The following is a 72089-nucleotide window of genomic DNA, read 5'->3' as shown; positions in this document are numbered from 1 at the left end:
GGGGTATTTTTGAATTTTTATTAATTAAAGGATATTTTTGAAACTTTTGAAATTTTTTTGGGTATTTTTGAAACAAAACTTTAACGACTTCCATCCAAAACTAACGACAAGGATATTTTTGAACTCATATTGGAAGTTTAAGGGTATGTTTGAAACTTTAAGGGAATTTTTGACACAAAGTGTAAAATTTAGGGGCATTTTTTATAATTTAGCCTAAAATGATTAATGAAACTTTCTCAAAATACATATATTTTTGCAATTACGCTGTCAAAATACTAAAATGATAAACGAAATGTTCTCAAAATACATAGTGATAAAAATAGTGAAACTTAATTGATTATAACTAAACGATCCTAAAAATATTAAAGTGTTTGTGTTGACGAACACTGCCTTTTTAGAAGAGGACCACATAAGGGAGTATAAACCCCACAGTAGGATAGTGTTAAATGATTTTTTTCAGTGGAACTACTGAACATTTAACAAGAGTTGTTGAAGTTGGTTCATCTAGTAGATCAAATCCACCTTAAACATTGAGGGAGCCTCGACGTAGTAGGAGTGTTTCGAACCTGCTTGTTCGTTATATGGGTTTAACAGAAATATTAGTTATCGTAGCTGACAGAGATGTTGAGGATCCATTGTCTTACAAGAAGGCAATAGAGGATATTGGCAAAGATGAATGGATCAAAGCTATTAATCTCAAAATAGAGTTTATGTACTTCAATTCGGTTTGGGATCTTATAGATCAACTTGATGGGGTTAAACCTATAGGTTGCAAATGGATCTACAAGAGAAAGCAAGGTGTTGATAGGAAGGTGCAAACCTTTAAAGCTAGACTTGTGGCAAAGGGTTATACCGAAGTTGAGGGAGTCGACTATGAGGAAACTTTCTCACTTGTTGCCATATTAAAGTCTATCCGAATACTCTTGTCCATTTCTTTATATTATGACTATAAAATTTGACAAATAGATGTCAAGATTGCTTTTCTGAATGGAAATCTCGAGGAGACCATATATATGGAGCAGCCTGAGGGATTCATAACCCAAAGTCAAGAGAAAAAGGTTTACAGGCTTAATCGATTCATTTATGGATTGAAGCAAGCTTCTTGATCTTGAAATATAAGATTTAATACTGCGATAAAATCTTACGGCTTTAATAAAAATGTCGATGAACCTTGTGTTTACAAGAGAATCATTAATAGTTTAGTAGCTTTTCTTGTCTTTTATGTAGACGATATTCTACTCATTGAGAATGATATAGATCTACTGGTTGGAATTAAAAATTGGCTAACGACCTAATTCCAAATGAAAGATTTGGGAGAGGCGCTGTTTGTTCTGGGCATTCAGACCTTTAAAGATCGAAAGAACAAATCACTGGCCTTGTCTCAATCCACGTACATTGACAAGATGTTTGTCAAGTTTTCGATGCAGAACTCCAAGAGAGGTTTGCTCCCTTTTAGGCATGAAGTTATTTTGTCTAAGGAACAATGTCCTAAGACACCTCAATAGGTTGAGGAAATGAGACAGATCCCCTATGCATCGGCTGTTGGTAGCCTAATGTATGCGATGTTATGTACTAGACCTGGCATCTGTTATGTGGTAGGGATAGTCAATAGATATCAGTCTAATCTTGGATTTGATCACTAGACTGCCATTAAGAACATCTTCAGGTATCTTTGAAGAAAGAGGGACTACATGCTCGTGTATGGTTTTAAAGATTTGATCCTTACAGGATACACGGACTCTGATTCCTAGATTGATAAGGATTCTAGGAAATCATCTTTAGAATCAATGTTCATTCTTAATGGAGGGGCTGTAGTTTGGAGGAGCACTAAGCTAGGGTGCATTATTGACTTAACTATGGGGCTGAGTATGTAGTAGCTTGTGAAGCTGCTAAGAAAGTTGTATGGCTGAAGAAATGCCTGACTGATCTCGAAGTGGTTCCAGACATGTCTAAGCACATCATCCTTTATTATGATAATAGTGGTCTTATGGTTAATTCTTAAGAGCATAGGAGTCATAAACGTGGGAAGTACATAGAGTGAAAATATCATCTCATCTGAGCGATTGTGTATCGAGGGGACATGATCGTCACGTAGATAGCTTCGTCTAAGGTGTTTGAGGGTCACCTACAGAGTATGGGTCTATGGGACATGCAACATCTAGTCTAGGGAAAGTAGGAGATTTTGTACTTGGTGCATATTATGCCCTATTTCTTGTTTTGTGTACTTTTATATTAGTATGACATTTATGATGTACACCCCACTAGCTTTAGGACAAGTGGGGAATTGTTGGAGTTGATGCCTTAAATCTCGTGGGTTCTATAGTTTATAATTGTAATGTACAAATGATTCATTTATTTAATAAAATCTAAGGTATTTTATTTGACATTTAGTAGCATTAACCCACAAAACTAATAAACTAACATCTAAAGTTATCTATGTAGCTTAAACATGTATGTAGAGACATATAGATGGATCATGTTTAAGTGATAACCTAAATGGTCTGTAGTAGATGGATAAGGCTAGGTACCTTACCCTGGTTACTATACGAATACAGCCCACTTTATAGATGTTACAATTGTTGTAGAGTACTACAAATGATCTAATACCGATCATTCATGTAGAGATATGTGAGCAGAGGTATTCTATACAAAGGGGTTTGTATAAAACCAGACCACAAAATGAATAGTCTCATTATATAACATCGTTAATAACAGAGACTTACATTTCACTAGGATGACCATAAGTGACATGACTTGAATCCTGACTGAGTTGTGAACTCTTGCCTATGAAGACAGTCCTTTGATTTATATGGATGAGAGTGGCCAGATTGTTGACTTAATAAGACTACCATTTTGAGGATTCGTCTGATTGGGGAGTTGGGAACACAACTACATAAGACAGAATTCACTCCTTCCCTAATGTCAGGGTAAGTAGATAAATTACTCCATCAAGGGCTGATTCTGGGGCTTGAACAATGCGACACCACATCCTCTCTTGGCCCGAGAGAGGTTTGGTCATAGTTCGACTATGATTTATTGTTCATTAGAGGGATCAGTGGTATTTAAAGAGTTAGATGTAACTATAGGGACAAAATGGTAATTTTGGCCCAGTTGTATTTACGAGCACTTACTGAAGGGTCATCGCACAATTGACTGGTTATATACAATGGACATAGAAATATATCTGTAGTGTGAAGAGTGCAGCTGTCGGTCTTCAGTGGAGTGACCGATGGTTAATAGATGTTGAGTAATTTAATTAATTATTCAAGTACCATTGGAGCTTCAATCTATAGGTCCATAAGTTCCCCTCTGTAGTTCAACATGGATTATTGAGAATTAAATTTGGATTAATTTGAATCTGTCAAATTAATTGAGGGAATTAATTATATATGATATAATCAATTTAAATTAATTATATGTGATATAATTACTATATCGTATTTGATACATAATAATACAAGTTTATTTTGAGAGAAATTAAATATTTTAATATAATTCAAATACTAATTATATGGATAAGATTCATATAATTAAATTTAATATAAATTAGATTTATATTAAACACCATGAATTATTGAGAGTATTAAAACTATAGATTATAATATCTTCGATATAATGTAAACAATATGCTATGTGTTATACTTGATATAATATATAATTATATATATATAAAATAAGTTGGTTATTATATATATTTTATATATTAAATTAAATTAAATTTTAAATTAAAGGGAGAGTGTTACAGCTTCCTCCCCTTAATATTCTCAGAAAGATCATGGTAGTGGGGAGTTGGGTGTTGATGTTTTTTCATCTTTTTCATAGAAGAGATCACAGTGGAGGTGTTTGTGAGATTCTCCCAACATAATTGCTCCTACAGAAAAATCTCTCCTCTCAAATTCTCCCCCTCTCCAAAAATTAGCAAAGCCCACACCTCTTGCTAATTCTCAACCCCTATGGAGAATATAGAGGATTACCTCTTATGGAGGCCATTTTGGGTTATAGTACTTGTTCGTAATCAAGAGAAGATTTCGTGACTGTTCAAGGAGGATTATCATGAAGAATCAGTTCTTCAAGGGTAAGTTATTTCTAACCTAAAATTCTCCTTTAGATGCATGCTATAAAATCTGTGGAATACATAACTGTGTTTCTCTATAATTTACTTTTCTGTGAAAATGAAATTGGGAACGATCCCATTTCTGTGTTATACCTCACAGTCCTTCATGGGGAGCATAGCCCTAAGGTCTCTTTTATATACTAGTTGAATTAGGGTTCCTATTAAACCCTAATTAAGTAGGAATGAGCTTCTACTCATTAAGTCCATACTCAATTAGGAATCTAGAGTCTTAATTAATTAGATCACATAATAGGGTCTAATCTAATAAAATAATCAAATGTGATAAAATATTAATCCACATACATAGCCTATACTTTAATTATAAGTATTAAATATGTCTAACAATCTCTCACTTGGGATATGTTTGTGTACCTAATGTAATAAATCACATAAACTGTAAGCGCGCATAAACAAGTTATTTCAATAATAGAATTCCCCTTTAGTTCAATCTGGTCCATCTTCTGTATTAGCACGAAATCAAGGCGGCTTTTGTCACTATCCTTGTAACTAAACCTTCCTTGATCACTAGTTCCACTACATTCAACGACATAGATCAAGTATAGATGGATAACATGGAAACTACATGCAAAGTGATATAGATCATGTTTGTTTCCAACTAGTCCAAATTCCTATATGTATTGTTCCTTTAGTCAATGGATCTTCCACCATAGAGTTTGTTCCTATATGTTCTATCGAAATTTGACCATTATGAATTCTTTCTTTAACAACTAGAAACTTCATGTCTACATGCTTTGACTTCGTATTGCTTTTGTTGTTGTTAGAATACATCACTGCCGACTTATTGTCACAAAATTATTTTAGTGATCTTTCTATGTCAACCATTATCTGCAGTAATGACAAAATTTCACAACCATATTCCATGATTGGACGCCTCATAACATGCTATAAACTCTGCAGCTATGGTGGAGAAAGCCATCAGTGTTTTTTTAACACTTTTCTGTATCCTCGAGCCAACATAAAGATATAGCTTGAAGTGAATCGCAAAGTGTCTAGGACCTGTTTGGTAGGCAATCTAAAAACAGAAATTTGAAAACAAATGATTCAATAAAAACAGAGTTGTATTTCATGTTTTCAAATATGTGTTTGGTAGCAAATTTAGAAATTAAATTTCAATTTAAACAAATTTCTAAAATTTGATTGAAAAATATATTTAGTTACTCACTAAATACTAGATTGAATATAAACCATTACTAATTAATTTCTAAATTTGTTTTATGTTAAAGTTTTTGTATAATTATTATTTTGTATTATCCTATAATATATATATAATATTACATATTTTAAATTCAACAAAAATAGTTGAGTTTATAACATGAAATAGTATAATTGCGTTATTGTTTTTATCATTTTAAATATAATTATGCATTTTAGAATTTAGAATTCAAAATTTGGATCCACTGAAAACATATAAAAATTGTTTTCAAAATTTGCACGGTTTGGGTCATAGAATCCGGAAACAGTTTTTGGAAATAAAATTCAGACTGCAACAAACACATATTCACTGAACTCAATGAATCTAAAAACATAAAACAGAATCTAAGTTGCCTACCAAACTGGCCTTTAGCATCCAACATAATCCGAATCAGAATACACAATGATCTCCAAAACTTTCGATCTCCGATAAATGAGCATATAATCTTCTATTCTCCGTAAATACCTCATAACCCATTTGGCTGCTTTCCAATAATCCATCCTCAAGTTGCTCAAATATCTGTCTAACACTCCAACTATGAACGCAATATCTACACGCGTATATACTTTTTCATTAGACTTCCAACAACCGATGCATAGGGTGTAGGGATCGAATCCCGAGCGAAAGCGTGTGAATGCCTTGCATCTTGAAAATCGACTTTTCAATAAACAAAAACAGAACATATGAAGGATAAACATATGAAATAACATGCTTTGAAAAAGGAAAACTAAGAGAGAACCATTCTTACCTTTGAAGATTCCCGAGCTCCACGAAAAATCCTCTCGGTCTTAGCACGAACTTCTTCTAAATCAAACTTGAACACGACCATGAGAATAACCTTGTTATTCTCAAGGATTCCAATAAAAGGATAGGTGATATCCAACTAATTGGAAGAGGAAGAGGTAAATTTCTCATAAAGAGTAAAGAGAGGATTTTTGTTTTGGTGGCTAAGGTAAATTCACCAAATGAAATTCTTGCCCTAAAAGAACCATAAGGAAGAATTTATATAGAGAAATGTTAACCCTTTCTCCAAGTATTTCCCAATTTACCCTTGTGCTCAGTTAATTAAAGAAATTTTATTTAATTAATCAGCACATTAATTAAATAACCATCTATACATTAAATCCAATTTAACGTATAAATTTAATCAACATAAATAAACATCGTATGTTTATGTGCATCACCTCTCTATTAATTTAATTAATCAATTCTTTATGAATCTAATTCACTTGAATTAAATACTTGAATCTCATTCAAATATTTTTCTCAAACTTAATTTAAATTATAGATCACATCCATATTCAATTATATATTAATCAAATTAATATACAATTTTCTCAAATTGTTTCGAACAATTCAAATCATTTATCTTTAATATCCTTTAGTAAGCTAATAAAGGGATCTGGTGGACCTGCAGAACAGAAGCTCCAACGATGTGAGATTAATTGGTGAAACTCACTAATCAAATTAATTAATATTTGTTAATTGTGGGTACACTCCACTAAAGACTCACAACTGCACTCTTCTCACTGCAGATATATTTATGTGTCCATGAATATAGACCAAATAACAGCAAGTTAGTCCTTCACGAGTGTTCGTAATGCCAATTGGGTCAAATTACCGTCTTACCCTTGGGTTACCTTTGACTCCTTAAGTACTAGTGCTCCTCTAATGAACAATATGTTTATGGTCCAACCAATAAATAGAAACCCCCATTGGGCCAATAAGAGGGTAGGGCCTTTATTCAAGTCCCGAAGACACCATTTAAGGGAACACTCATCTATTTACTTTGAAGTTAGGAAGAAGTGAATTCCATCTTGTATTATTATGTTCTCAGCTTCTCACTCGATCTTGTCCCCAACATAGTAGGCTTATTGAGTCGGTAAACTGGCCACTCTCACCCATACAAATCAAAGGACAATCCCTCATGAACAGAAGTTCATAATACATTCAGAATTAAGACTAAATTGCTTAAGTCATCCAATTGAAATAGGAACCTAACTAATTAATGGTGTTAAATCTAGTGGTTACTATTTCGCGGTCAAATCTTATATAAACTCATTGCAAAGGATACCTCACTCACGTGTCACCTACACGAATGCATTTGATCATTGTGTTTGTATCAAATACAAAGTGGCCTATATCCATAGTGTCACTAGGATATCCCTATACTATAGACCCTTTAGGTTGTTTCTTGAAGATTGTGAAGGATCCCAATGCAGGGTCATTATGTCACACCCCCTCCAAGGTTACCCTCTTAATTTAGAAGGAAGTATGATTGCAGCAGTTACCAATCCTTTTGTTGGCACTTACTTGCTAATTTGCTTACCCCTGTTTTAGAAACCCTGAAATACATTCATACTTGTAAACATACTGAACAGACTCATCAGAATTCAACAAACCTCACATCAACAGGGTTTCATAGAACTATTCATTTATATAATTTATGTGCATTACAAAACTTAGTGAGCCCAACGTGCAAAACTAGTCCCTATATGACAAGACACATGTGTACTAGTGTTCACAGAACCAACCCCTAAGCTTCCTTCAAACTTGAATCCTTGAGTGGTAGAGTAGTAATAGAGTTGTCTTCTGGGGAGTAACCGCTACATAGGGGAGGAAAACATTTTAAAAACAGGTTGAGCTACTAGCCCAGTGAGTGACTAAATTTAAACATAGCATAAATCTTATGCTTAAACTGAAAATTGGTAACTAAAAACTAGCCAAGCAAACATGTATGTATAACTTAAAAACATAACCTTTTTTAAAACATAGCTGATTTGATCCTCAGTTGAGAGAAAACCCTTTTGTTTAACTCCTAACCATAACCTGAGCTAAAGTGTGGACCCTTTTGCCATCACCTTACAACTGATCTTCATGTGAGGGAGAGACTTTTTTGCTCAGTCCTCCATGTTATCTTCATTAGAGGGAGAGACCCTTTTGCTCAGCCCTCCATCCTAAACCTTTACACATGACATACGTGCACATATGACTAACCTAGATCCTGACGTCAAGGATCATAATTAAAACTAAGCACAAATACCTTTTCCTAGTACTTCAGTATTGAGCTGTCCATACCTTATAAGAAAATACTTTCATAGAAATGCTTATTGAAAACAGGTGTCATAGAACATAACATTCATGAGAACTTTGTTTCTAATGCATGCTCATAAACATTAAAAGCTCATTAACTAAAATCATACTTTAAACATATTTTAGAAACTCTCTTTTAAAACTAGCATGCGTTGGCATTCTTCCTAGACTTGGTTTGCTTGAAAAACTTGCTTTAGAATAAGCTAGTATGAGAATAAACTTTTAACTAAAATGTTTATAAAATGTTTAAAGTCATTCACAGCCTTAGTCAATCCTCCTAGGGTTGATAAGCTTATCCTATTGGTGTCAACCCTATGAACATAACAACATACTTTATCTACTAGCAATGTTCTCCCTTTTGAGATTATCTTTCATAATTAAGCTCACATTCAAACTTTATATATGATTCCTTCATCCTAAGGCATACCTTAGGCGTCTAACACTTAGAGATTTCCTTTGAGGTTTAAGTCTTGACTATGCGGCCATCTTGCACCATCAACACTCACCCTATGCACCCATTCAACTGCACGTCAATGCATACACTACACCTCATGCGTCCAAGCCTTCAGCACATGCTCGCATATCCCAACACTTTGCTCAATGTATGCCTCATGCGCTCGTCCAGCCGCATGCCAATACACTCCAACACAACCTTGTGCCTAACAATTCGCGTGCCTGCCTGCACAACTCTGCCTGCTCTGTTACACAGTCCAACACCCACCCACTCCGCATGCTTTCGGATCAACATGTGCTGCACGGTCCAACGCATATCAGTTCATCACCGCCTGGCTCTTTTGTCTGCTTGTTCAAAATTCCAAATTCAAATTATAATTCAAATAACTCATTTTCTAGCCCTTTTCTCAGAGAATTTTCTTCCACAAACTTGTTCAAAATCATCTTAACATGATTACGTTAAATTTTGAGCTCAAAATTCCTTGTGGTTTGGCTAGAAACTTCAAATCTTCAAAGCCCAGATTTACCTAAGAGCTAGAACTTTTTAAAATCTCTTTAGATTTCAGCTTGATTTCCTCAAATATTTTTTTCGGTAGCCCTACTTCATCAGCTAGACTCACCAAGTTTTCAGATGGCTTTAGAATCACCTTAATAGCTCGAATGGATTGCTCAAACCGAACTTCTGAAGTTAACCTTCCCTTTTATACCAAAGGCTGCATGTTCAACTTTAAGTCTTAGACTGCCACCTCACCCTCTAAGTGAGATTAATTCACTTGATCACAATAGCTGGCTACCATAATCGATGATTAAGCTAATTGTCTTTCCTAAGTTACCAACGCATAGCCTTTGTCCTCAACATTCTTCAACATAGCTTATGTTCAAGCCATCACGCACCTTCTATGGTCGCATACTTCTTGACCAACGCATACCTTATCCATCACCTTACTTTAAGACCAACGCCTTGGCTTTCCCTTGTCGTGGCCTTGTTGTATGCATTGCATAGCCTCAACTAATGTAGGCTCAACCTTAATGCATGGCCTTAATGTCATACCCCCTCCCAGATTACCCTTTTAATCTGAAAGAGGATATGACCATGGTAGTTACTAGTTACCACCAGCACTCACCACCTTAGCCTTCTAATCTAAATGTCAACCTGTTAAACATTAATAATGTATGCATCCAGCATGCCGCCTTACGGTTCTACGTAACATTATATAAACACATGAATTTAGCCATGACATAACATCTGCAAAAAAAAAAAATATTTACAGTTGGGCCCAAACATCTCTAACAAAGCCCTAGTCCCTCTCAAAACATGTGTACATAAACAGATCATCAACCTAAGTCTTCTTAATAAGCCGAGCCTTTCAGTGGCAAGCAACAACAGGATCAACCTTGAGGAATCTGACCGCTACCTATAAATGAAAAACACAGAAAATCTATGAGTTGGTAGCCCAGTGAGTGACTATAGAATCATATTACATCATGCATTACATCACTATAAACATGTAAGTATACTGATGAGTATCTCAAGCAACTTTCTCTAAATATAGCTTTAAACCATTCTTGTACATCATTAAACATCATTATTCCTTAGTTGAGAATAAGCCTACAATGCTCTAGCTCCCAACGTCTATTACCGGCCTCCCTTTGGTGGTGTATGGCCTAGGAGACTCATACTTCGGCCTCTCATTCAGAACTACCTACATGCACGTGAAGTTTTCTAAGTACCGTCAATACCTTAGGTACTATTACCCAGATACCTTCTCCATGTCCTTCAGTATCGGGTTATTTCGGTTTCATTGTATATCATTTACACAAGAACTCATTTTATCATAGCTTTCCTCTAGGAAGCATGTTTCAACATTAGAAACTTAACTTTTGTAATGATTTCACAACATACCTTGGCCTATGTTAAACATATACAAGTCGGGGAAGATACGTTAAGCTATTCATTAACCATTTATTGCTTGAGGGAGTATAAATTCACCATTAACATCACTGTAACTTACTTGGCCTTATATGCATAAGTATTGAAAACATTAAGTTTACTTAGTCATTTACAGCTCTTCGGAGCTCTTAACGGTTTATATGCCTCTCCTAGCTCTTTTTGGCCTGAAATGACATAATTCTCAGTTAAATTACTTAGAATTCTTAGCAAAATATCTCAAATAGTTCATTTACTAATGGAACTTTCATCAACAAAGACAACATTACTAGCGAGATAATCATCATGAGTGAATTCATCCTTATGAGCGAGATCCTCATAAGCGAGATCCTCCTCATGAGCGAGATCAAGCTTTTCCTAGCAAAAATTTCATCCTAGCGATACCCACCTCCTCTAACAAGCTTTGCTTCCTCACCAACGAGATTCAGCCCACATTTCTAGTGAGATTTCCTTCTTAAGTGAGTTCCTTATCACAAAATTAGCGAGATTATCATCCTGAGCGAGATCCTCATCCTTCTCTTCTCGCTCTCGTTCTCCACGGTGAGCTGTTTGTTTGTTCTTCCCAAGCAGCTGTCTGCTTCTGCATAGATTCTCTATTTCAACTTAAAAAATTCATAACTCAAAATCCAGAAATCTTTTCAAGAAACTTACTTCTACAAACTTGTTTAGAATTGAGTTAGTTTCTTACCGTAAAATTTTAGCCAAAAATTCCTTATGATTTGGCCTGGAGCTTCCAATATTCTCCTCGGGCCTCGATTAATCTGAGATTCTGCCTCTTTTGCAAATTCTTCACTTTTTGTTCTTCTCCTCTTGCAATCTTTCTTCGGCAAGACAACCTCGAAAACTAGATTCTCCCACCTTTCAAATGGCATCGATTTCACTAAATTTCCTCATGATCATTGCACAAACCATGCTTTTGAAGTTTCACTTCCTTTTAATCTTCCTGTCGCCTCCCGAGTTCAAGGATTAAACCGCCACGTCACCCCCATCTTTAGTGCCTCCAGCCAAAGCCAATTAGTGAACCTTTTCATTTAATGTGTTTTTCCTTCCCTTCCTCCATAACTCCTATAAATAACGTGGATTTCCATTGGTTAAATATTTAATATAAAATTTCTTTGGCTAACATGCTTATCTAGGAATCTTAGAGTTCGGGGTTTACACTTAATGTCATTGCATAGCTACTAACTAGTGCACACACGACAAAATCAATGCATATCTCACTGTGCATCGCATGCTTCACGAGCCTTTCCATCAACGCATATATATGCACACGCAGAGCCTCCCAAGGCCCTTGTGCGCGCATCTTTGCACCATGCTGCGTAACTTAACGCTTGCTAACCTCAAGATGAGCTTGGTTGGCGCATGCCTTGATCAACGCATGCTCCTTGCTAGCGCATGGCAAGCTCTCGGCCAATACTTAGCTTATGGTCTATTTTATGTTCAATATAGCCTTACTTACTTCCTCAATTTTGGTTATCGCACATCCCCTACCAACGCGTGGTGTCCTCAAGTGTTCAACACTTAACCAACATGGCCAACTTTCCTAAGTGCTCACCTAACCTCCAAATGACCAGGCCAACGCCCATTGAGTCCTACACCATTGTCCATGGCTTCCACACCTAGTTCCATACTTAGCCAAAATTTCCACTTGCTAAGACTAATTACCAAGCTACCTGAGGATCATAACTTCCATATTTTAGAATTTCCTTTCTTCATTTTCCTTATTCTTCAACTTTTCCCTACAATATAACATTAACTCATATTAAACCTATTCAACACACTAATTAACATATTAAGTAAGAAAAGTAGGGTTCGGGGTCTACACCTTGAGCGGAAGCAATGAATCATCCCAGATCCTATTTTTACAGAGAAACATATAAATCATGCATTTAATTATACAACATGATTTAAGAAAATATAGAAAATTAAATTGGGTTTTAGAAACACTTACCTTTGAAGATGTTCTTCAAAGAAAAACAAAATTCCTCTTCTCTGTGCAAATCACGAACAACTCTAAATAGGCACTACCAAAAAAGAGACCTCGATATTTTCTGGTGAGAATCCAGGAGTGTGTGATGCTCTAGTGATTTTGGTAAGGGAAGGGAGGTTTGAGAGGAGAAAAGAATAGGGACTTTTTCTTTTTCTTTCACAGAACTCTTATGTGTAGGGGGGGAGGGAAGTTACAACTCGCTTCTATTAATTTAAAAAATAAATAAATAAATAAAATATAATTAATTAATTAATTAATTTAATATATATTAATATGATAACCATCTCATCATATGATATATATTAAACTATATGTTTATATCAAATGTAACATATAATCTATAGTTTTAATATTGTATCGTATACAATATAACTTATGGTTTTCTTTTATCTCACTAATGACATTTAATATAAATCACATTTACATTAAATTTAACAATATGAATCCAATTCATAAAATTAATATTTAAATCATATTCAAATATTTATTTCCTCTTATAAATAGTTAATATTATAATGTATCAAATATATTATAGTAATTATATCACATATAATTAAAATTTAATTAATTATATCATATATAACTAATTCCCTCAATTAATTTGAACAATTCAAATTAATCCAAAAATTGATTCTCATTTAATCCCGTTGAGCTACCGAGGGGACCTCATGGACTTGTAACTTGAAGCTCCAATGGTACGTGAATAATTAATTAAACTCTTTAATTAAATTATTCACCATTCATTAACTGTCGGGCACTCCACTGAAGACCGACAACTGCACTTTTTGCACTACAAATATATTTCTATGTCCATTGATATAACCAATCAATAGTACGATGACCCTTCACAAACTACTCATAAATACAATTGGATCAAAATTACCGTTTTGCCCCTATAGTTGCATCTAACTCTTTAAGTACCATTGATCATTCTAATGAACAATAATCATAGTCCAACTATGATCAAACCCCTCAATGGCTAGGAGATGGTGTGGCACCACATTGTTCAAGTTCCGAAATCAGCCTTTAAAGGAGCAATTTATCTACTTGCTTCGACATTGGGGAAAGAGTGAATTCCTTCTTGTGTAGTTGTGTTCCCAGCTCTCCTATCAGACGAATGCCTAAAATGGTAGGTTTGTTAAGTCGACAATCTGGTCACTCTCACCCATACAAATCAAAGGACTGCCTCATAGGCAGTTCACAACTCACTCAAGATTCAGGTCATGTTACCTATGGTCATCCTTGTGAAATGTAAGTCTCTATTATGAACGGTGTTATATAATGAGAGTAAACATTTCGTAGTCCGGTCTCATACAAACTCCTTTGTATAGAATATCCCTGCTCACATATCTCCACTTGAATGATCAGGATCAAATCATTTGTAGCACTTTATAATATTTGTAACATCTACAAAGTGGGTCATACTCGTAGTGTCATCAAGATAGGATAAGGTACCCAGCCTTATCCATCTAATACAGACCATTTAGGTTATCACTTAAATATTATACACCCGTATCTCTCTACATACATGCTTAAGTTACAAGATAACTTTGGATGTTAGTTTATTGATTTGTGGTTAATGCAACTAATTTTAAAATAAAACATCACATATTTTATTACATAAACAAAATGTTTGTATATTACAATTACAATCTATAGGACCCTACGAGATTTAAGGCATCAACTCCAATACATTGCTCCCTATATGTCTCCACATATAGTTCAAGACTCATAAAACAACTTTGGGTGTGAGTTTAGTGGATTTAGGGTTATTAAAACAAAATAGAATACTACACAATTAATAACATTTAATGAATTAACATCGATAACTCTTTATTGATGACGGTCAATTGATAACATTTACTATTTACAAGTTTTAAGGCATAAAACCTAACATAGGGAACATTCTGCATCTCTTTAGACTCAAGTATAGTCTTAGGACAGTGGCCTACATGAAATTTATCACCTTTAGTGACAAGGGTATCTCCTGATGCACAATCTTTCATGTTAAATCTATTCAAAATCTTTTCAATGTAGTTCTTTTGTGACAATCTCAAAATATCTTGAGAATGATCTCGTAGTATTTCAATTTCTAATACAAAAGAAGCATCACCAAGATCTTTCATCTCAAAATTCTTTTTGAGAAACCACTTAGTGTCATGAAATAAACCTACATCATTACTTGCTATGTGTATGTCATCGACATATGACATTAGAAAAATTAATTTACTCCCACTGAACTTGTGATATATATAATCTTCTACTATATTCACCTCAAAATTAAAGGAGATTATTACTTCGTGGAATTTGTGATACCATTGATGAGAGGCTTACTTGAGACTACAGATGGATTTTTTCAATTTGTACAATATAGATTTTGAATTACTGGACACAAAGTTTTTTAGTTGCACCATATAAATTGTCTCATCAATGTTCTCAGACAGACAGTTTTTACATCTATCTGGTGTAACTCTAAATCAAAGTGTGCTGCTAGTGTCATGATTATCCTAAAAGAATCTTTCGATGAAACCGAGAGAAAATCTATTTGTAATCAATGCCTTCTTTTTTAGTAAACCCTTTGCAACAAGATGAGCCTTATATCTTTCGATATTGCCATGTGAATCCCTTTTGGTTTTAAATATCCATTTACAATCTATGGTTTTCACTCCCGATGGCAATTTGACAAGTTCCCAAACGCCATTGTCTTTCATGGATTTTATTTCCTCTTCTATAGCATTTATCAACTTTTGAGAGTTAGAACTTTGTAGAGCTTGTTGGAAGTTGATTGGAACATTTTTCATTATGACCACATCATCCTGATGTTCTTAAAGAAATACAATATAATCATCTAGAATTGCACTTCTTCTTTCTCTAATGGATCTCCTTAGTGGCACTTCTTAAAGTTGTTAAGTTTAAACTTCAGGTTCAACAACGGGGACTTCAACGTTGTCTTATTCTATAATTGGTTCAATTGTGAAGTTAGGAATTGAAGCTTGAACATCATTTATAACTACATTAAGAAAAGAAACTAACTCCTCTTTGAAGACAATTTTCCTTATGTTATCTTCCCTCCTCCGCCCCTTCCTTCCAAACTCAACATCTTCAGGAAATCTAGCATTTCCCATCTCAAAAAATGATCGAGAAGTGGGATCATAAAACTTGAAATCCTGAGAGCGCTCAGAATACCCAACAAAATAGCAGCTAATAGTTCTTGAGTCTAATTTTCTTTCGTTAGGCCTGTAAGGCCTAGCCTTAGTTGGACGACCCCAGATGTGAAGATGCCTAATGCTAGGCTTCTTTCCTGTCTAAACTTTACTAGGTACCCTATTAAGGATATATGCTACAGTGTTTAGTGCCTCAACCCAAAGGGATTTTGGAAGAGAAAAATGACTAATCATATTTTTTACAATATCCTTAAGTGTTCTATTTTGCCTTTCTATCACATCATTCATGCTGGGTTTGCCCAACCTAGTATATTGCAGGATGATTCCACATTCCTCTAGGTATTTGGAAAAGGGCCCTGGACATTGCTCACCTGATCCATCATATCTATTATAGTATTCACCACCACGATCAGATTTGACAGCCTTAATATTCTTTCCAAGTTGAAATTCAGCTTTAACTTTGAAAGACTTGAAAACATCCAAAGATTGAAACTTCTCTTGAATTATATATAGGTACCCATATTTTGAATAGTCATCTATGAACGTAATAAAATATTGTTGTCCATTCCAAGAAGTTGTAAGGAATGGACCACAAATGTCTGTATGTATTAGTTCTAAGATGCCTGAGTATCTGTTGGCACCAAATTTTCTTATGTTCGTCTGTTTTCCCTTAATACATTCCATACAAACGTCAAAGTTACTTAAGTAAAGGGAATCAAGAATTCCATCTGACACAAGTTTCTTAATTCTTTGTTTAGAGATATGACCTAAATGCTTGTGCCATAACATAGTGGAATTCTCATTTAATTTACGCTTTATACCATATGAATCAGATAACATGATCTTATTAAATGAAGCAAAAGATTCAAGCATATATAGATTATCAATTAAAGAACCGTACCAATAAACTTGGAATCTTGAAAAAGACTAACTTTATTATTTCCAAAAGAACAAGAAAAACCAAATTTGTCCAAATTGGAAATAAAAACTAAATTCCGTCTAAATGATGGTACAAAAAAAGCTCATTTAAATCTAAATAACAACTAGTTTTTAAATGTAATCTAAGATTCCCAATAGCTTTAACTGGAATTGCTTTGTCATCGTCTATATAGATGAATCTTTTAGCATCACTTAGCGGTTGGCTCCATAGGTAACCCCGCATTGATATACTTATGTGAGTAGTAGCACCGGAATCTGCCCACCAAGAATCTATAGGTACATAGACTAAATTAACTTTAGAACAAACCAAAGATCTTTTCAATTGTAATCAATATCTTATTATGAATAATTTCGACAACTTCTGGGGAAAAAGAGGCATTCACCTATTACAGAGATGGTGCGATTTGATTTTTTTTCTTTTCAATTTTCTTTACCGTTCTCCGTCTTAGTAGAAAGACACAATATTCGGTATAGAAAGAAAACAATAATTGAAATAAATCTACACTCCTTGGAGGTACAATTTGAAAATTTTTTTTTTAAAAAAATCCTTTTTGTCGTGTATCCCTGATTAATGTAACCTTAGATGCTTTAATTGTTGGTTCTAGTATTAAGCGAAAGGTGTAACCTATCAATTAAGTCAACCCTACTCCACTAGTAAAAATATTTGTTGCGCTTTTATGGTGTGTGTCTATCATGAACTACACTAGACTGACTATGTGTTGAACTTATTATACACCTAATTTTAGTCAATCATGCGCTTGTCACAAGTTTTCTTATATTTCGCCAAGTATAACAAACTATAAGCTTCTCGGTGTGAACCGAGGTCGAACACAGGGATTTGTACTATGAATGTTTGGAAAGTATGTGAATGCGGCAAGAACTAAGATAATTATAGGAGAGTAAAAAAAGTCATGCAATTAAATAAATCTATGTGATGAAAGTATCTAAACAAGCTAGGAATACTTCGAGTTTCGTTCTGAGAAAATTAAGATTGACAGCAGCTTTAACGTGTGTAAAATATATGGAGAAGGCAGGGTTGAGAAGGCAAGGTTTGGGGGAAAACAATGCCACATCCCTACGTTTAACTTTTAAGGATAATCCTGGCTTGCAACATCCGCTCATCGCACATCTCTCGCCGGCCAACTAAAATTGTTATATTTCTATAATGCATGAGTGATATTGCATTGAGGATAAGGTTATTTCTATCTCTAGGAACATTTCTTACTTTGCTTAGTGAAATCCACAACTACTTACCCTCTTGGGCAGTTAGTCATAGCCGTTTGACTCAATGAACGATCATAGGCAAGCATTTAAATAGTCATAAACTAAGCAAACAAGGTTAACCTTTAAAGGTTCGACATAGTTTATAACATTAACCTTTCAACTTATCCCGTGAAGAATAACAACTCATGGTAAATGAGAAAGATAAAGTAAGAATAGAGAAGATGATAAAAGTAGACATGATGATATATATAGATAAAAAGAGAGTAGTTGTTTACAAAATGAATAATCTCTTAGTCAAAATATAATACAACAATAAGAAAGAATAAAGAACTAAAGGAAAGGGTAATTGTCAACAATTTCTTGCTTCTAACAGATGTATTTCAAGGCTACTGGTGATGAGAAGATAGTGTGGAGTGGAGAAGAACCTCTCAGACTCTTGTTCTAGTGAAGCTCCGATGATGAATCGGAGTGGAGTTTGGAGATGGAAGTTCTTAGAAAAGTGCTCTCTATTCTCTCTTTGCTTGTGGTACGAGTATCAGGCCTGAGGTTTCTCTCAAGCAAAATCTTGACTCTTGAAATTTTTTTTCATGGGTGTCAAGGCTCTATTTATAGAGCTATGCGCTGACAATTATTGGGATTCCCGCTCTGATTAGTCGTCATCTCTGATGCGGTAGGTGAAGATGTCAGCATTGCTATCATGGTCAATATTCTGAAGGTTTTGGTAAAAGATCTGCTAGCATAGGGTCGGAGATCCCGAAGCATGCGAATAGATCTTACAGTCAACTACAAAATAAACACTTTGCCGCAATTTACTCATGATATACGGTCAGTAGGGGGTTTTTAATGTACTTTAGCTCAAGTATAGTATTAATCATGAATTCTTAGTATAATCAACACATATCTTGTATATCTACCTTCATTATTCTAAGTAAAAGACTATAATAACTTGTATTTCAATATTCACTAGTAAAAATAGATAATAGAGGGGAAGAAGCACTACACCTAGGAATCAACAACACAAAAACTTTGTAATAAATTGTCCCTTTTTCTTATTGGGATCGGAACTTAGAAAAATGGTTGGGACAACAAACATCCATCTTGTTTGTATTTTGGATACTTGTATAACCATCGAAGATTGTTGAAGTGACTAATTCCTGGAAATTTAGAGGCGTTGAGGACAAAGAAATTGTTAGTGTTACCATTTTTTTTTTTTTTTTTTTTTTTTTTTTTTTTTTGTATCTAGTAACACCATGCTTGATGTTAAGAAAAGATCTTTTATAGGAAAGTTGGCTAGTAAGAAGTTTTACCCTTCTTTACACGTCATTTGGCTAGTAAGAAGGATCTTTTAACGAAGAGTTTCTTAAGCGCGTTCGGATCTCTCTAATTTCACCGTGATCGAAATACACCATATACATTCAAACGCACAGTTATGCGAACAATCAGTAACTAACAGCATGCTTTGAACAATAAATAAGAAGGGAAAGAGTTCTCATACCAGTTGAAGACAATCTTCAAGATTTGGAATTCAACGCAGCGGAAGACCTCTACCTAATCAACAAACGCCCAACAGATGCGTCGACTACAACAGCACGAACAATCACAAATAAATGAACGCAGTGGGGATGACACCACCAGAAATGAGCCCTTGGTATTCTCAAAGTGAGAACCCAAAGCATGGTCTTTGGTGAGTTTGGTAAAGGTAGGAGGAAGAACTGATCATGTAGACGACAAGTAAGTGGGAGAGAATAGGAAGCTATCGCATAGCTAGATACTTATCATTTAGAAGAAACTACACGATCGTGTAGGTTTTACTGAACGATCGTTTAGGAAAAAGATATATGATCGTTTAGGAACTAGTGTGCGATCGTTTAGGCACGAGGTATGCGATCGTTCAGGCACTAAGCGACTATCGCATAGACCTCAACTTATGCGATCATTTACATTTCCACACCAATGCAAAACCTTCCGAACTTTTTTGAACTTTTCAAAATGAAACAAAATTTCACTTTTATTCTTCGGTTACAATAATCGACGTGGTTTTCCCACTAACGCACATCTGAGAGAGATTTTAGGTTAATTATCATATAATTAACCAATTATATTATTAATAAATATAATCATATTATATTTTTACCCTATAGTTTGATATCACATATCTACTATAGTAATTTCTCCTCTACTTGATATAAATCATATTTATTTAAATTTTCTCTAAAATAATGTATCTCATATATTTAGCCAATTATATCATATATAATTAACCAGTCCAATTATATCATATATAATCGAACTTCCTCTTGTCAATTTGAATATTTTAAATTAACCCAAACATTGATTCTCGACTTTATCCAAGCTATCTAGGGAACCTAATGGACTTGTGGCTCAAAGCTCCAACGGTCCGTGAATAGCTGACTAAACTCTTTAGCCACAAGATCCACCATCCATTTAACTGTCAGGCATTCCACAAAAAACCAACAACTGAACTCTTCTTACCACAGATATATTTCTGTGTCCATCGGATATAACTAATCATGAGTACGATGACCTTCACAGATGCTCGTAAGTATAGCTGGGCCAAATTACCGTTTTGCCCCTATAGTTACATCTCACTCTTTAGGTACCACTAATTTCTCTAATGAACAATATAACATAGCCCAACTAAGTGTGAACACCTCTCGAGCCAGGAGAAGGTGTGTGGCGCCACATTGTTCAAGCCCTGGAATCAGCCCTTAAGGGAGCTATCTTTGTATAGAACGCCCCCGCTCGTATGTCCCCAACACGAATGATCAGGATCAGACCANTATGTCCCCAACACGAATGATCAGGATCAGACCATCTATGACAAGTCACAATACTTGTGGCCATTCCACAAAGTGGGCCGCATTTGTAGGGTTACCAGGATAAGGTTTTCCTCTTATATCCATATACTACAGACCATTTTGGTTATCATTCAAGACATGATCAACTCGTATGTCACCACATACATACTTGAGTTACATACAGATAACCAGAGATTTTATGTTTATTGGTTTGTGGTAAAATAAATAAAACATGCAATTGAGCAAAAAACAAGATGTGAAGTAAATATCATATATTATACAACACAAGCGTTCATACAAACTGTTTACAAACTACAGGACACGAGACTTTAGGGCATCAACTTTAACATTTTACACGTCATTTGGCGTATCTGGGATAATATTTCTTGAAGTGACCTTCCATTTTGCAAAAAAAATAAGGATGTTCAATAATTCGTTTCTTTCTCTTATTCTGCTAAGATGTCTCTTCTGCAACACCCGCAAATTTCCTTTTCTTCTTATCATGAGAATCAGTTGTCAAATGGGTATTTTCTGTCATTTCTCTCTTAATCCTATCTTTTTCTTGCACACATTGTGAGATAAGCTCATTAATACTCCATTTATCCTTTTGAGTGTTATAAGTTATCTTAAATTGAGTAAATTGTGCAGGAAGAGAGCTAAGTACTAAATGCACGAGTAAATTTTCATTTATCTCGATATCAAGTGTCATTAATTTACATGTGAGATTGGATATTTTCATAATATACTCCCTTATGTTTCCATTGTCCTTGTATCTCAAAGAAATTAAAGAAGTCAAAAGACTACTTGCTTCCCCTTTTTCATTTTTAGCAAAATATTTCTCAATTTGAGCAAGAAACTTATTGACATTTTCACTTTTTATGATAGAGCCCTGAAAAACCTCCTAAATGGAGTGCCTAATGATTATCAGACACGTGTGATTTACCCGTTCCCACTTCTCTATATTAATCGTATTTGGTTGTTCCTCAATAAAAGTAGGTTTATCGATTCATAATGCAAGGTCCAAATCCATACACCCAAGAAGTATCTCTAGGCTTTCCTTCCAAATCTTGAAGTTCGGTTCATTCAACTTAGGGATTGAACTTAGATTTCCAGATATTTGAGTAAGACCAACTGAAACGATAAACAACGAAACATATACTCACAATTAAAATATAATAAAATAATTCCGCATATGTGATGGGCCCCTTTAACAAAATACCTAGCACAACATTAACGTCCAAACTTTGGGTAAAAACACCAATGGTAAATGGTACTCTCAATGTAGTAATCAAAGTACTGATAATAAACTCTGTAAAAAAATAGTCTTTCTTTGGACCGACTATTTTTCACATGAGCAATTCTTATAATTGCCACATACTTATTACCACATGCATACCCATAATTTGACCAAATAATTATCTTCCTTTCCGCATAAATTCATAATATGCACGTCTTATATTTCATAATTAAATTAATCTAGATAACAGAGGCTACTTTGGTAACATATTATTTTGACCAATTCAATCTAAAATATAAGACATAATAATATAATAATATTATTGCACGAAAATAATAGAAGAACATCATATAGTTTTTACCAAAATTCACAAAATAATTGCATGCACATAATACAATTAAAGCAACATAAACATGTGAATATCATGAAATATCATCAATCAAATTTAAATTTAAATTCACCAACATATAAATCAAATTTAAATTTAATCCACCATATGATCAATCAAAATTGAATCCTCAACATGATTAATCAAATTTTAACTTAGACAATGATAATGATCAATCTAATTAGAACTTACATCAATTTAGCTAGAACTTGGATGCACACAATTATCAATTAAAATTGAGATTTAAATTCACATAATCATCCATTTTAAAAATTAGATCTTAAAATCACAGAAGTATTAATTAGAAATCGAGATTTAAATTCTCTAATTTAAACCAATTAAATAGGTAATTATCAACTAATTCCTAATTAATTAGGAATTACAATTCAGATTGATTAAATCTATATACCAAAACAATATTAATCATTCATTTTTTAAAAAATAATAATAAATCCACAAAATTCATTGAATTAAACCCCAAAATAATAAGCATTGAATTAAAACTCATTTAATCTTATTGGGTTAATTAGATTTTTGAGGTGGAATTAGATTTTAATTAGGTAAAAGGGGGTGTTTTCAACTTATTCAGGTAAAAGGGGGTGTTTTTTTTGTTTTCAGAGACGTATTCTGGATTATTTTATTATTTTTTTCGCGCATGAATACGTCTCTTGAAGAGACGCATTCATTAAAAAAAATAAAAAAGAAAATGCGTCTCTTAGAGACGCATTCTTTAAAAATAATAATAAGAAGAAGAATGCGTCTCTTGAAGAGACACATTCATAAATAATAATAATAGTAAAATATTTTTACTTTTATTTTTTTCATTCTTTTAACAACCCCAGAAATGAACTCTTTCATTACTTATGTTTTTTTTACAGTTAATAATATTCCATTTATTTAATTCTAAATCATTGTTACCTAAAATCAACTATCTCACTAATCTCATTTTTTATTTTAATAGTAATATTACTAGTTTTTTAACCGTATAAACAATAATTTATTTTGAGATTAAGAAATTTCTATGATTGATTTGATATACACAATATTAATTTTTAATTTCAAATTATTGTTTTTGTTTAAAGTTTTGTTAGAAATTTATGCAAAAATATAGATATTAACTTTTGACTATTGTAAATAATATTCAAGGTTCTTTAGGATGTGTTGTAGAGTGCAAGTGCATTTTCGTGTATGAATTTCATTAATAAATTTAATTATAATACAATTTTCTTTATTCACGACTAGAAGAAGATCTCTATTACACCTAGATCGATCATGTTGAGTCACATAGTGTCCACGATCGCCACGACCTCTTACACTTGATGGTTGATTTTCCTCTGTAAAGTATATATCCTCACCACGACGTCGATATATCACATACTGGTCATGGACATCTGGATGGACATGTGAATTTTGTCTTTCTTCCATACTTAGTTTACTGAGGGTTGTTAGAAAAAAATCAAATGTTGAGGGAGAGGATATCATGGAAGTATGTGTAAAATGATTGAGTGGGGTTGTTGAATATTTCATTCTAAACATTAGGTCGAATAAGAACATCCTGATGTCTTGCTAGATCACCTTGTTCTTCCATTGGAACATCACCATCGAAATATCGCACTCGATATATAGAGGTGAGTCTACGCAAGGCTCTTTTAGCAAATAATGTCAAATTTAGAAGCTCGGTCTGAAAAAGAATTGAGTAACAAGTTAATGACTTTAAAATTTATTTTGGTGTGCAATGAAGAAATAAAATCAAACAATCCTAGTAAATAATAAGCTCATACTAACAAGTGATAGGATGCTCGTGCTTTCATTATGTATCGCCTACTCATAGTGGAATACCATTCAATATATCCAGGCTCAATATCTACACTGTTGTTAATATGAGGTCCATTAACAACCAAACTTTGACGATTTTCTCATTTTGAAATTTGAGGAGCCAAATATGCAATCCAATCTCACTCATGTCTGCCCCTTAGATCGTGTGAATGGAGTCGGGCGTCTATATTTCATGGTTGAGAAATTTTTTGCAACATCCCAAATTGATGCATCACACGATCTAGGTGATGCCACTCCACAACGAAAAAGCATATGAGTAGACATCTGGATGTCCATATCTCATTACGATCGAGACAATATGGCGGTAATAGTTGAATGAGATGATTGTATGGCTCCCAAATAATCTGCATGCATATGTGTCAGAATATGAATGAACCAAACGATTGAAACATTGTCAATATATGATATATGAATGAATAAAACATTACCTAGTTAGGCATATGCGTATCTAGTATGTACTATATTATACTAGAACATGCTTCGGTGCTCTAATTATAGAATAGTTGTCATTCCATCTACAACAATCACAAGTTGAATTTTAGCTATTAGTATTTTGTAATGAATACAACAATAATGAGGTAAATATGTTTACGTACTGCAAGTGGTCTATCATCTAAGTTGTTCTCATATCGATAGAGTCATCGAGGCGCTAAAAAAGGAAATCGGTCCCATGCCCAATTTTGCAACAATAGAAGTGGGCCTGCAATGTCTTTGCCATCTATAACCGCACCCTTGCATAGTCTATATAACCATGCAAGACATCCAGCCTCCCAACTATAAGTCCCAGCAACATCAAAATCTACTAAGAGAGGAAGATACATCAAGTGCACTCTGTTGTTGGATTTGTCGGAAAATGTCAATCCTCCATTCAACGTGAGAATATATGCTCGAGCATATCGTTGCAAGTCCTCTTCATCTGCATTATCTGGTAGATGGGAAAAGTTGTTAGATTAATCAGCTAACCATGACAGGCTATGTAACAACCCAAATTTGTACACATACACTACAGGAAATTAAATGTCAAATGTTAAGCCAGACGAAATTTTATTTAAAGGGGTGGTAAATGTAATACCCTAACCCTAATTTAGAAAGCAGGAAAACAAATAAAATATATAATTAAGAATGAAAAATATATAAACTTAATAGGATAATCGGGTGAAAATTTAGAATTGGAAAAAAATAAGAAATTTATTAATTATCCAAAAATAATGAATAAGGGGCAGAATCAGGGAGGATTAATTAGAACTTGGACGTTAGCTAATTCAGGAGACAAAAGGCAGTAGATAACTTTTTGTTTGGGCACTGCTCATTGGAAGAATTGGAGGTGAATTAATTGTCCATATACTCTTAAAATTTGAAAAAGTTAAAACGGGGAAGTGGAATCCACAAGCAGTGAAGGCAACTCACACATGAAAACTAGCGAGATTGGAGAGAAAATTGGATAGAGCAAGAGTGGAGAGAGTGAGAGTGGAGAGAGCAAGATTCTCAGCAAGACAGTGGGAAGCAGCAAGAGCGAGACCAGCGAGAGTCATGAGAGCCAAACCAGTGAGAAAGCTGGAGAGAGCGAGATTCAGAAAGAGCGAGATTTGGACAGAAGCGTGGATTATGCATTGAATTTGGCCACGATCTTATAGATTATACATGGAGAACCCTAAAATTGAATACAAACAAAGGTTGAAGACGTAAGGGCAAACTTTAGCCAAAATTAGGTGTCTTATTAAGAGAAATTCTTAAACCTAAGTAATTTTAAAGAAGCCATTTGTAGGATGAGTTGTCACACAGAGAAGAGCTGGAACGCGCTATAAATAGGAGACTTTGGGCTGGAAGTAAACTCATTCTCAAACAAAACTCAATAGTAAAAATCGTGTGAAAAGGATGAAGTAATTGGAGAAACGCAAGGGAAATGCTGCCCAAATTTCTTTTGATTTAAGAGGGAAAGCTCTACTGATTAAACTAAGAAATAATAAGGAATAACTAGGATCCAAGGTAAGTAGTTATCTCACCAGTGTTTCATGGTAGTGTACCTTTAATATGTTGCATAATTATATTATTGTTATGTTGCATTACATGTTTAAAATACGTTTATCGACAGGAATCCATGCATTATGTTTGTTCATAAGATTAAATTTTAATTAGATAAAGGTTATGCTTCTAGGGCTAGCAGGGTATGTATGGTTGTACCCCTCTAGACCCAATTCTATGTCAAGATTATTCTTGGGCTAGCAGGGCATGTATGGTTGCACTCCTCTAGACCCAATTCTATGTCAAGTTTATGCTAGGGACTAAAAGGGTATGTATGGTTGCACCCTTTAGTCCAATCTTACGTTTATGTTAATGGTTGATGTTGGATGCAACTCTGGCCCTACTGACTGCATAACCCGCTAATCATCAGATGAGTTAGTTTCCGCCTAAGTCCTCATCTTCCTATCAGGGCGGAGAAATTTACGTTAGAAGCATAACCGACCACCACATGTTATTATATGTTTTCGGTCCCAATCATATGTTTTCAGGACATGTTGCATGTGATTGTGCATTTGGTCACTATCCTATGTGAGAAGTACTTATTGGGTATATTATATACTCATCCTATTTTTACAAACTTTGTAGGTAAGGACACAGCGTAGATGGCAAAATTGGACGTCGCTCAAATGGCCAACCATCAAACTCACTTTATAGGCATATACATTTTTGTATCACTACGCTAATGTTTTATGGATCCTAGTGTTTTGTAAAATAAACTTTTTATATAGTTTTCTACCTAATTAATAAAATCTTAGATATGTTCTCTTAAGATTTTTACCAAAGCTCATCTTATAATAGAAAAGTCTAAGCATGTATGTCGTAGCGGTCGGACCATAATATGTAAGGATCCGGTCGTTACAGGCTAAGACCTCCCTTAAGAACGGCGTCATTCGTGGTTACGCTTTAAAAAAGGGCATAAAGTTGTTTCCAGTCATAATTTAGTGACCCGATCAATGGTCTTCCATTAATTGGGAGTCCAAATTAGATAGCTACATCTTGAAATGTAATTGTACACTCTCCATGCAACATGTGGAAAGTGTGTGTCTCCTGCCGCCATCGTTCCACTAATGTCGTTATCAGATGCTAGTCTAGTTGAAATTTGATACAAGAGACTCCGTAATGTTGTATAAATTTCATTGTATAAATACAATCCATAAATACAAAGACAATTAATAAAGAATAAATAAGTAAAAGAAGTTACAATCAATAAGGACAATTACAAATAAATAACTAAGTCGCATCACGAGCTCAATTGGGACAATTCCGTCTATTAAGCCCTTCTTGTCTGCAAATTGTACACTGTGTCTTGTAATGTTCCTTCCAGTCCATCTCGTTTTACATGTAAGAAGTACACGGTCTGCCAATTTTTCTAACTCATGATTTGTCCAAATAAATAGTGGGGAAGTTAGGATCAGGCCAACATTTTTTATCAGGAAATTTCGTCTATTTTTTTAATGCGTGAAGAAATGAAGAGACACATTCGGATAAAGACAAAAAAAAATACCCCATTTGACCTAAATAAGTTGAAAACACCCCCTTTTACCTAATTAAAATCTAATTCCACGCCAAAAATCTAATTAACCCTATCTTATTATTGATAAGGTAATGCAAAGAAACCGAATTGCCAGAAAACAAAAAAAAAACCCGCTGCATAGAATGAACCATCGTCGACGAAGTCAAATTTCAAAGCGATACACCAGCAAAATTTAATACAAAAGAAAATAAGTAGGCCGGTGATGTCCCTTGCCATTCAACTGCATATATAGTTTATCGATTTTTTTTTAATTCTTTAGACATCTTTATCGAAACCAAGAATTTAATCTCAATACCAACGTAAAACGAATATAAACCAACAATCCAACATGAAATTTATATTCTAATACTACTTGTTAGTATAATTGTTTTAGATCTATAATAAATAGAGATTAACCTAGGATAATTCATGCCAAATTGGCAATATATCGGATTCCATTGAGAGATTGATGACAACTTCAAGATGATGATAGCTTTAAGATGACTATAGTCTTTCTTAACCAAAACTCAGAATGCACTTAGTAAGATCTCTCTCTAGATGAGATTCAAGAAAGATTGAGTGTTTAATGTTTCAGTATATTGAGGACCATAACCTTAAGGTCTTTTTTATATACTGATCTCTTTTATACACTAGTTAGGATTCCCATTAAACCCTAATTAACTACAATGAGTTTCTATCCATTAAGTCCATAAAATAACTCAATGCGATAAAATATTAATCCATATACATAACCTATACTATAATTATACGTATTATTATTTAAATACATCTAATATATAGTCTTAACTCTGTAATATTTTTGAAACCTGTAAAGTTACTACGATATGTTTTAGCACATCATTCTTTTTTTGCATGTGTTCAAATGATAGTGAGGGGGTGTTTGGCTCACCAACATGAGTTATGTTGAGTTGGTATATTTTATTAACTCATTCCAACTCACCCCAACTCTCTTTTCTTCTAATGTTTTCAATGACTTCATTCATCGGCAACCGTTAGCGACTACACGCTACCATACTCCGGGAACCAACTCCGATGACCACTTTGATACGACCAACTCCGGACTTCGACAACTACCTCTAAAAATAATTTTGGCTACCTTTCTAATGATTACCTTCTTGCGACCAACTCCGACGACCAATTTTGGGATTCGACAACCACTTATGACAACAACTTCGGCGACCACCGTCGTGCGACCAACTCCAATGATCATAATTTTAAGCTCCAACAACCACCTCTAACAACAACTCTGGTGACTAACTCTGACGACCAACTCCGATGACACTTTCCAGGCTCCCACAACTGCTTCTAACGATCAATTTCGAGCTCCAACAACTCCAACGACCAACGATCACGACCACCTCTAACTACAAACTTCGACGAAAATCATCTTCAATGATCAACTTCGACATCCACTTTCATACAATCAAGTCGATGACTGACTCTGAGTTCCTACAACCATCTCTGATAACAAACTTTAGCGACCAATTTCAATATCATCTTTGTGTGACCAACTTGGAGCTCCAACAACCACCTTTGACTACAAACTTCGGCGAAAATCACTTTCGATAATCAATTTCACAAACCACCTCCGACTCATATGTTCGTGTGACCAACTTAGGACTCCAACAACCACCTTCGATTACAAATTGACTCATTGTTGGCCATTACATAAATATATAATCCACTTTCACTATTTTTATGAACACGTAAATAAATCATTAATGAAAATCTTATTTTTTTAGGCACGTTCGACTCGTACATTCCGTGACTGTTAAGGTATTTTGTAAGGTTGTTGATTATTAATAGTATTTTGTCTACTATGCAATATTTATACGTAAAAATTGTAAAATATATTTTTATTTAATTGAATTCACATATCAAATGAGTGTTTAAGAATTTGGAAAAGTATGTATGTAGTTGAATGGTGGAACAAAAAGTTAAGAAAAAAGCAAACAAAAACAAAAACAAAAACAAAACAAAAATAAGAAAAAAAAAACATAAAATGGATATTTGTTTTCTAGAAAATTTTCTAGCAAAAATTAGTGAAAATGGAGATTTGTACTTTGATAATCCTCCAAAGTTAGAGAAACCGAAAGTGGAATTGTTTAAGAAACGTGGTGATATTACATTGACTACTAAAATGATGGGAGAACTTAAACTAAAAGAAATTCATGATAGAAAAAAAATGCAGAGCAACAATAGGAAGAAGATGATGAAAATAAAACTCATAGAAAAAAATTAGGAATCCAAAGTTTTAATTTCTCTTTAATTTCCTATTTTGTTTATCCATATTCCTGCATATGCAGTTAGTTAATTATTGTTACTACAGAAAAAATATATAAATAAAATAAAGAAAGACAAATTTTAAAAAATAAAATAAAATAAAAGTGCAATTCATATTTAATTAAAATAATGGTAGAATTATTGAATAAAAAAGTTTCAAAACAAAAATAGTAATCATAAAATAGATTATGAAGAGGTCAAAAAATTGCACCAAATACTCTTGACATATAAACTCAACTCTGCACTTCAAACATAGGCATATGAACTCAAATAAAACAACTCTGCACTCCAGACACAGACATATGAACTCTACAGATATATAAACTCAGACATCATATCTCAATTCAATGCCCCAAACAACACTTGAAATATTACCTGTGCAATAATTGGATCTTGTACTATATAATCATATATTATAAAATAAATCTATTAAACAATTATGAACACTTACAAGAATTTTTAAATTTCGTGCGTGTGTACGTGCGCGAGCATGCATGCAGGTGTGGGTATGTGTGTGTGCGTGTGCGTGCGTGTGTGGGGAATTACAAATATCATAAGAGAATGGGAGTAAATATAAAGAAACAGACACGTAAACAATTAGGTTGAGGCATGAATACCTGATTCTCTATTTTTTTATATCAACCACCACTTAAGCAGATATTCTCTAACTTGTCCCTTTAGTATACACCTATTTGTAGTAAAATTATAGGTCTAGAATTTACTATATAATAAATAGGAATTTGTTTAACTTTCGTTTTCTTCTTTAAGAATTATTTCTCCAATGTGAAACTTCAATTTAGTAAAACTTATCAAATATTAAAAATGTAACAACGTTAGTTTAATTGATGTTTTTATTTATTGTTTGAAATCTTAAAAATTTCAATCAATTTTGAATTATACTTCCATTTTCATCATCGTCATCATTTTTTTAGAATATAACATTGAAATAAGAGTTCATAAATGTATATGATTGTTTAGCTATAGTATTTGATTCACAATTGTGCGAGTATAAAATATGCTAACTAAAATTTATCTAATGAATATAATTAGTTTATTTGAGTAATATATATGATTTAGGAAAATTTTCACAAATAAAAAAAAGGTCAAATTATTTACAAAAATAGCAAAAAACAACGCTAGTAGACACTAATAGACTTCTATCCGTTTCTATCATTGATAGACACTAATAGACTTGTATCAGCTTCTATCAAAGAAGATTAAAAAATTTTGCTATTTTGTGTAAATAATTTTCCTTATTTTTTCTGTTTTTGCAAATCTCCATATCATCTAATTGCATTTTGTATTTTTAAAATTATTATCAATACTTTAAAAGTCATAACTTTGTCTTCCATTTCAATTTGTTGTTTTTTTAATCAAAATTTACTTAATAATGTAAAAAGAATAAGTTAACCATGTATAACATGATATTGTTGAGATTGGTGTCCTAAATCTCATGGTTATCGTAATTTGTAAATTTATTTAAACAAATTGTTATTAATGAAAATAAGAGTTATTTTATTTGTATATTAAATCAATATAATAAACTAAGATCTGATGTTATTTTATGTAACTTAGACATGTATGTCATTGTTGACATACAGGTGAATCATATTTAAGAAATAACTTAAATGGTTGGTAGTATATGGATAAGATTGAGTGTCTTTTCCTTGTGACACTACCTGTATGGCTCATTTTGTAACTGTTACAATAGTTGTAAAGTGTTACAAATGACTTGATGCGGAGACATGCGAGTTGGGTATCCTATACAAAGGGCTTGTATAAGATCGGATCGCGAAATGATTAGTCTCTTTTTATAACACTATTATTTGAAGAGATTAACATTTCAATAAGATGACCATAAGTGACTTGATCTTAATTTTGAATGAGTTGTGGACTCCTATCTATGAGGAAAATTCTTTGATCTGTATGGGTGAGAGTGACCAGATTCACCAACTCAATATGCCTACCATTTTGGGAATATGTCCGAGTAGAGAGTTGGGAGCATAGCTACACAAGATGAAACTCACTCCTTCCTAATTTTAGGGTAAGTAGATAAATTGATCCGTTAAAGGTTGATTTTAAGTCTTGAACAATGAGGCGCCTCACCCTCTTACTGGCTAGAGAGGGGTATAGTTTACAGTTGGACTATAACTAATTGTTCATTAGAAGAATCAATGGTACTTGTAGATGTAATTACAAGGGTAAAATAGTAATTTGACCCAATTGTAGTTACGAGCGATTCCTGAAGAGTCGACTTACTGTTGATTGGTTATATACATGGACATAGAAATATGCGAAGAGTGCAGTTGTGGGTCTTTAGTGGAGTGACCTATAGTTCATGAATGTTAATTAATTAATTAAAGAATTTAATTAATTAATCTCGTATTATTGGAGTTTTTAATCTGTATGTCCATTAGGTTCCCTTACTAGCTCACTAAGGATAAAACAAGAAATAAATGGTTTTGGAATAATTTGATTTGTTCACATTATTTAAAGAAAGTTTTGTGGTAATGTGATTAATATAAAGTATAATGTATATTGATACATTATAGTCTACTTAATTATAAATATGATTTATAATTAATAATTAATAAAAGGGATAAATATTTGAATGATACATTATGTAGTTAATTATAAATGTGATTTATAATTAATACTATATGAGAGTAATATATTTTGAATAACATTCAAATATTGATTATATGAATGTGATTCATATAAATACTCTAGGTTAAAATTAATATGAATGATATTCATATTAAACTAGAGGTTATGAGAGAGATGCATTTAAAATTGATCTAAATGTATGTTCAATTAAATATGTGATATTTAATTGAGTTTATAATTAATTAATATGATTAATTAATTATTATATTATTTAGTTTTATGATTAATTAATGAGATTAATTGATTATATTTTATTTAATTAAAATTGAATTTATAATTTGACTTTAATTAAATTTAAATTAAATAATATATTTTTTTTAATAAAATAACTGCAAGAAATTGTTGAAATGAGGGGTTATCCCTCTCACGTTATATTCTCTCATACTTATGTTGTAATGGTTACAGTAGAAGGTGAAAGATCAAGAATTATCTTAAGCACAGGAAATTTCTCTAAAAAACTCTCAAGAATTCTTCCTCTTCCAAACCAAAGGAGATCCCACAATGTGTATACCTTGTCAGAGAATAGCAACGAAATCTTGTTGGTGGTGTTCCTTTGTTCGTCACTGGTGGTGTTTGTGGGGAGAAATTGGAGTATGTTGAGTTCAAGGCTCGTGCTATTCCGTATCGTGGAGAGGAGTTGCGAGAAGTAGAGTTTTCAAGGATAAGTTTCTCTCTTCTCCCGTATCCTCTCAGTAGCATGCTTATATATCGAAGTTTATTTTGTTCATTTTCTATGATTTATGTGTTTTTCAAAATTGATTATACATTGGCACGACGTTCACACGCTTCCGCGAGGAATTCAATTCCTTCAAATGGTATTAGAGACATCTTGTACCTTTTGATTTCCAATTTTGAATCGAAAAATTAGAGAAAATGTAGATTGTTTTATCTGCATTTTGAATGTGAGTTTGCAAGTAGATGTTTTCGAATTTGGCATTATAGATTACTGTTTTTACTTGATTTAATCATGTAAGGACCTGGTATTTTGGATGTTTAATTCAGTAATCGAGTCTGTAAGTCAGTGTCTTAAGTTTTGATAAGAGTTGTTGAGGAAGAAGATAAAAAATGGACGTTTTCAGGGTAAAATCAAAGAAGAAAAATGACTTCTAAGCCGGAGTGCCGAGCAAGACGTCATGGCGCTCTAGGCGGCACTACGACACAGAGGGCCTAGCACCACGACGCGATGCAACAGCGTTGCGATACTGCTTGCGGTGCTAAAGATCAGTATATTTTTTTTTTTAGTGCCACAATGTATCATTAATGGTTGGGCACTCCAGCGATTGAAGGCATGCCTAGATGTATTGTTTTTATTTTTTTGGAAATTAATGTAATTTTTATTTTTTATTAATTAAATAAATATAATATGATTATATTAATTTGATTAATTTTTTAGGGGTGTCAAATTCGTCTATTTTTTTGTTTACTTTACTTTATACATATGATGTTTGATTAAATTAAAGTATGTTGCATAATGTATGTCACATAGATTAAAATCTCACCTTAGGATAAACATGTTCATCCATCATATTTAAAATAAATATTATATTATATAGTTGCATGATAAAATAAGCATGTTCATGCTTCATATTTAAATAAATGTTATATTATATGGTTGTATATTTTAATTGTTGGGATTGATGCCCTAAATCTCGTAGGGTCCTGTAGTTTGTAAATACGAGTATGAACAAACATTTGTGAGGTAATAATATAAGATATTTTCTTCACTATTGGCTATGAAATATGGGATATTTTAATTGCATTAACCACAAACCAACAAACTAAGATCCCTGGTTATCGTTGTAACTTAAGCACGTATGTGGAGACATACAAGTGCATCATGACTTAAGTGATAACCTAAATGGTCTGTAGTATATGGATAGAGGAAACCTTATCCTTGTGACACTACGGATACGACCCGCTTTGTAAATGTTACAAGTGTTTTAAAGGGCTACAGATGGTCTGATCCTAATCATTCATGTGGATACATGTGAGTGGGTGTATCCTATATAAAAGAGTTTGTATAAGACTGGACCACGAAATGTTTAGTCTCGTTATATAACGCCGTTCATGACAGAGACTTTCATTTCACTAGAATAACCATAGATAACATGACCTTAATCCTAAGTGAGTTGGGAACTCTTGCCTATAAGTGCGATCCTTTGATTTTCATGGGTGCAAGTGGACAGATTGTCGACTCAAACCTACCACTTTGGGGATTCGTCTGATTGGAGAGCTGTGAACTCAACTACACAAGAAGGAATTCACTCCTTCCCCACAGGGGTAAGTAGATAGATTGCTCCCGCTAATTCTGAGGCTTGAATAATGTGGCGCCACACACTTTCTCATGGCTCGAGAAGTGTTCACTTATAGTAAGATTATGATGTATTATTCATTAAAGAAATCAGTGGTACTTAAGGAGTTAGATGTAACTACAAGGGAAAAACGGTAAATTGGCCCAACTGTATTTACGAGCGATCTATGAAGGGTTATCATACTATCGATTGGTTATATCCAATGGACACAGAAATATATCTGTAGTGCGAAGAGTGCAGTTGTCAGTCTATAGTAGAGTGCTCAATAGTTAACGGATGGTGGATATCATGATTAAAGAGTTTAATCAGTTATTCACATACCATTGGAGCTTCAAGCTACAGGTCCATAAGGTCCCCTTGGTAACTCAATGGATTCAAGTTGAGAATCAGTTTTTGAGCTAGTTTGAAATGTTCAAATTAACAAGAGGGAATTTGATTTATATGATATAATTAAATTGGTTCAATTATATGTGATATAATTGATTTAATGTATTAGATACATTAATTGGAGGAATTGATATAATTATGATTTATATTAAATAAAGGAGAAAAGAACTATGATTTAAATATTACACATGATGTGATATTAAAACTATAGGTTATAAATATAATATGATAAATTAGTTATTATATTTATTTATAATAAAACAACTATATGATAATTGTGGGTGGTTATTCTTTTCTCCATTAATCGATTGAAAGCGGGAAGTTATTTTCAGTTTTGAATAACTGAAGAATAAAATGAAAAGAGTTTTCATTTTCTAGAGAATCGCTTCATTATTGATTTGTTATCGTTTTACTAATCGATCGAGTGAAAGAAAGGTCGAAAGCCCTTTCAAGAGACTAAACGATCGAGTGAGAGGTTGCTTATGAGAGCGAGAGATTGCTAGACAATTACTCACAAGAGTGAGAATTTTTACCAGACAATTGAGTACCAACTGTCTATGCATAGACTAAACCTTTCTCCCACTTACTCAATCATTTAGTTAGATCATTTACATCCTCCTTCCCTCTATCACACAGAGCCCACACCTTCAGGATTCTCACTCCGATAATACCAAGGTTACCGAGTGGTAGTGTCGAGGGTTGCCGTTCCAAAATCAATCAGTTCGTGATTGCAACGACAACGAGAATTTGTTGGACGATTACAGGTAGAGCAAGATTTTGTTGGACGATTGCAGCATGAGTGAGGCTTTGCTAGATGATTGTAGCGAGAGCGAGATTTTGCTAGGCGATTGCAGCGAGAGCGAGATTTTGCTAGACGATTGCAGCGAGAGCGAGATTTGCTAGACAATTATGACGAGAGTGAGAGTTTATCAGACGATTGCGTCTCGTTCAAAGGTATGTCTTTTGATTCCCTTTGTTTAGTAAGAAAGCATATTGTAATTTTCTCTATAATGCATAATTATTCTTGTATGTTTGTGAATGCGCTTATTCTTTCACAATGGACTTGGAAAGATCTTGCTTCCGCTCACTAGTTCTCTTTAAAAAGAGTTCTTTCATTAATACATATATTCATATGTCATATTATAATATAAGTGTTATATTGTATGATGGATATGTATGGTTTTCAATAGAGATTAATATAAATGTTATATTATATGATGAAAATGGTGATCATTGAGTATGACATTACCTAATAAATATAATTGTTATACTTAGTTAATATCATTAGAACGTTGTCGTAAATATTGTTAACATATTCTATTTATCAATAAAAGTATTATTGAGTATTTTATTCAATAAATTGTTATTGATATTGCATTCTATTATAAAAGTTCAATAAACGAATCTATGGCTATAATATGAATACTTTAACTTTATGTGGCGACATAAAAGAGGATCAAGTTTTAGTATATAACCAAAATGGTCTATAAGTATATGGATGAGATTGGTACCTCATCCTAGTGACACTATTGGATGCGGTCTATTTTGTATACTGATACAAATGATGTGATCCCAAAATCATTCATGTGGAGACATGTGAGTGGGGGCATCCTATGCAATGAGTTTGCATAAGACCGGACTTCAAAATAGTCCTTTTCTTTATAACGACCGTTTACTGTTAAAACTGACTATTTCAAATTCAATGACCTAGGATAACTCAATATTAATCCTGAGCTAACTATGAACTCCTGTTTATTTGGGATTATCCTTTAATCTGCATAAGTGAAAGTAGTCTAACAACATTACTCAATAAGTCTCTCATTTTGAGATAAGACCGAATAGATAGTTGGGGACATAGTTCTGCAAGATGGAATTTACTCCTACTCGACTTAGGGTTAGCAAGGTTGTTCTCTTAAGCGTTGATTCCTGGTCTTGAACAATGGAGCCTCGCCCTCTCATGATAGAGAGGATCATGGTTTATAAGTTGAACTATAAGCCAATTGTTCAATGAAGAATTAATGGAAGCTTAAGGAGAAAGAAATATTTACAGGGGTAAAATGGTAATTTTGATCTAGCTGTAAATACGAACGACCTATGAAGGATCGACTTACTGATTATGGTTAAAATAGACAGAAATATATTTACAATGAGAAGAGTGCAACTATCGAACTATAATGGTATGTCTTTATAGTTAACGAATATTGATTAATTCGGTTTAAAGAGTTTAGCTAATTAATCTCAAATCGTTGGAGCTCATGATATGTAGGTCCATAAGGTCTCTCTACTAGCTCGTAAAATTATCTTGGATTGGTAAATTAAGTGGATTTGAAATGTTGAGATTCGAAATTAGGGTTTTTGAATTTGAAGTATCCAAATTCAATTAGGGTTTCCATTAATTGTATTTGATATAATTGAAACGTTAATCTTGTTGAAATTAAACGAAATTAGAGAATTCAAAGATATTTAAATAATAATTTAAATATTTGATGAGGTGAAATATAATATTTAATATTTGATATTAAATTAAATTAATTAAATTGGTTTAATTAATTATTCGATTTTATTCAATTTTAAAATTTGTTCAAAATTGATAATTTGATTAATTAGAATTTTGGATTTTTTGAAATTTGAAAAATTAAAAATTGAATTTTTAAAATGACTAGAAATAGGTTAATTTTTTATTTTCTTTTTTATAAGATTAAATTGAAAGCATAAAAGATTAAATTTATAAAATATTTGCTTGTAAGAGACCTTTGTCTAAAGAATGTTCTATCTAAGATTGGAGTATTTAAGCTGATGACAATGGAATATCTCTACATGGAAACTGACCTGGAAAGTGAATTAGAATTTATTAAAGTATTTAATAAATAATAATCATACATGGTTAAAATATCAAATATAAGAGTTATATTGGGAAAACTTAACAAAGAACGGAGATAAATTTATTAGTCGGATTTATCTAAATAATAAACTTTTGGGTTAAAAATACTTAGGGGAGGAAAAAGATATATATAATATGTCATTTTTCTACTCATGTTTTCTCTTAAAGTTCACACCGTGATACTCATGCAGAGTACTTGTAGAAGTGAGGGGAGTTATCCCTCTCACGTTATACTCTCCCATACTTATGCTATAATAGTTAAGAAGAAGTTGAGAGATTAAGAATTATCTCAAGCACAAAAAAACTCTCTAAAAAACTCTAAAGAATTCTTCCCCTTCCAAACCTAACAAGATCCCACAATCTGTATTTCTTGTTGGAAAATAGCAAGGAAGTCCTGTTGGTGGTGTGCTTTTGTTCGTGACCAGTGGTGTTCATGGGAAGAAATTGGAGTACCTTGAGTTCGAGGCTCGTGTTGTTCCATATCGTAGAGAGGAGTTGTGAGAAGTAGAGTCTTCGAGGGTAAATTTATCTCTTCTCTCTTATCTTCTTAGTAGTATGCTTATATATCAATGTTTATTCTATTTGTTTTCTCTTATTCATATTTTTTTCAAAATTGATTTTATATTAGCACGACGTTCACACGCTTCCACGAAGGATTCAATTCCTTTGATTTATGAACATTATTTTGAATGAATTTATATTATTTAGATATTATATATCTAATTCACTTTTATTGATTAAATTAAAAATCTATTTAACTCGTTTTAAGAAAAAATAATCAAAATTGTATTTAAATTAAAATTTGGAAAAAAAAATTAAAATATGTGTTATAATTTATTAAAAAAAAAACTATGTTTTTAAGATTTTTAAGATTTTATTGATAAAACTTTCAAAATATTAGATATGTATTATTACGAAACCATACTAAGTTACTATCATGACTAAAATATGATACATAGGACTAATTTTAGCTAGATCGAACTGGATTAATATAACAAGCCTAAGCTAAAGTTTATCTTTTTAATAATTTGTGATAGTTAGAATAATTTAATATGTTTTTAATTATTATAAATAATCACGTACAATAAAACATAAAATCTGGAGACTTTTATACATAAAAAGAGAAATAAACCAATAATATGTTGAATACTAATTTCAAAATTCCAAAAAAGAATAGGATAATTTGTGAGAACTCTCAACACAATTAAAGAATTTCATTTTTTTTTAAAATCCATCTATGTGTTTCGAATTATTTTAAAAATATTTTTAACATTTTCTTCATTTAAAATTATTATCTTTTAAAAATATGGTTAAATTTTAAACATAAATAAAAATCTATCTCAATAATTAAAAAAAATGTTAATTTAAAAAATAGAAATAAAAATGTTCGAGGAAACAAAAATGGACTCAAGTCAAGATTCAACCTACACGTTTCAGTTACTGGAACAAAACATTGCAAACAGTATGCTTTTTGTTCCGCCACATTATCATATTTAGGTAATAATTTATTTCCACGATGTGATTAAATCAATGCTACTCATAAATTTACTATTTTTTCTAGAAGAAACTATTTATTATTAATCAAATTAACAATTAGTGATTGATTGGCTTCTAAGTTGGAAAAATAGCGGAGAAAGATTATAATTAATCAAAGAATAAAAGCTTTCATCCCAACGGCTGAGGTTTTTTTTTTTTTTTTTTTTCAAATAAAATATTAAGATTTTCTATAAATTCACTCTTACGAAAAAGGAAGAGATATTTACTTTTGTTGAAATGGGATGGAGAATATGAGGGGAAAGGTGCGATAATTTGAGGGGAAACAATCTGTTCCGATTTCTCAGTCCTGAGAGATTTCAGGAATCCCAAATTCTTCTTTTGAATTTTGAAATCAACAGATGTTTCCATTTTAGTTTTGAGTCGCAATCTTTGATTTTCTTATCCGATCAAAAGATCAAACAATCTGTTGAACTCATTTTTGTTGTTGTTGTTGTTGTGGTTCATATTTTTATTTTTATTTTTTTTGGGAGCAACAACTGATAATATTCTTAGAGTGAGATAAGATTCTGATTGTGTTTGGGCTTGAAAGTGATTGTATTTAAACTTTCTGAGCTTTTGCTATTAGTTCAAGTAAACTTTGTTTTGATGCTTTCTGGGTTCCGTATATGAGAAACTTCGTTTCCATTTGTAGCGATTTCTTAGAAAATTGGGTTTGATAATATGATATGGAGCATATCCTTGGCTGACCGAAACTGGGTTTGAGTAACTGGAGAAGAAATTTTGGAGAATTTTCTTTTTCCCTTAGCCAATCGCACTCCAGAGTTCTTTAAAGTTCGGACTTTCATATTGATCTTTTGAGAGTTTTCCTACTTTTTTCTTTTACCTAAACTAATTTCTTCCATTTCCCATATGGAGATTACTCGATCAAACAAGTGTCATCTGCCACTCCTTTCCATTTCGAGATTCTACCTGTAAATTCGTTTGGGGAATTCCTCTTCTTTCTTTTTTTTTTTTTTTTCCTGAATAAAATTTCCCCCAAAAGTGTTTTCACTCATCTGGAGTAGAAGAACCGATGGCCGTGTCTTTAAGCCGTTTTTCACTGTGGTTTTGGAATGGGAAGGAGAAGGAGACTGTTGCAAACGGGTCACCCCCAAATTCTTCATCTGAGTTTGGTAATGGTCTGAGAGAACCGGAGAGTCTTAAGTTCAAGAGGGTGGATTTGCCTTCATCATCAAAGAAAGTTAATAAGCAGAAATGGCAAAGTAAGAAAGAAACAACGATTGAGTGGGAATACGATTTTGTGATGGTACCATCTAGTGGTGATGATGACATGCAAATGGCTGATTCTGGTGATGAGGCTGATTGGTCTATTGGTTGGTTGGAGCCTCACGGTCCTGGATTTCAGAGTGATGACAGTTTTGCTGTTCTGGTCCCTTCCTATAGCAATCGTTGCAAGGAGGTGGTGGAAGGTTCAAACGTGGAGCTTTTGGCTGCCATAAAAAAACTTCAAAATGAATTCTCTCCTGGTAAGTCCTTTTGTTTGTGGTGTGCATTATTCTGTTATTTGAAACATTGCTTTGTGTCATATTGTCCATTAATTTATAATTTTGCTACTAACCACATCAATTTTACTTCTTTTTCCTACATAATTCTTAAGATGATTTTGGGAGTGTAGAACGTAGTGTGATTACTGCTGCAATTGGGATTGACATTCATTGGGGATGTTTTGGAGCTGTTTTCTATGATGTTGTTTGTTTTATGTTTGAAGATAAAACTGATTCTTAGAAGCCAAAGCTAACCACACGGTTTGTGATTCGAATCCCCTATCCCAGTTGAACTTAAAAAAAGACACTGATTCTTAGAACAGTGATCAATGATTTGTAAAGGTTAATGTTATGATTTTCAAAGGAAGAACTTTAATTGGTTTAGAAGATAGGCTGCGTGATAAAATTTATAACAGCCAATGAATTAAAAACAGTACTCAGTAAACTATTACCAAACAAAACAGAATGCTTCCCAAAAGAGCTCCCAAACATTTCCTATATGTTATCTAATATTGTGTTTCCTTCATAGTCTGCATCTGGTATCTGCTGAAATCAAGATTTGGTGGAATAATAGCTGAAAATCAAATCAGTTGAAAACAGTATTGCACGTCTATTTTTATCCTTGTTAAATAACAGAATGCTTCTTAAAAGAGCTACCAAACAGTTCATGTATGTTATCAATTATTGTGTATTCTTCATTGTCCTGCATCTGCTGGAATCAAGATGTGGTGGATGAATAGTTGCAAGCCTGCCACAAGTCATTGAATCCCATCTTTAGAAAAAACAATTCTTTGGAACTATCTTTTCAGAGACAAAACTTTTCTTTACTAAATTTCTTGTGTGCATTGAATAAGTTACTCTACTAAATTTCATGACTTGAAGGAAGCAACATCAGGCAACTTTTGCATCATGACACCAAGTGTATCATTGGAAAGCATCAGATTTTAGAATAAAATGAAAAATCATGGTCCTAAGGAAACATATGGTGGTGGCAGCTGGTCAGATGTAGGGTGATAGATTTACAGCCAAATTCCTCCTCTTTGATGTGCTGTTTGGTAAAAAAATTTTTCCCAGGAAGTTTCTATTCAAATAGTGATTTATGTTCTGTTAATTGTCTTCCCTATTTTATGGAATCAACTAGAGTTTGAGTCGATGTTATTTCCGGGTGCGTTTGTGTTTCTGAACGATGCTTCATTCTGGGCTTTGTTTTAAACGGCTATCAACAAGGAATGAGCTTTTAAAGTTGCAGAAAAATGACTGGCGTTACAATACTTCAGATGTAATGGCTTTGATGACCAGTATGTTTCCAAGCTGATAAAGCTTAATCCTTTTAAGTCACTTTGGTGTCTTTTTTAAAAAAAGACCTGCTGAGAGAGTTATTTTGCTTTCAATCTCCTAAATTAAGTAGAGACCTTTATACCAAAGATACCTTTCTTATTCTGTATCTACATTATAAAATGAAAGGGAAAAGGAAAAAAAGAGACCTTTAAATGGTTTTGCAGCTGATGAACAGCTTCAACGTCTAAGTTTGAATGTATTTCGTTTCTTTTTGCAGAGAGCAAGAAGTATATGGAACTGTGGCTTTCATTGCTGCAAAATTCGATAGCCTGAACTACTTTCGGCGACGACGGGTACGAAGTTGAAGGGCAGATGCATATTACCCCAAAGTTTAGTATCCTATTGACGAGCAGTTTATAAAATAGAATAACAGACCCAAGTCTTGTTTTGTGCATATCAAGATCTTTCTTCCCCTGCTCCTATTTTGAATACATAATTTGATTGATGATCTGGAAATCATTGGGAAGGAGATTTTCTTTCTTTTCTTTTTTTTTTTTTTTTTTTTTTCCTTCACCCCATATTGTATACAATATAAGGTACACAGTCCATATACTAACTACTACCGTTTCATTTCTCCTATATCCTACAAATATTTCTTAATGGAACATTACCCTTTGTAACTCTCTAATTATCTCCTATGGACTTGTTCATCCTTTCCAAGAGAAACCATTAGACACTTTTAAGGTCTAGGGACATTAGGTGAGTTACTTTTTAAATTTTATTGAATACAAAATTAATTTATTATACACTTTTTGAAATTTTAACGTCAAAGAAAATTGGATGAGATAGTAAGATTATGAGTTTCGTTTGGATTTTTGACAATCGAGAAATAATAAGATTTTTAGCAAATCGTGTGCTACTTATGTGAGACTATTTTTTATAATATCTGGTTTGCTCTTCGTGTGGTTATTAAATATAGTGTAATTGCTATAGTGTGAATCATAGATTGTGACTGAGTTTTAAATTTGAATGGATAGTTTTTTCTTATATTTGATTTTTATAATCAATTTTTGAATTCATTAAAAAAATTAATCTTTATTTTTATATCTTCATTTAAATTTCAATTCATTGTAAATCTTTAAATTTTACATTTATCTTTTTAATTTTTTTATTAACTTATTAGATTGTCAACATATTTAATTCCAATGGAATAATTGGTCCCGATTCTTTGATTTTTTTTATTAGTTTTAGTGGCACTTATCATATTATTATAGTTATGTTTGTATCAGTTTTGACTATAAAGGTATAAGATTTAATTAATCACATTTACACATACATCTATATTTACACATACACGAATCTATATTTTTGTTATCGGATTCAATCTATCTTCTTGATTTTATTTTTTTTTATTTATACATTTTCTTATCAAATTTAATTTAATTTATTTTATTCTTTTTTGATTTGTTTATACATTTTGTTATCAAATTTAGTTTTTTTTCTAACCTTTTTTTCAAATTGATTTGGTTTTATCTAATTCTTTTTTAATTTTATTTACACATTTAGTATTTTTATTCTTATCACGGTTTGTCTATTTTTTTTTATTTCATGTAATTTTTCATTTATATAGTTATATTTTTAAAAATGTAATATAATAATCTATCATTGCTATATAGAATCTTGTGGATTTAAATTAATTATATCAAATTATTAGATTTCGTTTCCTTTTAATTTTGTATTTTAGTGTCAAAACTTATATAATTGAAAAGATAATCAATTTATATTTATTTGATACGAGATTTGAACTTTTTGCATTTAAGTTATAAAAGATTTGAAATTTGTAAAATTTTAAATTTACAAAGGAAAAGTATAAGAGCCAATCTTTTATATATATTATATTTCATTTTTAAAAACCCAATAAATTTCAACTGAATTTGAAAGGTCTAAATTTTGATTTAGAATCCAATTTAAATATAAGTTAAATCAATAAAAAATTAAAAATTAAAAGAAAAAAAATTTAATCCTACGGCTACAACTTTTTCTCTCTTCCCACGTTTGTTTTTCTACCATTATCACAGTCGATACCACGCCAACAGGTTAAGGTGTGTTTTGTGTTTTTTTTCTTCTTTTTCTCACTTTTTTTATTCGTTCATGAGTCTCTAATCGGCAGTCCTACAACTTCCATCTATGATTTTATTTCCTTCAATCATTTCTTAAAACCGAAAGAAGAGCAATTGCATGAAGAAGATTTTCAAATCCCTAATTTCTGGGAGGAAAACCAAAGGAAGAGGAGAAGATGTTCAAATCCCTAGTTTCATTTTATTTTTTAGTTGAATTGGTGGTTTTGGTTTTAACTATTTTTTATTTTTTTAAAATGGCTAGAGTAGTATAGTAATCATATAATGTAAGTATTGATTGGACGTTTGGCAAGGCTGCATTACTTATCGTGATAATTGTTTATAAACATTAGGTATTTATTTGTCATTATTATTTTTAATTATTTAATTTGATTTTGTCATTTTTCACAAATTTAAATACTTTTTACTATTTTTCCAAATGAAACTATTAAATTTTCTATTCATATGATCGGTCAAAATATACTCAAATAAGTACTACACTTAATCCACATTTGTGCACCCCAATGAAATTTAAGTCCATTGGTGTTACCATAATTTTTTATTTATATATATTTTTAAAATTTTTAGTTAATTAAAATATATTAACTAAATAATATGGTATAAAAATTGAAATACTTATCATTTTTATTTACTTATTCAAAATTGTGTATCCAAATTTGAAAAAAAACTGTATAACTTTAAAAAAATAAAATAGTAATTATCTTAAATAACATCCATCTAATTCAAAATCCAATTTTAATAAACACAGTTTTGATATAAATACATAAAAAGAACAACACTTTTTAAATAAAATCCACCGTTATTTTCATGTATAAGGAGTAAAAATATTTTCAGGCATGGTGAGATTAAATGGGCTTCCATACACAAGATGTCTTCATGTTTCTATAAAGCAAAGCTTATTTTATTAAAAATAAAGGCAGACAACAAATTGGTTGCCACTGCTTTACTATGTGGCTTCCTCAGATTGGTTTAATTGAAACCTCCGATACCACCTTGGCTCCTCTCCCTCTTGCCATGTATAGGCCTATGTGGTGCATCAGCTCCTGACAAATCAAAACACAATTCAACTGTTCCCATTCCCTAACATTCTAGTATTCTAGGAAATCAAAACAATCTTTAAAACGAAATATATTGTCATTCAACAAGAAGTAGACAAAAGTACTTCACAATGAAGTTCACAAACTTAGAAAATTCAAGTCACGTACTCTTCAACATAAGGATTCTTGATTCAAAAATCGTTGTTAATTTATAGTATGTCTTTGATTCTTTCACTGTCATTCTATCTTTTTAAATTAAACTCTCAAACTTCAAAAAAGGTAACGAGACAACCCTTATGGAGGTTAATGAGAAATAAGATCTAAACAATCTTAATATTGCTTACACTAGAAAAAAAATGTATTTTATTAACGATTAGCTCTAAGTCAATATAATAATTAGAAGCTCAATGATAATTGAACTAACATTTCCTCTTTAAAGGTTGAATATTCAATCCTCTATCTCTATCATTGCAAGAGCACAAGTAAAAAAGGCTCGAAAAAAGAAAAGAAAGTAAAGCCAAGTTCAGGTATGGTTGCTTGAGTCCTATCAGCTCCAATAATAAAAATAAGGTTTGGGCCAATGAAGGGACAAAAAACGCAAGAAACAAAGAACAAGATAAAAACAAAACTGAAACAGTCCTTTTGATGATGTTAATATAAGAGAGGCCTTATTTTATATGAAAGTCTTAAGAATCCGGGGGTACCTGTGGATGGGCAATTGCATCTCCTAAAGTTTTGGCCAGAGAAACTGGAAGATCAAAAGTGGCGCAACCACCAGAATATACAATCACATCCTCCAATGGTGAAAGGAAACCGCGATTTCTTGTCGATAATGTTGAACATACAAAATCCAGCACGCAGATGTCCGTGCAAATTCCCAGAACTAAGATCTTTTTTAATTTCCAGAGAAGAAAACATATCTAATTTTAACTTTTCTCTAATTGAAAAGGAACAAAAAGAAAGAAACGTAATTAACACTAATTTGCATCTCCGTTTGAAAATTAGAGAAACTCACGACTTTGATCTGATTTTTTTTCACCCAATCGATGAAAACGTTAGAGCCATCTTTTTCCAAACTACCTAGCAATCCATCGATGCAATCTTTGCATCTCAGCGTCACATTCGCCTCATTTTCTAACCATTGCAAGGCTGCAAATACGGAAGTTAGGTTTTCAAAATTTGTCTTTGTATTTCGATTGCAAAAATGCTAAAGCTAGACTCAAATTTTCAATCACGGAGATAATCAGTACTGGAAATGTTACCTGGAACTAATTTGGATTCGTCTGTTCCCGCAATGCAATGAGGAGGATAGGGATCCTCTGGAACATCCGGATGATGAGAATCAAGAAAGGCGAATATAGGCCATTTTTTCTCGCAGAAAACTCTGGCGAGTCTCGTCGATTCCTCCACCATTTGAGAAATTTGCTTGTCGTGCTGTTTTGGAGCCTGTAAAAACAAGCAGACAAAATCGAGTAAAATCAACGGAAACACCAAACCTGACAGAAATCTTCTCCGTGATTAATCGAAATTGGTAACTGCTAGAGAGAGGTGTGAACGAGAAAAAGAAGACCAGAAGGAAGGAATAGGATTACCAAATTTCCAGCGCCGACGGTACAGAAGCCATTGACGACATCGACGAGAACCAGGCCGGTGTTGACGTCACCGGACAAAACGAAAGGCTCTTGAGTCACCGGAAGGTGCTCCTTCAATAACTCCATAACCTCCGAGACCATCGTCCTCTTCTTCTTCAGGGAAATAAATCAAATGCGAGAGGTCTGTCGTTCGTAACAGAAAGGTTGGTCAAAGAAAGGAGTCCACCTTGATAATTTAATAAGCTTCTATACCATATATAAAAGGTGTTATATGAGCTTTCCTTTTCAATTTTGTCCTTGATTTTTTTTTGTTAAATGCCCATTATACCCTTCCCATCAAATATTTGGACCTTATTCTTTTCTTTTAGATTTTTGTTTCCAACAAATTACCCTTTATGAGGAGACATCACATGAGAAGAGAAGAGATGGAAAAGTGGAGAAAGGAAGGAATGAAAAACTAAGTCAAGTCAACCATAAATTACATTTATATCAAGCTCACCAACATGAGTTGAGTTGGGTTGGTATAATATACCAACTCATTATTTGGCCCACAAACTTTAAATATTGGTGGAGTTGAGTTGGTAAATTTTACCAACTCACCTCAACTCTTCCTTCTTCTCATGTTTTTAATGGCTAACTCCGGGCTCCAACAACCACCTCCGATGACAACTTCGTCGAAGCTCCGACAACCACCTCCGATGACAATTTCGGCAATAAAATCTAAACTCCAACTACCACCTTCGATGATAACTCTGACGAACAACTCTGAGCTTCGACAACCTTCGCACGATCAACTCTAACAATCAATTCTGGCCTCTGACAACCTTTTCGCACAACCAACTCTGACAACTAATTCTGGCCTCTGATGACCCAACTCTGATAACCACCTTTGTGCTACCAACTTCGACAACCAATTGGCTCCGACAACAAACTCTGATGAAACTTCGACAACCACCTTTGTAGGTTCTGACAACCATCTCCGACTACAAACTTCAATGAAAATCACCTTCGATGATTATCTTTGAGCGAGTAACTCCGACGACTAATTTGAGGTTTCGACAACAAACTCCGATAAACAACTCTAATACCATCTTCATGCGACTAACTTCGGGCTCCGACAGTCACCTCCGACTACAATCTCTAGTGAAAATCATCTTCAATGATCAACTTCAACTACCACTCTCGCCCAACCAACTCCGGGATTCGAAAACCACCTCCAATAAAAAACTTCGACAACCAACTTCAATGCATCTTTATGTACAACCACCTCCGACTATAAACTTCAGCAAAAATCATCTTCGATAATTAAATTTAATAACCACTTCCGACTACTAAAAGGCTTATGAATGTTAAAGTATGTTGTAGAGCTGTCTCTTATACACATCTAGATGTGTATAAGAGACAGGTTGTTGATTACATAAATAATGATATTTTGTCTACATTAAGTGCAATATTTTATACATAATGAATTCACATATCAAATGAGTGTTAAGAATATTTAGACGAAAAGTATGTATGTAGTTGAAAAGTATGTAACATGTAACCAAAAAAACCATAAAATGAAAAAAAAATTCTGGAACATGTTCCAACAAGAATTAGTGAAAAATAGAGATTTGTTCCAAATTTAGAGAAAATGAATTTAGAGAAAATGAAAGTGAAACTGTTGAAGAAATGTGGTGACGTTCCATTGGTTGTTGCGGTGATGGGAAGATTTAATTTAAAAAATTCATAACATAATAAAAATATAGAGCAACAATAGGAAGAAGAAAAAAAAAAAGATGATGATAATGAAATTCATGGAGAAAAATTAGCTAGAATCAAAAGTTTTTATTTCGCTTTAGTTTCTCATCTTATTTAACCATATTTATACAAGAAATGTAAGAGTTAATTATTGTTTATAGCCCAAAAAAGAAAGAAAGATCAGTTTTAAAAATTAAAAGAAAAACATTGCAATCCATATTTTATTCAAACAAAGATGGATAGAATTATTGAATAAAAAAGTTTCAAAACAAAAATAGTAACCATAAAAATATATTATTTAGTGTTTAAAAAATACATCAGATTCGTAGACATATGAACTCTACATCTCAAACACAGATATATGAACTCTCCATACATATGAATTCCACACATCCTATCTTTAACTCAGCCCCAAACAATCCTTTAAAATCGTTGTTGATATCTTTAACTTTTGTTTTCCAATTTTATACTTTTCTGGTCAAATACAATAACCAAAAAAATGTATTACTTTGTTTTTCAATTTTATTCTAATTTCACATAATAAATAAATATTTTTTAAATAAATAATAATCACACATTTTCATTTCTATGGAATTTTTTGGACATAAACCTCACGTAATAACTAAAATTCAAATAAACACATCCTTTATAAATATTATACAACTCTTCACATAATAACTAAATATTTTTCAAAGAACAAATTCAAAACTTTATTGTTTTCTTTGGTCCCATCTCCATTTTCAAAATGTTATAATAGACAGAATTGTAGAATGATAATTGAAATTTTTGTTATTTGTAAAGAAAATATTGGATCATACCAAATTGAAGCTTTGATCGTCCATAAACTTATTTCTCCGACAAGAAGGCATGATTGTTATCTTCATATTTAAATTTTAATTTATTATTGTTCAATAACATACATTTGAGAAAAAAAAAATCAAACATTCATAGTATTTTGAATTTTAAATTTTGATACAATGTTTATGAGTAGATTTGTTAATAAATATTTAGGTTATTCTCAAATTTAAATTATGATTATGTAGGCAATTTAGTTTTATTTTCTTTATTTTTTTAAAAAAAATCATATTTTTAAGAAGATGAGTGAAAGAAATTACATGAAGAAAAAATAAATAAGAAATGGGTCGGTAAATAAGAAATGAAAGTGTGTTTGAATGAAGTAAATGGAAAAACAAAAGATGTAAAAGTAAAAGATAAGGTTCAGAAGGGAGTATTAACCATGACAATTAGATTAAAAAAATGTAGAAATGACAAATTGACTTCAAACTTCAAAGAGCAGTAATACTATACAATATTATAATGTAAAGGGTGCCACAATTTAATTCTTTGTTGTATGTTTGAGATCAATTTTCATTTCATGATTCTTTGTCGGAAATTATAAGAAGCTTTTTTATTTTCAATTTATCAAATGGAACCTCTCCCAGTTGTCAAATTATTTAGTATATTTAAAATTTTGTTACTTTTGGTAGCAACACAATTATATAGAGTGTATTCTTTTTAAATCATAACAAAGATTTATAAATTTGTGTTATTTTAAAATTTAAATATGGATAATGTATTTTTTTAGTTCGTGAAATTTTATATTATTATCATTTTATTATTTTAAGCGAGATCTTTGATTAGATTTCTATAATTTCGGCTTTATCAAAATCTTCGATATCTTATTTATTTGTTTGAACGAAAAATTTTATTTTTTTTTCATGTGTTTAAATTCAACATTTTTTATTTATTGTGTTAGTAGAATTACCCATGACAACTATAGCAATGAACAACAAAATCAAATTTGATAAATTCAAAAGATCTAAGACAAAGTTATTAGTTTCCCATATATCTATAACTTTTATTTGGAAATAAATCTCTTTGAATTATATAAACATGCTAGCAAACTCAGCAGTCATCAAAGATGCATGAGTTGGTTTATGTTTTATATTGTCATTTCATCACTTTTTAATTTCAGGTAAAAAATTTACAATTTAGACTTCCATAAAAGTATATTGATTCAAAATTTGTATGTCAAAATTTGTATGTCATCACCAAAATATGTTTCAGGTGTTCCAAAGATCCTCAAACATGTGCTAACTCATTTTTTATTTATTGTGAGTTAACATAAAATAAGATATATGGTTTTGGCTATTCTATATTATTATTTTTAATTCTTATGACAAATATTTATTATTTTAACTTAATAAAATTTATATTAAATTTTTATTGAAATTTCACCAACAAAATTCATGTTCTAAAGATTTTCCGCCACGTGCATGCACATTGTTTTTATAGCTAGTACTATCTAAAATCGGCTACGGGGATATGTTGGAGTTGATACCCTAAATCTCGTGGATTTCGTTGTTTGTAAATTATTTATACACGAATTATTTATTTAATAAAATAAAGCATATTTTATTTGACATTTAGTTTATATTAACCCAATTTCAATAAACTAAGATCTAAGGTTATTTAATGTAGCTTAAACATATATGTAGTTGACATACACGTGGATCATGTTTTAGTGATAACCTGAATGGTCTATAGTATATGGGTTGAGTACCTTATCCTGGTGATACTACGGAGACGACCCACTTTGTAATTGTTACAATTGTTGTAAAGTGTTACAAATGATATGATCCTGATTGTTCATATGGAGACATATGAGTTGAGGTATTCTATAAAAAAAAATTGTATAAGATCAAGCCACGAAATGAATAATCTTTCTTTATAACACCGTTACTTGAAGCGATTTACATTTCATTAGGATGATCATAAGTAATTGGATCTTAATCCTTTGATCTATATGGGTGAGAATTGCCAAATTTATTGACATAATATGCCTACCATTTTGGGATTCATCCGAGTGGGAAGCTGGGAACGCAGCTATTCTCGGTCATAGGGTAAGTAGATGAATTACTCACTGAAGGGTTGATTTCGGGCCTTGAAGAATGAGGTCCTCACTCTCTCACTGATCCGAGATGGGACTAGTTTATAGGACTATAACTAATTGTTCATTAGAGGCACTACAAGAAAAAAGTCATCTCCCGACGGTCAAACAGACTGTTGAAAATTCTATCAACTGGACAAAATATATCTCAAAAGGGTTATATAACATGTTGACAGTGTGATGCTAACTCTCAATGGTATATATATATATATATATATAGTCGGGAGTTACAACAATTTCCGATGGCTAAATAATATATGTCGGGAGTTGGAAATATATTTTGAGTTCTATCAAAATAAAGAAATAATTTTTTTAAAAAAAAATAAAAGAGGGTTATCATGAAATTCTGAAAAAAAATATATATTTTTTCATATTTAAATTAAAATTTAAAATTATGAGGTAATCAAATCATTCAAATAAAAACAAGAAATAATTACTTAAAAATAAACTAACTAATATATCTTCAATTACATTTTTTTTAAATTATTCAAGTATTTATTTTATTCCTATAAAACACAAATTATTCAAATATTTATTCTATTCCTATAAAACACGTGCAACACACATACTATTCGGCTAGTGAAAAAAAAATTGTACAGGAGCAACCTACGAAAATGAGTCCCATTGCTTTGCAATTTGAATCGTGAATATTAAATTTTGATATCTAAGAAAAAAAATATTTAAATTCCTATTGGGGATCGTGTGATTTGTAGGATGAAAGCCTTAACACAGTAAAAGAACTAAAACACAAAACATCCAAGTTGAAGCACAAATATTAAAAAAAAAAAAAATTACAATTTTTAGATTTTAATTTTATAGAGAAAGAAGACGTCACTTGCTCTTGTTGACGACTCAGATGAAACACCCAATTCTCTTTTGTGATGGAATTCACGAACAACACCAATTGGGAACCTCTCTATTCCCTGAGAAATTGAGGTTATTGGTTTTTTGGTTTTATGGGAATCAATCTCAAATTGGAAAAAATAAATAGAGAATTTTAAGAGAAAGTTTTCACCAGAACGTTTCTGTGATCTATTTTCTTTCAGAGAAAAAAATCTTCATCTCTATAGCTCTATTTAGGCGTGAGAGAATGGGAGCTAGACCTGGGAAGTATCCCACGTTTTCTAATAACTCTTATACATTGGAGTTATCTTTTAAATTCATTTAATTTAACAAATTAAATTAAATGATTAATCTAATCAGTTAATAATTAAATCTAATTAATTAATAGCTTCTTTAAATATTTCATTTAAATCATATTCAAATGAACATCTCTCACATAACCTATAGTATTAATTTAATTAATTAAATTAAATTAATTAATCTTCTAATTAATTAATTGCTAAATTAAATATCACATATTTAATTTAACCTACAATTAAATCATATTCAATTGTATTTCTTTCATAACCTATAGTTTTAATGTGCATCTAATATGCATTAATTTTAACCTATAGTTTAATATGAATCCAATTCATGTTATATTAATATTTGAAATTCTTCAAATACTTAATTCTCTCATAAATTAATTTTAAACCATATACAAAATTAAATTTATATTATAAAGTTTAATTAAAATATAAACTTTATATTATACTGTATCATTATACATTATACTATTTTCTTAAGTGAATTTGAACATTTCAAACTCTATTCAAAATATAATTACCCCAATACCCTTTACGAGCTAGGAATGGGACCTAATGGGCCTAAATATAAGAAGCTCCAACGATATGAGATTAATTGACTAATAAATATTCGTTAACTGTGTATACACTCCACTAATGACCCACAACTATACTATTCTCATTACAGATATATTTTTGTATCCATAGATGTAGACCAATAATAGTAAGTTAGTCTTTTACGAGTGTTTGTAACATCAGCTTCGTCAAAATTACTGTTTTACCCTGGGTTACATTTTTATATCCTTAAGTATCGGTACTCCTTTAAGAACAACTTGTTTATGGTTTAACCATCAAACAGAAATTTTTCTCATGGTAGAGCCCTTTGTTCAAGTTCTGAAGACACCACTTAAGGGAACACTCATCTACTTACCCTATAGTCAGGAAGAAGCGAAAACCATCTTGTATTATTATATTCCTAACTCTCAAGTCAGTTTTGTCCCCAAAATGGTAGGCATATTGAGTCGGTGAACTGGTCACTCTCACTCATGCAAATCAAAGGATAATCCCTCGTGAATAGAAGTTCATATTACACTCAGTATTAAGACTAAGTTGTCTAGGTCATCCTATTGAAATAGAAACCTAACTAGTCAACAGAGTTACATCTAGTGATTACTATTTTATGGTCTGGTCTTATATAAACTCATTGCATAGGATACCCATACCCACATGTCACCTACACGAACACGTTTGATCATTGTGTTTGTATCAAATACAAAGTAGATCGTATCCATAGTTTTACCAGGATAAGGTACCCAACCTTATCCCTATACTATAGACCCTTTAGGCTATATCTTGAATATTGATCCCCATATGCCTCCATATATAGTTCAAGACTCATAAGACAACCTAAGATATTAGTTTATTGAATTTAAGGTTATTAAGACAAAACAAATACAATAGAATCAATCACACTTACTGGAAAAAAAATCGATCACTCTTTATTGATGACAGTAAATTATTTACATTGTATAATCTAGGGAAAATGAGAGTTCTAGACCTATATTCACACAATATAAATTTTGTAAAAATAATAAAATTGGTCAGTCTAGTCCAATTTAAATGAGACATTGAAATTGAAATGTAAAAAATGTCGTAATTGATTAACTGACCATATGGAATTTGATTGCTATGTAATTATTATCTTATTTTTATTTGATATTGATTACTATGTGGTTGCTAATGAAACAAATTGGTATCTGATTGCTGTTTGATTCCTTTCTGATACTAATTGTCAATTATGTAGATTATTATCTTATTTTTATTTCACTTTCGATTACTTGAACTTTAGTTATTCTTCTCTTTTACTTTTACTCATTTTGCCCGTTCGACTCTGTTTTTCACTTCCCATTTCTTCCATTCTTACAATAACTGATATACACCATTGAAAGAGAATCATTGTGATTGATTCTTCTTTTCCTCCCTCTAAGCAGGGAAGTTTAGATGTTAGCTACAAAAGGAATACTAATTGACCAATTGTGTATGAGTGATGAAAATGAGAATAAATATGATCTAAGTGTAATCATAAACTGTCGATGAAGTAATAAATCTTGGAGTATTCCAAAAGTCGAATCTCATGAAACTATTTATGTAATTCGATTTTTCCAAAAAAGAGCATTTCGATACAAACCAATGAATGACCAATAAATAAGTGATTTTTAGGTTGAATGTTGATAAAAGTAGTAAACAAGAGTGTTGAATAAGGATACAGTTATTTTCCAACCTTTCAAATTCCTTGTAGTAAGTGATGTGGCCACATCATACAAAGACAGTGAAATATGCATGAATAGAAAACTACTCCTATTCGGTCTTGTGTCTAAGTTCCTTTAGGAGATCTAAGCAGCTAATGCCTAATGTTTCCATGGTTAGTGGATCTTAGATTAGTTCAAGCTTAGATTCTTTATCCTACGGTGTCTCTTATTTCTAAGACAATTGACCCTTCTATTCTAGACTCCTAGTCCCATATTCCTTTGTGACGTCATTTTATATCATAACTTTCTCAATATTAGGACTCCACTAGATTGCTAAATTAAATGATTTGCTTAACTTAACAATATTTTTTCAAATGGGAGGTTTCTTCTCCTTTTAAAGGTCTCAAATCAGTTGAGGATGATCGAGATTTATGTTTTTAGGGTTTATGGGTGGAATCAGGGTTGCCCAACTAATTAAAACGTGAAAAATACAACCACATTTGACTGGGTCAAATTCTAAAAAATGAGGGCTCACTGATACGGCCATAGTGAATTTGGTGATGTTGTTGCATCAGACAAAAATCAACAATTAAGCCAAAATCACCTACAAAAATCCACAAAATCAATTCCAAATCAGTCATTAACATTTTTTAAGCACATTAAGACCCTCATTAACTAACTAAGACTAAATTTAGGGAAAAACACATGCAAAAGTCCAATTTTTTTAAAGTAAAAATGCACAAATAAAGACCCAAAAACATGATTTCATGGCATGTATCAAATACTTATTTATCATGCGGCTGTAAGTTTTTACCTATCATAGTTTAGCTAACATGGGCAAATTTCGATTACCTTATTATCGTCATTTGATTGTTATCTAATTATTTTGTTTATTAATTACTAAGAACTTTTTTATTACCTTTTGATTGTAATTTTATTACCTTACAGTTTTTTGTGTTTGTGATATTGTTATCTGATTGACTTCAATTGTCATCTATTACCTTATATTTTTTTTTTTTAGTAAATTAATTAGTAGTTTAAGATATTGCATTTTCTTTTATTGTTGTCTAATTTTTTTAATTTCACATTTAGTAGTTTTTGATATTGTCATTTGATTGACATATGATTACCTCTATTTTTTTTTTCACATAACTAGTAGTTTCAAATAATTGTCATCTGATTGCCTTTTAATTGTCATATGATTTCTATATGAACTTCTGCTATATCGTTTGATTGTTATCTGATTGACGTATGATTGCTATCAGATTGCTACCCAATTGCTATCTAATTATCATTTAGTAATGATTATTATTAATGATACTAATTGTTGTTTGTTTGCTATTTAATTTTGATTCTTATCTATCTGCCAGTAATATTGATTGTTAAATGATCTTGTCTAATTTCTATTTGATACCGATACTTAATGATACAGATTACTACTTGAATGATATGTGATATATTAAAAAGCCGCTAAAACAATGCAATGTTATACCAAAATAAATAAATAAATAAATAAAACAATACAGTGTTGTAGTCACATCAAAACAAATAACAACCATATCTTTGATATAACAACTATAGTTACTCCAAGCATAGTTCGTCGACTAAAAGACCAATAATTTTGTAATCTACATAGCATTATTGATCATTTTATTGACCATTGTGGAAAATGACTATTGGAAGCTTAACTATAACTACAAAATACTGCAAAAATATAAAAACTAAGTGTAAGATTAAACTCACATTGATATATCAGTATATAATATCAATGATGGTAATCAGGCATAAATAATATATTAATCAAATGGACATCACTTGACAATAAAATAGAAAGCACAAAGTACTTAATATCTAACAATCAGATAACAATCATATAGAAATCACAGACTACTAAATATTAAATAGAACTCATATAGTAATCGATACAAATCAGTAAAAGAAAAAAAAAAGACTTGAAAAGAGAAAAAAAAAATCAAAGAACATTAGAAGAATAAAACAAAATTGAAATACAAAATAGGCCAAAGATAAATTGAACGTAAACAACATTAAAGAATCCTAAAGTAAGGATGAATTTCAAGGAAAGAATTAAAGAGATTCTGTAAGCTATTTTTGTAGTGGAATGGTTAGAGGTCACTTAAAATATATTAAAGTTTAATATATTTGAAGTCCGATGAAGTCAAAATTTCACACGAAAAAAGAGAGACCACCCCAACTAACACAAAGCATAAAAAAATCATAAAACATCACAACAAAAGAACAATAAATGGAAGGAAGATAAAGTTCTGAGCTACAAAACAAATGGAAACGTCAAATTTTTACCACCACTAAAGAACCAAAATCCTGCTATGAAATAAAAATCAACAAATACTTCTAATTTCCACTAATTGAATCATGAAATTGACTTCAACATTCATATCAAATTGTATAACTAGGTGAAACAAAGTTGAGATCTAACTTCTCTGGATCAGAACTTCTTTTTTTTGACTTTTTATTCAACTCCTGCGTGAGAAGATGGCTGGCTTGAAGAATAAGAAGAAGAACTCGTAAGGAATCTCTACGTCAGTGCCAACTCATACTGTATTGCCAGCTTTCCTGCTTCTTTGCCTTACAATGCTGCCTGATAGTTCACAGCAATAGCGGATATGCGCCTTGAAGTTCAGTAAGGAATTCCCACCCCCCGAACCATTCTTCCTTCCCCTCTCATTCCCCCTTTTTCCATAAAGAAGCCCCGCTCCCTAAAGCGAAAGAAAGTGCCCCTCTCTGATTGATTCTGATAAGGAAACGAAATAATCTCAATTTGACGACAAATCCGGTCCCATGGCTGTTCTCCACTAACCACAAGGATATAGGGACTCTATATTTCATCTTTGGTGCCATTGCTGGAGGATTTTATCAAAATAAAATGGAAACTCTTTTTTTTGTTATATGCCCTATACCCCAACAATTTCTTTGGTAGATCCTAACACGAATTATGTACACAATGAGGATCCGGGCCTGCGGTTCTAATGATTCCGTAGATATAGAAAGAGCTTAACTGATTGCTCGGCTTTCTATTTCAGAGAAATTCTCGAGAATGTTTGCTACCTTGAAATTGGATCAAAAGAAAATTTGGAGTTTTATCAACAATTTTTTTGTATAGGCGGAGATCCGGTATTTTCTGAATCCTTATGTAAGGAATTACAAAAGAAATTCTTTCAACAAAGATGTGAATTAGGAAGGATTGGTCGACGAAATCTGAACCAGAAGGGAGAAAGTAGAGGAAGAATTACCATCTACCCTCAATTTAATAGATTTTATATATATAAGGATATTTTTGAAATTTAAAATGGACATATACTGCAATTTCCCAAACAAAAATATGGGAGATGTTTCTCTTTCTTTTCTTATCCTCTAATTCTTTCTAATCTCAATAATATTTTTAAACTTTTGCAATTTTTTTTTTAATTCTCACTTAAATTTTAGATTTTTTCCAAAACGACCCTTTAGTGAACTATTTCATTAAAATGAAAAACGAAAAAGTTACATGATTGTGACTTGTAAAATAATGATATATACAACAAAGTTGGAGGTTTCAATTATGCCCTAATTAGTTTCAGTTATGCCTTAAATTTTATGGTAAGTTTTAATCATGCTTTGATTGTTTAATTTATTTTTTAAAAATACTTTTAAGATATAATAAGTGATTAGTTGAAAATTAAAGATTAGATGAGGGTGTACTTTTGGTAAGCTGTAAAAAAAGCGGAAGGGTTTTAAGCACAAAACAACATTTAAAGTCTGGACTAGAGGGGAAACAAATACAAAATAGGATAAAAAAAAACAACCTTTTCAACCACGAGAAATCAAACCTAGGAAGAGTCGAAGAAGATAGAGATTAAGATAAAAAGTTTCGTAAGAGGAATATAATTATGAAAAAAAATTGTAGAAGAGCGTGGTAAATTGAAAGTGATAGATTGTTCATATTTTTGCAACTATTTCTAAATTCGATTGTTTTTTTAGGCTTTTCTTTATTTCCTTTTATGTCATAACATTAATTTTCATATATTTCATAAGATAAAACCTCAAATTTCATCTATCATTCATGATCTACATCAAAATATTTTAACGGTGAGAGGAAAACAATATGGTACTATAATGTCCAACTTCGTTATTCGATCCCAAATTACCATAACAATATTTTGAATGTGACTAAAATTGTTTGATATATATATACTTTTTTTGTCACTCACCACTAACTTGTGTTCTTATCTTCATTGTTAAGCAAAAGAAAAATGTAAGTGAAATGGTTGTTTTGTTTGAAGACTAAGAATTATAATGAAAATTTTGAAACAAAGTTCTAATTTTGTTCGTGTCATTAATCCCTTCATTTAAGATTTACGAAATAGTTATTGCTCTCAAATTTCGTGTCATGTATAGAAAAGAATGTGAAAGGGATAAATTCTATCCTCATTAAAAAAAAGTTGAAATGGATGTATTGGAAGAATTTGCTTTTGAGTTTGCTTTTCTTTGTCCCTTTTTTTTTCTTTTTTTTTTTTTTTCTTTTTTCTGAGACAATCTTGTCCTTGTCCTTGTCCTTGCTACAAGAAGGAAAACAAGAACGCAAAACGAGGAAAGTGTGAACTTTACAATTCACTCAATATACAATCATTCACCCCATAATCCCACCAATCCCCATTTTCCTACAAAAGCAAAACACGTCATCTCTATTAAACCTTAAATTTCTATTTATTCTTCCTATTATAATTATGGTAAATTATAGAAAACATCATTTAATTTCAAATATATTATCCTGAATTTTAAAATTTTCAATAATACCCATTAAATTTTATGTAGTTGCAGATAGGGTCGAGTTTGAGAAATTTTGTAGACCAACTGAAAATTCGGATTGGCTTTAAATGAATTCTATCAGTTCATTTTTAAGGGTCAACCCAATCCAACCCAACAAAAAAATTTTGAGTTGGGTCAAGTTGGGTCACCGATTTTTATTTTTCTTTCAGGCGAGGGACGAAGGTTTCACACTCATATGTTTTTTTTTTTTTTTTTTATTTAGGCGTGAAGGGGAAGTGATGATTGTGGGGTAGATTGGGGAGGTGAAGAAATGTTTAGACTAGGAGCGAGGGACGTGGGACGAGGAAGAAGGGAGGAGAGATGAGGGACGAGGGACGAGAGTTTCCGTTTCACACTCATAGGTGTTTTTTAATATATATATATATACTGACCCTGGAAGGGAGGTAACCCGAGACCTAACCTGGAGTTTAATTTTTTTATACTTTTTAACTCAATCCAACCCAAAATAGAATCTAACCCAACTCAATCCGTTTAGGTTGGATAGTCCGGATTGGTCGAGTTATCGAATTTTTTGAACACCCCTAGTTGCAGAGATGTCAAAATGGTTTTTTAAATAGGCCCGTAGACCATGTTTAATTACTTGACAAAAATGTCAAAGTCTTTAAGTCCAACACAATTTCGTTAATAGGGTGAAATGAAAAAGTCGAAAATACCCCCATTTATTTGCATCAATTCATGCTAAGTTCTTCATTTCATAGGTAACTTCAGGGTTTCATCTCTTCTTCAGTTACCGAGTTCTTCTTCCTCTTGTTCCTCTGATTTCTTCCTCCTCCAAAATTTCTCGCCAATTTCTCTTACCCACAAATTCCTTCCTCTTACCCAAAACTAGCAATGTGGAATAGATTGAAAGAGTTCATCAGAAACAGACCATGGAACAGCCTTCAATTCAACGAAAAACCGACATTGGCTTTACTCTTCATTAACCAGAAGAATGATGTTGAATCAAATGGTATTTACAAAAGAAACTTTGCTATGATTTGAATCTAAGAAAATTTAGAAGTTGTATGCGATTATGCCGAAGGATTACTCTGATACATATGGGCTTTGTGGTGCATTTGGGATGTGACATTGAGCAAGTCCCTGCTTGTCAATGTTTAGAAGGGTTTCATCCTAGAGTACAAGAGAAATGAAATTTCATGGATTATACTGAAGGGTGTGTGAGGAATAAGGCTTTGAATTTTGATAAAATTGGGTTTGCAAAGCTTCCAAGGCTGAAATTGCCTAATACAAAGCTATCTTGAGTTAATGAAAGTATGAGTTTCTTAGATTTCCATCTTATTACAATCTGATTACTATCTAATTATCTTTCTTTATTTTTAGTAAGTTAGTAGTGGTAGTCATTTAATTGTCATATGATTACTTTATATTGTTTTTCACATTTGCGCACTATCATTTTTTCCCATAAAAAATGCAATTTATGATTACCTTCTGATTGTCATTTGACTACCTTCTATTTTCCATTTGACTACCTCTATTTTAATGTCACATAGTTATTGTTGAGTACTAGTTCTATATGAATATAATAGTTTGTCTATTCTCACTACAAAAATTTTCACATTTCCCATGCAACAAAACGTCGGGACATGTTATCCCAAAACTTTTTTTTTTTTTTTGCATAGCATAATCATTGCATATCCATGTCAGGAGAAGTTCCTCCCAACGTCGGCATAATTGTTTGCATCGGCATATGAGTTTTCTCAACTAAATATAATTTGCGTCGGCAAAAACATATTTCTAAACAACAAAAATTTTCAGTTCAATAGACAGATTTCTGCCAACGTTTATTTACGTCAGTAAAAGTTGTTTATAATTTTATATATTTTTTGTAACAATTAAATAACAATTTTTTATTTCCTTAATACCTAATTATGTACAAACAAAAATTAATCTTCAAACAAATCAATTGGGGACAAATATAAAAAAAGTAAACTTATATATTTAAAAATAAAACTAATATTCAATACACAAACTATAAAATTATACGAATAAAAACTGTGCATACAATTAAATTTGAGCTTTTCTAGCTTCTTACAAATCCCCTACACACACACAAAAAAAAAAAAAAAAAAAGTTTAATATTCCCTAAGCCCAAATAAGTGAGATACTAAACCAAGCTAAGTATTCATCTCAAAATCTTTTTGTAATCTCCAAAAAAATGATCTTTAAGAATTTACACGAACAATCTAAAATAGGAAAAATAAATATTATGAAAGATTTCTTAAAATTAAAAAAAGACATAAACAAAATGTTTAAAATGGTTATGAGGAATGATCCCCCTCTCAAGCTAGAAACATGTCGTCAATGTTCATAATTAAACATGGACACCACAAATAACTATTTTACTATCTAAAATATGATTAAAATATTTATAATTAAGACGTGAACCCCTCCCCCACGCCACGAGCATGTCCTAAATCCACTTATACAAATAGATAAACGACCTTTAAACTTCTACAACTATCGGATCCCTACAAATAAACCAAGAACAAAGTTCCTTTAAAGTGCACAATTAGGCTTCAAGATAATCTAAAACATAATTACAACATATACATCCTATTGGGGTTGATGCCTAAATCTCATTGCATTAACCACAAACCAATAAACTAAGATCCATGGTTATCGTTGTAACTTAAGCATGTATGAGGTGACATACAAATGAATCGTGCTTTAAGTGATAACTTAAATGGTCTGTAGTATATGGATAAAAGTGGGATACCTTATCCTGGTGACACTACGAGTGTGGCCAGCTTTGTAGATGTTACAAATGTTGTAAAGTGCTATAAATGATTTGATCCTGATCATTCATGTATTAGACATGTGAGCGGGGGCACTCTATACAAAAGATTTTGTATAAGATCGGACCATGAAGTGTTTAGTCTCGTTATATAACGTTGTTCATAATTGAGATTTTCATTTCACTAAGATGACCATAGGTAACATGACCTTAATCTTGAGTGATTTGTGAACTCCTGAGGGCGGTCTTTTTATTTGCATAGGTGAGAGTGGCCAGATTGTCGACTCAATAAGCCTACCATTTTGGGGATTCGTCTGATTGGGGAGCTGGAAACTCAGCTACACAAGATGAAATTCACTCCTTCTACGAAGCAGGGGTAAGTAGATAAATTGCTCCCTTAAGGACTGATTCCGGGGCTTGAACAATGTGGTGCCACATCTTCTCTTGGCCTAAGAAGAGTTTAGTCATAGTAGGACTATGATCTATTATTCATTAGAGGAATCAGTGGTACTTAAGGAGTTAGATGTAACTACAGGGGAAAAACGGTAAATTGGCTCAACTGTACTTACGAACGATTTGTGAAGGGTCATTGTACTGTTGATTGGTTATATCCAATGGACACAGAAATATATCTATAGTGCGAAGAGTGCAATTTTCGGTCTTTAGTGGAGTGATCGACAGTTAACGGATGGTAGATATCGTGATTAAAGAGTTTAGTTTGAAATGTTCAAATTAATAAGAGAGAATTTGATTATATATGATATAATCAAATTAGTTCAATTATATATGATATAATTGATTTGATGTATTTGATTAGAGAAATTAATATAAATATGATTTTTATTAAATGCCATAAAAAGAGAAAAAGAACCATGGTTTATATGTTGCATATGATGTGATATTAAAACTATAGGTTATAAATATAATATGACAAGTTAATTATTATATTTATTTATAATTATTAATTATGGGATAATTAATTTTCTTTTTCTACAATAACCACCTTAGTGGGTGGTTTTAGACAGTTTTATAGCTAAATGGGATAAAGAAGAAAAATAGCTTTTCATTATTCATTCAACGCACAACAAGTTATCAGATAACTAATTGAGAGACTAAACAATCGTGTCGAGTTCACTATACGATAGTGCCTTTTATTACACGATTGAGTGTCGAGTTTATACGATAGACTTTAGTTTTATACACGATAGTACTGCCTATTACTCGATTGTTTCCTACTCCAATCCATCCCTCTATCCAAAATCTTACGGAGCCCACAACTCCTGGATTCTCACACTGAGAATACCAAGGTAATCTTGTGGTGGTGTCCGTCTGTTCGAGGATCGAGTTTTACTCGCTGGTGATCGAGGAAGTTCTAGTTGCTCGTTGCGTTCGTGCTGTTCGACGCGTTACTGAATGATCGAGAGAAATACGTGAAGAAAGAGTTCTTCAAAGGTATTGTCACTCGATCCCTTGTATTTATTTTTGAAGCATGCCGTAATTTATCCTTGAATGCATAATCGTTTCTGTGTGATTGTAAATGTTTATGTTCTTTCATAATGGAGTTTAGAAAGATCTGTTTCCTCTCACTGGTACTCTAGTTTTAGATTCCTTCACATTCCCCCCCCCCACCCCCCCCCCCCCCCCCCCCCCCCCCCCCCCCCCCCCCAGCTACAATGCGTCTTAGTTCCATCTAAATACCATTTAAACCTACAAAGTACAAAAATGTATAGAAAGAGTCGAAGTGAATCTCTCCCCCCCCCCCCCCCCCCACCCCCTCCAATCACCTAAATTTTTTCAAGGCTAACCCGTATTCATAGTCTAAAAGCATATAACTCAACTCTCAGATCCCTACAAATAAGCCAAGAACAAAGTTCCTTTAAAGTGCACAATTAGAAGAGTCGAATGTGTCTAGTTCCACCTAAACGCCATTAAAACACAAAGTTAGCGCAAATGCATAGAAAACATCAAAGTGAACCCTCCCCCCCTCCCCCCCCTCCACCCCCTTCCCTAAATCCACAAGACTAAATCTGTCATTCAATAGTTCTAAATATTGAGGATGATGCCTTAAACTCTCGTGTCCTGTAGTTTGTAAACTCAGTTTTGTACGAACGCTTATAAGTATAATATGTAATATTTTCTTCACTATTTGTCTTTGAACATTGGATGTTTTATTTGCTTTATCACAAACCAATAAACTAAAATCCTTGGTTGTCATTATGTAACTTAAGCATGTATGTGGAGACATACAAGTGGATCATGTTTTATGTGATAATCAAAATGGTCTATAGTATATGGATATATGATGGAAACCTTATCCTAGTAACGCTACGGATGCGGCTCGCTTTGTAGAATGGTTACAAGTGTTATAACTTACTATAAATGGTCTGATCCTGATTATTCATGTGGGGACATGCGAGCGGGGGCGTTCTATACATAGAGTTTGTATAAGACCTGACCACGAAGTGTTAATGTCTCGTTATATAATGTCGTTCATGACAGAGACTTCACTTCACTAGGATAACCATAGGTAATATGACCTCAATCCTTAGTGAGTTGGGAACTTCTGCTTTTGAGGGTGGTCTTTTGATTTACACAGGTGCGAGTAGTCTGTTCGCCAACTCAAACCTATCACTTTGGGGATTCGTCTGATTTGGGAGTTGGGAACTCAGCTACACAAGATTAAATTCACTCATTTCTCGAAGCAGGGGCAAGTAGATAGATTACTCCCTTAAGGGTTAATCCCGGGGCTTGAACGATGTGGCACTACACACCTTCTCATGGCCCGAGAGGTGTCCACACATAGTAGGACTATGTTGTATTGTTCATTAGAGGGATCAGTGGTACTTAAAGAGTTAGATGTAACTATTGGGGCAAAACAGTAAATTGACCCAACTGTACTTATGAGTATCTATGAAGGGTTATCATACTGTTGATTGGTTATATCCGATGGACAAAGAAATATATCTATAGTAAGAAGAGTTCAGTTGTCGATCTTTAGTGGAATACCTGCCAGTTAACGGATGGTGGATCTCGTGACTAAAGAGTTTAGTAAGCTATTCACGTACCGTTGGAGCTTCGAGCCATAGGTCCATAAGGTCCCCTTGGTAGCTCAATGGATTCAAGTTGAGAATCAGTTTTTGAGTTAGTTTGAAATGTTCAAATTGACAAGAGAGAGTTCGATTATATATGATATGATTGAACTGGTTAATTACATATGATATGATTGACTTTATGTACGAGATACATTAATTGAAGAAAAATGGATATAAATATGACTTATATCTAGTGGAGGAGAAAACACTATGGTTTATATGTGATATTAAACTATAGGTTAATGAATATAAATATGTTTATATTTATTATTATTAATTGGAAAATTATAGGATAACTGTGCCCGCCGTTTTCTCCGTAACTGTGTGATAGTGGGAAGTTTCAATCAGTTTTCATAACTGAAGAATAAAATGAAAATCGTTTTCATTTTGAAAGGGATCACGTAGTTCGTTGACGCATAGTGTATACTGCCTATCGCTTAGCTAACCGAGAGATTATACGATAACTCGAAGTTACTACACAATCGTATACAAGCGCGCATCTTTCTAAATGATCGCTTAAATTTTACTAAACGATCGTCTAGTGCCGAGCGTTTACTAAACGATCGTCTATACGATCGCAAACTTTTTCTTACACGATCGTATACCTTCTTTTAAATGATCAAACATTATCTATACGATATATTATGCCCTTCTCCTACTTGCTTGGTCGTTGTATATGATCTTCATATCCTCTTCCCCTCTACCAAATCCCAATAGAGCCTACTTTTTGGATTCTCACACCGAGAATACCGAGGGTTCCAAGTGGTGGTGTCATCCACATTTCTTCTGTTTATGTGGAGGTCGTTTATGAGTTGATGATTGGTGGTGTTGGTGAACGATTTCTTGGTCGCTCCAGCGAGAGCGAGAGCAGTAGTTCATTTGGAAAGAACGAGATCTTGGTGGAGAAGTGTTCTTCAACTAGCACGTATTTCTTGTTCTCTTTCTTATTTAAGTTTGAAAGCATGCAGGTAATTAGTTGTTAAATGCATATCTGTTTTGTTAGAATGTAAATGCGGTAATTCTGTCATAATGTATATGGAACGATCCACTTCCACTCAGAGGTATTCTTGTCTAAGAGTTCCTTCACTAAAAGCATACAACTTAACTCTTGGATCCCTACAAATAAGCCAAGAACAAAGTTCCTTTTAAGTGCACAATTAGGCTTCTAGATAGTCTAAAAAACAATTACAACATATACATCCCCTCCTCCCCTAAGCTATGAACATGTCTTAGTTCCACCTAAACGGCATTAAAACTACAAAGTAGCAGCAAATGCATAGAAAGTGTCGGAATGAATCCTTCTCCCCTAAATCCACCTAAATTTCTTTCAAGGCTAAACCCATCATTTGATAGTCCTAAAAGCATATAACTCAACTCTCAGATCCCTACAAAAAAGCCAAGAACAAAGTTCCTTTAAAGTGCACAATTATGCTTCAAAATAATTTAAAAAACAATTACAACATATATATTCCCTCCCCTACTCCCCTTCCTCCCCTTCCTCCAAGACACAAACATGTCCTATTTCTACTTAAACACCATTTAAACCACAAAGTGGCAACAAGTACATTAAAACATACATATTTAAAGTGGCTACCATAACTGCAGGATAGCCACAAAACAAACACATGAAGTTCCTAAATCCATTTAAATGCTCATATTTGAAGTCACTACCATAACTGCAGGATAGTCACATCACAACCAAATTAAGTTCCTAAATCCACTAATCAAGAACTAAAAGTTTTCATAACATACCTAGTTATTCGAAGGTCCATCTCTTTTATTTTGTTGCACAGCTAACTGTCTTGTGATTTCAGTCAGTTGATCTTGGAAACTCGAAACATTGACTTCAACATGGCATTTTCTTCCTTTAAGCTTGTCACCTCCGCCTCAAGCTTTTTATACCTATTTCCAATATCTTTCTCAATTTGTGAGGAAGATGTACTATTTATAGCTAAATTTGGTTTTGGGTTCCACCCAAGACCTTTAATGTAGTCTAATCGTTTTCCCAAAACCCATTCACAAATAATTCCCTCCGTTGTTGGTTCAAGTTCATCTTGTGATGATTTTCTAATCTTCTCTTGCATTGCCAACTATATTTATAATGGTTTTTTAGGTTATATATTATATATAAGGGTTAATATAAAATTATGCATCTATGATACAATACAACTTACATATGCTTCTTTGCCGACTTCGCTTATCCACCCATCCTTTTCTAAGAAGTGACTTTTGTAAAACACTAGCAAGTAAGAAGTGTGAAATTTAGTTAATTTGCTTTAAACATCTATAGAAAGTCCCTTTTAAAACTTAAAGCATATTATATTTATAAAAAGGAAAGACTAAATTTTAACATTAACAAATGAATCTCATATACAAAATCAAAACCAAAATACACAAATAATCCATCTTTTATTATATCCATCCATACAAACCAAAGATAGAAGAACAATTTCATTCATAAACAAAGAATATCCTAATTTCAATCTAAAACAAATATACAAATCCATCTTAAAAGAAAGAGGAAAAAAAGCAGAACAACTAAAAGCTTATTATAAATGGATTTATACATCATCCTTAATAAAAAGAAAACCCCTATCTGAATAATAATACAAACACAACCCATAGACACACTTGTTAGAAAAAAGCAAAGACAAGGAGAACCAACCGGTGTGTACGATGGTAGTGCACGAGGGTATGCAATGGCGTTGGGCATTGAAGTGGCTGTCGTCTGTGTAAAAACATGGAGGGGAAAAGGGAAAGTAAAAAGGAAAGGAAGAGTCGAGGGTGAAAAGAAGAGTGGGGGCCGAAAGGAAGAGTTGAGGGGGGAAGGGGGGAAGAGAGGAAGGGGGAAGGAAAAGAGAAAGGAAGAGTTGGGAAAAGTGTGGGATTTTTTTTAATGACTTTTGTCCATGCATATTTTCGTCGGGATAAGTTCGAATTTTTGTCGGGATAAATCTTTAAAAAATGTGCACGTTGCTCTATTTTGGCTAACACATTAAATTTTCTTCGGAATAAATACGTCTATGCCAACGAAAATAGATGCATCGAAAAAAAAATATTGAAACAGGTAAAAATTCTTGTAGTGTTTAGATTGTTATTATATTCTCATTTGGCATTTGAGTTGAAAACTTATTTTGTTGTTTTAGTTTTTATTCTAAAATTTGTATACAAATTTGTGTTTTAGTGCTTAGTGATCTTGTTGAAATCTAATTTGAGTTTGGAATTTTATAGATTATAAAATGGTGCAACTTTATTGATGGTTGGAAGACTAAACGACTTAAAGGATGAGCAGATAACTAGTTGTGACTATATGTAGTGATTGTTCTTGTTGTTTTTGAAGATTTTTCTTGATTGTTATCCAATTACCTTCTATTTTTTATCTCATATTATTGTTAATCAAATGACAATCACATGTTAATTAAATAAAATCACAAAGTACTTATATCTAATAAAAATCATATGAAAATCAAATATCAAGTAGATATCAATCATATGATAATCACATGACAATCAAATAGAAATCAAGCAGAAATTAGATATCAATCACAACCGTATTTGATTCTCTATGCTTAAACAATTCACTCATGCTTCTAATTCCCAATTAATTTCCAAATCTTGTATACCATATTGGATATTATTGAGTAACAATCTATCAAATTGATACTAAGTAGTTTGTGAGGGGATATCATAATACCAACTATGAAATTAAAATAATTAGTTGGATTGGAAAACTATGAAGGATATATCAATAATTAGTGATTATTTAGTGTTGATACATAATTGATATACTAAACAAAAACCTAAAACAATCCACTGATACATTAAAAAAACTACTAAAATAATATATAGTTGTCCTCACATGAAAACAAATAACAAAGATATCTTTGATGTTCACAATATGATTATTTAAATAGGTGCAAATTTACATGTTCTTATATTATGACCAACATGCTTACAACGACTACATTTAGTGTGCTTTGCCAATTCAAAAATTTAAGGAATCATTTGCTTATGAGGTTTTCTTGCTTGACGTTTAACAATCAAAAGCAATATAGTATCGTTCACCTCTACAATACTCTATTCGTTCACCTCTACAACTTCTCTCAATATTGCTGAACATTTAACTTTCTCCAAATATGTTAATCAAATATCAATCTCATGGTAATCAGATAACAATCTCATGGTAATTAGGTAGCAATCACAACATAAGTTATGGTACTCAATCTCCAGCTAAATTATGAACTAAGAAAATTCAAATAAGACCCTTATTGATAAATCTACATTCCTCAATCTCTTCAAATTCTGACAAAACCACCTCAATGGAATAGAGCATCAAAAAATTAAGTAGAATCTTCAAGTGAACAAATTAAAAAGAATTTGAAGTTTAGAAAGAGAAGGCAAGCCAGTCATCGTTGAGTTCAACCATTTAGGTGGAAATGGTTAGATGTTCTTCAACCCATGATTGCCAACTTTAGGCACTACACACCACCACTAGCCTCCTCCTGCTTGACCTGTAAAGCTATTTGGTCGTTTCAACGATCCTCTACATCGCTCATTTTACTGACTAGTTCAATTTTCCCCCAAAAAGGTGCAGTATATGAATGGTCGGGGCTTAAGCTACAAGGATAAACTAGTGGATAAGTTACAACCATTGAATTGCAGTGGAAGTACAACTAATGGAATTGAAAGAAAAGCTTCTATTAGCACTTGAGAGGGATAAATACAAATAAGATCATCAATAGGAAATCACCACCTAGCTCAAAACAAGAAGCATTTTTTCAACCCAAGATTAATATTAGGTTGAGGGAAAAAATTCTTAAAGAAATTTGTAAACCCCTGAATTTGCTTTACTAGTTAATTAAGATTAAGTTCTCTTAATTGTGTATTGAAGATGTGTATTATCACAAATTCAAAAGTAAGCTAAGTATGTAATGAATGATGCATTTGAAATGTTAAGAGAAGGAAAATTTTCTGTGTTATGAGTATATGCGTCCGGGTTATAAGCACAATCAAGGCATGGAGAGTTTGAGAAGTTTAGGCAATGACAAGCTGGAAAAGGGGTAAGAAATTATGTTAAGTATGGAGTGTTGAGTTCTTGGGTGAAGAAGGAAGAAGTTACACTTAGAGAAAATAGAAGACTTTATACGTTAGAGCTATAAGGCGTCATGCAGCTCGCTTTATTGAACTATGCGGCCAAAAATCCATGAAGGGGACGTTGTGGCTAAGTTCAACAAAGTAGTATGAAGGAAGTATGTGACCAACCTTGTATACCAATGTTAAGGCTAAGCTAACAAACAAGGTGGCAGAAGATCATGCATTAAAGGTAATGCTCAGAGAATATGACAATAAGTAAAAGTATGCACTGACAGAAAGAAGCTTAAGTGGTCGTAAGGCCATGCGATGAAATTAAGCTGAGGAGTTAAGCTTAATTAACCGGTAAGCAAACCAAGTGGCAACCTTGTAGACATCAATTGAAAGATAAGTATGCCAGATGGCATTTAATTAGGTTGAAATGCCATGTAAACCTAAGTATAAATTAACTTGATGAAGAAGAGAAATGGTTTGCCAAATTTTCTTACACCTGAGAGAAGAAGTGTTGCTATCACTTAAATACTTTGAAGTTTGAAGAGTTCTTGGCAAGCTGAAGGAAAGTTGAAGAAAATTCAATCAATTCATAAGGGAATAATGTTCAATTTATAAGGTTAGTGAAAGTTAAGATGTTTATGAGAAAATTCGTTAAAGAGAGTTTAACTAGTTGAATG

At 32.4% G+C, this 72089-nt stretch overlaps 2 protein-coding genes across 4 annotated transcripts; one reads left to right on the top strand and one right to left on the bottom strand.

The window, feature by feature from the left end:
• Nucleotides 1-40253: 40253 nt before the first annotated feature.
• On the top strand, nt 40254-43546 carry LOC120073358. Of its 3 annotated transcripts, XR_005480745.1 has the most exons (4): nt 40254-41527; nt 42428-42600; nt 42687-42843; nt 43101-43546. XR_005480745.1 is itself a non-coding variant. In XM_039026158.1 (2 exons), the coding sequence occupies exons 1-2, from the start codon at nt 41074-41076 to the stop codon at nt 43154-43156; spliced, it is 510 nt and encodes a 169-aa protein (XP_038882086.1). In that variant the 5' UTR covers nt 40258-41073; the 3' UTR covers nt 43157-43506. The 3 variants fall into 3 exon arrangements, 1 of the variants encoding a protein (XP_038882086.1); XR_005480744.1 differs by having other exon boundaries at nt 42428-42843; XM_039026158.1 differs by lacking the exons at nt 42428-42600; nt 42687-42843 and having other exon boundaries at nt 40258-41527; nt 43101-43506.
• Nucleotides 43547-45740: 2194 nt separating this feature from the next.
• On the bottom strand, nt 45741-47831 carry LOC120072850 (nicotinamidase 1). Its single transcript, XM_039025369.1, has 5 exons — nt 47591-47831; nt 47261-47444; nt 47014-47147; nt 46703-46888; nt 45741-46004 (listed from the first exon to the last, which is right to left on the bottom strand). The coding sequence occupies exons 1-5, from the start codon at nt 47729-47731 to the stop codon at nt 45921-45923; spliced, it is 729 nt and encodes a 242-aa protein (XP_038881297.1). The 5' UTR covers nt 47732-47831; the 3' UTR covers nt 45741-45920.
• Between the last annotated feature and the right edge of the window lie 24258 nt (nt 47832-72089).

Source organism: Benincasa hispida, chromosome 3 (genome assembly GCF_009727055.1).
Source record: "Benincasa hispida cultivar B227 chromosome 3, ASM972705v1, whole genome shotgun sequence".
Taxonomy (NCBI): Eukaryota; Viridiplantae; Streptophyta; class Magnoliopsida; order Cucurbitales; family Cucurbitaceae; genus Benincasa; species Benincasa hispida.
This window is presented reverse-complemented; position numbering and strand designations above follow the sequence as displayed.

Bases quoted from the DNA above. Each gene is read 5' to 3' on its own strand.
- LOC120072850 (XM_039025369.1), bottom strand. From the start codon at position 47,731: ATGGTCTCGGAGGTTATGGAGTTATTGAAGGAGCACCTTCCGGTGACT. The intron at 47,445-47,590 runs GTAATCCTATTC...TTGTTTTTACAG, and splicing joins CCGTCGGCGCTGGAAATTTG to GCTCCAAAACAGCACGACAA. The intron at 47,148-47,260 runs GTAACATTTCCA...CCGTATTTGCAG, and splicing joins CGAATCCAAATTAGTTCCAG to CCTTGCAATGGTTAGAAAAT.
- LOC120073358 (XM_039026158.1), top strand. From the start codon at position 41,074: ATGGCCGTGTCTTTAAGCCGTTTTTCACTGTGGTTTTGGAATGGGAAG. The intron at 41,528-43,100 runs GTAAGTCCTTTT...TTCTTTTTGCAG, and splicing joins TCAAAATGAATTCTCTCCTG to AGAGCAAGAAGTATATGGAA.